Source organism: Zea mays, chromosome 1 (genome assembly GCF_902167145.1).
Source record: "Zea mays cultivar B73 chromosome 1, Zm-B73-REFERENCE-NAM-5.0, whole genome shotgun sequence".
Lineage (NCBI taxonomy): Eukaryota > Viridiplantae > Streptophyta > Magnoliopsida > Poales > Poaceae > Zea > Zea mays.
The window spans coordinates 285,318,586-285,389,459 of record NC_050096.1 but is presented as its reverse complement, the minus strand read 5'-3'; the positions used below and the strand labels follow the sequence as shown (position 1 = coordinate 285,389,459).

Below are 70,874 nucleotides of genomic sequence, written 5' to 3'. Positions count from 1 at the left end.
CTTCAAAGAAGCAAAATTCCGTAGCTCTTTCTACCGCCGAAGCCGAGTATATTGCCGCAGGCCATTGTTGCGCGCAACTACTTTGGATGAGGCAAACCCTTAGGGACTATGGTTACAAATTAACCAAAGTTCCTCTTCTATGTGATAATGAGAGTGCAATCCGCATGGCGGATAATCCCGTTGAGCATAGCCGCACTAAACACATAGCCATTCGGTATCATTTTCTAAGGGATCACCAACAAAAGGGAGATATCGAGATTGCATACATTAATACTAAAGATCAATTAGCCGATATCTTTACCAAGCCACTTGATGAACAAACTTTTAACAAACTTAGGCATGAGCTAAATATCCTTGATTCTAGGAATTTCTTTTGATGTCTTGCATAGACAGCTCATAAGTATACCTTTGATCATGTCTCTTTCCTATGCTATGACTAATGTGGTTTCAAGTGAATTTCAAAACCAAGTCATAGGTGTATTGGAAGGGAATTGGAGTCTTCGGCGAAGACAAAGGCTTCCACTCCGTAACTCATCCTTTGCCGTCGCTCCGAGCATCTCTCCAGCTTTGGTATAATCTTCACTCATATGTTTTATTTGCCAAAGGGGAGAAAAGTAGTTCAAGGGCTCTAATGATTCCGTTTTTGGCAATTTATGCCAAAGGGGGAGAGAGCATGAGCCCAAAGCAAAAGGACCGCACAGCCCAAAGCAAAAGGACCACACCACCACCTAATTTTAAAAAAGAGTTTTTCAATTGGTATGATTTTTCAAATTGATATCTCCTTGTGTTCAAAAAGGGGAGAGAGTAGTATTTTCAAAATCAATATCTTAAAACCCTCTTGAACACTAAGAGGAGGAATTCATCAAGGGGGAGTTTTGTTTAGTCAAAGGAAAAGCATTTGAAACAGGGGGAGAAAATTTCAAGTCTTGAAAATGCTTCGCAAAGTCTTATTCATTTACCTTTGACTATTTGCAAAAGAACTTTGAAAAGGATTTACAAAAGAATTTACAAAAACAAAACATGTGGTGCAAGCATGGTCCAAAATGTTGAAATTAAAGAAACAATCCATGCATATCTTATAAGTATTTATATTGGCTCAATTTCAAGTAATCTTTGCACTTACATCATGCAAACTAGTTCAATTATGCATTTCCATATTTGCTTTGGTTTGTGTTGGCATCAATCACCAAAAAGGGGGAGATTGAAAGGGAATTAGGCTTACACTTATTTTCCTAATTGATTTTGGTGGTTGAATTGCCCAACACAAATAATTGGACTAACTAGTTTGCTCGAGTCTACAAGTTATACAGGTGCCAAAGGTTCACACTTAGCCAATAAAAAGACCAAGAAATGGGTTCAACGAAAAGAGCAAGGGATAACCGAAGGCAGCCCTGGTCTGGCGCACCGGACTGTCCGGTGCACCACCGGACAGCGTCCGGTGCACCAGGGGACTCCAAGCCAAACTTCGCACCTTCGGGAATTTTTAGAGGCGCTTCGCTATAATTCACCGGACTGTCTGGTGCACCACCGGACTGTCTGGTGCACCACCGGACAGTGTCCGGTGCTCCAGAGGAGAGCGACTCTGAACTCGCCAGCTTCGGGAATCAGCTCCGCTATAATTCACCGGACATGTCCGGTGCACACCGGACTGTCCGGTGAGCCAGCGGAGCAACGGCTACTTCGCGCCAACGGTCGACTGCAGCGCATTAAATGCGCGCCAGCGCGCGCAGAGGAGCAGAGCACGCGCGGGTGGCACACCGGACAGTCTACAGGACTTGTCCGGTGCACCACCGGACAGCCAGGCGGGCCCACACGTCAGCGCTCCAACGGTCGGAACCCAACAGCCAGGTGACGTGGCTGGCGCACCGGACAATGTCCGGTGCGCCATGCGACAGCAGCCTCCACCAAACGGCTAGTTTGGTGGTTGGGGTTATAAATACCCCCAACCACCCCCCATTCAAGTCATCCAAGTTTTCCACCTTCCAACCACTTACAAGAGCTAGACATTCAATACAAGACACACCCAAGTGATCAAATCCTCTCCCAAATTCCACAAAAGCTTTAGTGTTAAGTGAGAGTGATTTGGTGTGTTCTTTTGAGCTCTTGCGCTTGGATTGCTTTCTTTCTCATTCTTTCTTGAGATCAAACTCACTTGTAATTGAGGCAAGAGACACCAATCGTGTGGTGATCCTTGTGGGAACTTTGTGTTCCAAGTGATTGAGAAGAAAAGCTCACTCGGTCTGAGGGACCGTTTGAGAGAGGGAAAGGGTTGAAAGAGACCCGGTCTTTGTGACCACCTCAACGGGGAGTAGGTTTGCAAGAACCGAACCTCGGTAAAACAAATCCACGTGTCACACTCTTTATTCGCTTGCGATTTGTTTTACGCCCTCTCTCTCGGACTCGTTTCTATTTCTAATGCTAACCCGGCTTGTAGTTGTGATTAATTTTGTACATTTCAGTTTCGCCCTATTCACCCCCCTCTAGGCGACTTTCAGTTCTCCCCGTCGCTAGGGGTTCATTCTCGCCACTTGTCGGGAAGCTGGGATCTGAGCCCGAGTTCGAGCAGAGTGCATCGAAGGTAAGGTCCCTGCCACCATCAACCATTCCCACAAACTCCATGTCATTGATAGTGGGAACATGGTCGTAGGCCACGAGGGCAACGTTGACCCCAAGGGCGTGACGCAAATGGGGTGGAAATGCCTCGAGGAAGTTGTCGAAGTCGTCGAGGGAGGCTGACCCTTCTCCAACACGTAGTGCCATCAAGCTTGCGTAGGAGGAGAAGGCTCACATGTTGTCGTGTGATATGGATCGGGTCCCATCAGGGGCGGACGCACGTATAGATGAGTGGGGGCCTCGCCCCCAGTCAATTTTTAGCAAGCACATATGATGCTTAGTATCCATTTAATTAGGCCCCCACTCAAGATCAGTTACAGGCCCCCACTCCCCTATTTTTTATTACTTTTAGTGATAAAAAATGTTAGACTGAAAATAAAGTCTAAAATAGCATCTAGAAGCCACGAACATTCAATGTTGGACCTGTTGAGCTTCTTTTGCAGGTGGCATGCGGCGGGAAAGAATAGAGAAAGAAACTAATTAACTCAGTTGTAAGCTTAATACCCTTCTATCTCCTGCTATTATGAGAAAAATAACTAGTTTTACTTTTACATGTGTATGATTTTGACAATCTATAATATTTCTGACTATAAATTATATATAAGATCATTCTTAGTCTATTATATCTTATTTCTTATCGCAATATCCAACTATCTCAATGTTATCATGGATTGAATTTAATTCTCTACAAAATATTAAATCTCTATCTATCTATTATATAAAGCACTAGTTTTCCTGGTTTTCACGGTTCTACAGTCTGCATCACGCTTCCCACTTTATGCAAAAATGAGGTAAAATTGTGCATAAGTGGGGTTTGAACTTTGGTTGTTAGCTCTACATCAATACACACCTAAGTACCTAACCAACAGAACAAGTATATTTTTATGTTTTATTAAAAACAAAGTTAATATATATATATATATATATATATATATATATATATATATATATATATATATATATATATATATATATATATATATATATGTCGTAGCAATGTACAAGCATCTGACTAGTACTAGCATATATAAGAGTATGCGATATGGGTCACTTAGATGGTTCAAGTTTAAATATCTAGGCAGTATTTTCCTCAAGATATATACAACTTTCTTCTCTTTTCTCTTCACTTTTTTGCCACATCACAAAAATGCTTATGTAGCATATTTAAATAAGTATGTTACTATGAATTGGGAATAGCATAAGGCCCCCACTCATTTTTTAGTCTGGGTCCGCCATTGGGTCCCATATGGATCACAATCTACCACCTTATCTTGTTGCTCACGAAGGGTAGGGTCAAGCCTTGCCCTGCGCCTCGCTCCTGCAGGACAAGGCAGATGTATTCGAGGGCATCTATAATGTTGCTAAGGCTCTCCAGCAGAGGGGGGTCAGGCTTCCGGGGCCCTAACCATCTCCCCTTTGTTGTTGAGGACGAAGTCGAGACTCCCGAAACGGATGGTCATCCCAAGGGTACAGACGACGTCGTGGCCAGCCATCCAGATCTTGGTGAAGGAGATGTCAAGAACATGCAAGGCCCCTACCTGGCACACCAACTATCGGTGTTTCGAACTAGCTCCGACAAGTAAACTTATATGTATGCATTCTGGATCCGGACGATGTGCTCAGTGGGCGCAAGATTTATACTGGTTCGGGCGAAACGTCCCTACATCAAGTCTTCAGCGACTCGTGCTACCGGCACCTTGTTGCTCAATGCTTTTAGTAGGGGTTAGAAGCGGGCGAGAGAGAAGAGTTTCCAAGTCTCTATATGTAGTTTGGTTCTAAGGGACTAATATCAAGTATTTGCTACCTAGCTAAGCGTGAGCGTCGTGGTATTGTCCTCTAGGCCTCGCCTCCTCCTGGGTCGCTACCGACCCTCCCCTTTTATAGACCAAGGAGGGGTCGGTTACAAGTGGCTTCTCATGGAAGGAGTTACCGTGTCATGCTAGAATGAAGCGTTCTATCCTCTGTAGGAACGTGTCTGTTAGTATTCGCCTCAGTATTCTGAGCTCTTTGGTTGGGCTCTTTAAGTCCGATTGCGCATGGGCGGCGAGGAAATTACTCGTCATCATTACTCTTCATGTGCCGTGTCGTCCCCTAGCCTTCATAGCTTGAGTCTCGGTGCTGCTCATCGTGTTGTGGGCCCTATAGATCGTCAGGGAGCTCAGGCCTAGGCTCGGTAGGCCACAAGTGGGTCGCAGGTCTACGTCCTCATAGGTCATGAGTGGGATCTAGCCTAGACTCGCAGGTCATGAGTGGTAAGAGGAACGACTTCTCTGTCGTGGCTCGGTGTCGAGCGTATTTAATGTGGTTAGTCATTTATGGCAAGCAATCTCGGGTCAGGTGCAGAATCTACTCAAATGGCTTCCTCTCGGTTCACTCGACTCCCCTTTCGGCTCTACCTCGCCCGACCTCGGGCTTGGTGCCTCAAGGTTACTCGGGGACGGGTCCTTCCGGAGCAGACTCGCCCTATGACTCGTGGGCTCAAAGGGCCTTTTGATTCATGCCTCGTGTTTCAGTCAGCAAGAAGAAAAGGGCCTATTTGTTTAAGGTTTTTTCTGGCTAGCTTAGTTACTATCACGACAACTTGGCCAATTCAATGTTCATATTGATTTCAGACAATTTTCACCAAAACGATTTTCATAAAAGCGAGCTAAAAAGCTAGACGTTTGACAATTCGTGATAGTTTTTGGTGGGCAGAAGGTGAAAAAAGCTGAAACAACCGGGACCCAAAGTCGCAAGAGTAAACTCTAATTGGACTTTGTGTTGTGGACTGTGGTTCGGAATATGCCCACATAGACAAACGATGGGGGCCTAGCATGAAGCCCGCCAAATTCCGGGGTCGTAAAAAGCAACGGCACTCATACTACACGTGGATCCCATGTTCGATATCCTACATCACGCTTCCATTTTCTTTCTTGGGAACATGATCTCAAATTATGTAGGGAAGGCTTTAGCTAAACGATTGGATATTCCACATTCATGTTCAAAGAAATAACAAATTAATATTATTATAGCAGCTAATGTTATTGGTGTCCCACTAATCAGGTGGTCAAACAAAGATGCATGAGCAGAGAAATGGAGAGCCACTTAGGTGATATGCGGCTGCAGCTGTCCGATAGGAAATCGGACATAGTGGACCAGACTACAGAAGGTTCTGAGATCAAACCAGATCCATGGAAGGGAAAAGCTATACAAACATGGTGACAGATAATTGTGTCAAGATAGTTCTGTTGATTACAGCAATAATTGGGCACTGGAATCTAAGACAATAATGGTCATCCCTCAAAACTGTGTTTAACAAACTAACCTCCTTTTCAAACTGTCAATTTGGGTTACCATGCTTAAGTCATTAGCTGGGTAAACATCCAAGAACCAACTGGTAGTTAGATTGGTTAGTTCCTCCATTAGTACGGTACAACAAACCATCGCCAGAAAAGAGCTCACAGATTCCAAATCTCAACCTACTTGAATAAACCAGCATGATACAGCTATTCTTCTTTTGTTAAAAAGATAGCTATGCTTAAGTTACTCCAGCCTGTTGCAACTATTGTCCTGCAAGCTCCCTTTTCAAATAATATTTCGACGTCCACATGTCAGAAGTATAGGAGCTCGGAATAGACCGTTTGACAATAATGGCTAGATAATAATTAGACATGATATTTAAGTTGCAGCCTGATCTCATCTGGACGTGCGCTCAACCAAAACCTTATATCTCAGTAATCAATCCATTCCCTCCAAAAGCGAACTAAAGATGTCATCCATCCCTGCACCCTGTTCCTCTCTTCAAAGCCTGAGACCACTTTCCTCCCTATGAGAAACCACCAATCAGTTTTGCTACATACTGGTGCTTCTGATGCCAACATCAACAAAGATGACCAGAAGCATGCTTGAGTGGAAGAGAGTACCGATGTTGATCATCCTCTCCATCCTTGGTATCACTAGCATAGCCAGCACCAATGCAATTGCATCACAGAAGGATCCGTTTGTACCTCAGGACAACTATCTCATTAGCTGCGGGGCATCCAGTTCTGTGCAGCTTGATGATGGCAGGACATTCCGCTCTGATCCAGAGTCGGTATCTTTTCTGTCCACCCCAGTGGACATCAAGATTAAAGCTAACAATTCTCCAACTGCCGCTTCATCATTATCCCCACTTTACCTGTCTGCAAGAGTTTTCTCTGATGTTTCGACTTATAGCTTCTTTGTCTCGCAGCCTGGCCGCCATTGGATCCGTCTCTACTTCTTGCCTATCCCTGACAAACAATACAACCTCACCTCAGCAACATTCTCTGTGTTCACTGACAATATGGTTCTTCTCCATGACTTCTCCTTCATAGCCAATCCTCCTAACCCCGTCCTTAAGGAGTATCTTGTTGTAACACAAGGAGACACCTTGAAGATCATTTTCACCCCAAAGAAGGACTCAATAGCATTCATCAATGCTATTGAAGTTGTCTTGGCACCACCCACCCTAATCCCAAATACCACCATTGGCCTGCCTCCTCTAGAACAGTTTGACATCTCCAACAATGCATTGCAGGTAGTCTACAGACTGAACATGGGCGGTGCACTTGTGACAGCCTTCAACGACACACTGGGCAGGACCTGGTTACCAGATGCACCTTTTTTGAAGCTTGAGGCAGCAGCACAGGTGGCTTGGGTTCCTCCTAGAACTATCAAGTACCCTGATGACAAGACAGTCACACCGCTCATTGCTCCAGCAAATATATACTCAACGGCACAGCAGTCAGCATCAACAAATACCTCGCAAGCAAGATTCAACATAACTTGGGAAATGGAAGCAGAGCCAGGATTCAAGTACCTCATCCGCCTACATTTCTGTGATATTATAAGCAAGGCACTCAATAGCCTCTACTTCGATGTCTACATAAATGGCATGATGGGTGTATCCAACCTTGACCTCTCAAGCTTGACAATGGGCCTTGCAGTAGCCTACTACCAGGACTTTATCGTGGACTCATCCAGCATCATCAACTCCACCCTTCTAGTGCAGGTTGGCCCAAGCACAACCGACTCCAGCAATACTGATGCCATCCTTAATGGCCTTGAAGTCATGAAAATAAGCAACCAAGCAAACAGCTTAGATGGCCTATTTTCACCAAAAACAAGCTCACAACTTGGTAAGAGGATACTAACTGGCATAGGTCTTTCTTTGGCAGTGATTGCAGCTGCATTGGCCATAGTGATGTGCTGCAGGCGAAACCAAAGGCCAGAATGGCAGAAGACAGACAGCTTCCATTCTTGGTTCCTTCGCCTCAACTCCAGACAGTCCAGCTTCATGAGCAGCTGCAGCAGGCTCTCCAGAAGTCGCTTTGGCTCCACAAGGACCAAGAGTGGTTTTTCTAGCCTGTTTGCATCGAGTGCTTATGGACTGGGCCGCTATTTCACCTTTGCTGAAATTCAGAAAGCCACAAAAAACTTTGAAGAAAAGGATGTCATTGGTGTCGGTGGCTTTGGGAAGGTTTATCTTGGTGTTCTTGAGGATGGTACAAAGCTAGCTATCAAGAGAGGCAATCCATCTTCTGATCAAGGTATGAATGAATTCTTGACTGAAATTCAAATGTTGTCAAAGCTGCGTCACCGCCACCTGGTTTCACTCATTGGTTGTTGTGATGAGAACAATGAGATGATCCTGGTTTATGAGTTCATGTCAAACGGTCCACTTAGGGATCATCTATATGGTGGTACAAACCTAAAGCCTCTATCTTGGAGGCAACGCTTGGAGATTAGCATTGGAGCAGCAAAAGGCCTGCATTATCTTCATACAGGTGCAGCTCAGGGTATAATTCACCGTGATGTCAAGACTACCAACATTCTCCTTGACGAAAATTTTGTGGCCAAGGTTGCTGATTTTGGCCTATCAAAAGCTGCTCCATCCCTTGAGCAAACCCATGTCAGCACTGCTGTCAAAGGAAGTTTTGGCTACCTTGATCCAGAGTACTTCAGACGTCAACAACTAACAGATAAATCAGATGTGTACTCATTCGGGGTGGTACTCTTTGAGGTGCTGTGTGCAAGGCCAGCCATCAATCCAGCACTTCCAAGAGACCAGGTGAATCTCGCCGAATGGGCCCTTACATGGTACCGCAAGGGAGAGCTCAATAAAATAATTGATCCTCACATTGCAGGTCAACTCAGGCCTGATTCACTAGAGATGTTTGCTGAGGCTGCTGAAAAATGCCTTGCTGACTATGGAGTCGACCGTCCATCAATGGGGGATGTTTTGTGGAAACTTGAATTTGCCTTGCAACTTCAAGAAAAAGGTGATGTTGTTGATGAAACCGGCAATGGGATACCAATGAAGCACTTCAACGACTCGGTGTATGATGACATAGAGAAATCTAGCAGTGCAGGGCCATCTGTTGAAGGAAGATAACAATATGATCACATCACCAAGATTTGCAACTGCAGTAATCCAGTATTACATTTTTGTTGTCCAGTCAAGGGAAATGATATGGGCTCCAGATATAAAGATGCATTATTTTGTTTCTACCTCGAAGATATAGTAGTTGTGTTGTATGATTGAGGCTATGTTCTATGAGCTAGAGAGCATTCTCGAACTATTTGTAAACTAAAATGTAGCATCAAATTATTGATTTTAATTATTTTACTCTGGGAGGTAATCAGGTAAAGTAATTGCTAGGTCTACTGAACTTATTTTTTTCCCGAAAACGCAGGAGACCTGCGCATCATTTCATTAAAAGGAGAAAAATGAGTACAACAAAGAACACACACCACACACACAAACTTAATTCTAGTTCCAAATATTTGGAATGTAGAAACTAGAAAGTGATAGCAAGTAATAGTGAAATAAAATTGCTAGGATAATTGTGAAACAGGCACTATGGAATTGTATATATGTTTTACTGTTATATGAATATGCTATGTGTAACTAACCAACAATAGAACAAGGCACATCGGTTGTAAACTATGCAGTGTAAAATATCACTTATAGTTGTTATATATAATAAATATCCTACTGTACGACATACACTGTCACTCAATTATAGTTATAATTGTTACTAGCAAAATATCAGGTAATCATGGACCGAAAAATGATTGTAATATATAGGATTCAGTGAATTTTCACAACAATGTGAGAAATATGTGTAGGATATGCATTCCAAATATTATATTTAGCTAGGGAGAATCACTTACAAGGAAAGGGTCATACTTGTCTGTACTAGTTACGTCGAATGGCATGAGCACCGTGAATCAGTACATCGAGGAGCAGTCATATAACAATGTTGAGCTCCAAACAGATGCTAAGGGAGATAAAGTGTTGCTTTTAATAGCTATATTGAATTCTTTTCTTGAACTATACAGAAGAGTTGTGTGTACAACCACACAAACAAAACAATGGTGAGGCAAAAGAGACCAATGTTTTCAAGTCGTCTAGTCGAACCTAGTCGTATAGCTACCGACCAGTCGACTAGTCACGATTAGTCGTTGACTAGATCGACTAATCGAGCCTAGTAGCAACAAGAAGAGGCATAGGCCACGGGCTAATAGCAAGTAGCAACAGGGCAACAAGCAATAAATGCAGACCAGCAAGAAACACACTCACCATCTGAGGATGAGCTCATCTTTTGGGTTTTGGGATTCTGTCTATCGTTGCTTGATGCAAGCGGACACACAAGAGTTGGGCCTGGGTGACGATGCTTGAACTTGGAAGATGGCGGATGTCACTGAATCTTGCGGGCGCCAACAATGGAGCTCGAGCGGTCGCCTGGAAGGTTGGAGCTAGATCTTGGGGGCAGTAGGTGAAACTGAGGCAGGGCGGGCATTCGCCTGGATCTCGCGGCCTTGCAGGCTGGGGCAGGACTGTGAACTTAGGTTGTGTTTGGTTGGAATGGCCAGACGGAATGGGATGGGACGATTCTTTAGATAAGGTTTTTTAGTTCAGGGTCAGGTGTTGGGACAGGATCATCCTAGTGTTGTCCTAGTTGTCCATCAAAATTGGACAGACAAGATGGGACTCTAGGGGACGTGGTTGTCCCTGACTGTCCCAACTATCCCGCAACCAAGCACACCCTTATGCGACGACATATGTGCGGCTGTGCCTGGCTAGTGGCTGCCCAACCCTACAAGGCTACAAGGCAACAATTGCAGCCCATGGATGTGGCACCAAATGACAGCCCACATGTCCACTACCACAACTCCAAAAGCCTATCTAAAGACACATCTAAGCTAATCGTTCTACACCAAATCCGCGACTAATCGTGATTAATCGTCGATTAATCAGACGACCAGGATTCTGGCCGAGCTAATCACTTCGGTGGGTCTAGTCAGGTTTAAGTTACCGATTAGTCCGACTAGTCGCGATTAGTCGGATGACTCGAAAACACTCGACCACCTGAACTCATCCCAAACACCAAACAAAAAAACTAAATAAACAAATGGAAGAAAACAGACGCTCAACTAGGGGGCTAAAAAATACGTGCATGATATCCCAAGTCCAGGATTCAAGGGGAAGCGACATAGAGAAGGTCCTAGAGCTTGGAAGCTCCGCCAAACACCAAAGTCTGCATTCATCTTCCACTGCCCGTACGAGGCCCCGAATATTGAAAAGAGCTACTTTGAACACACATGCATTTCTAAAAACTTACACCTTCAAGTGACACAATAAGCTGCCAAAAAAGAGGTAACCTGGAGTACTGCTATTTGATCTTTCACCTATATATAAGAAATCATACAATTGGGGACCTAGTCAAAGTGGTTCCATTGACTGATGAAGAACTGAAGACTGTCCGGTGGGTGGCACCGGACTGTCCGGTGGGTACGTAGAGCAATCCACTTTCTCCTTTTTCAATCTAAGTCTCTTTTGCTCCTTTTGGTTTGACTTCATAAGGTCCCTAGTACTTAGACAAGTATGATTAGTACACAAAAACAATTGACGAAGTGTCCAGAGCTTACCTTTTTCACTTGGCACCATATAGATTTGTATTTTGCCCTCTTCCAAGCTCAATTTGCTTTATACGCCTATGCTCATTGCTCATGTAAGATGATGTTAGTATAAACATAATGTGTTGATCATTTAATCACCAAAACAATATAGAAATGGTCCAAGGGCACATTTCCCTTTCAGATGCTTGACGCCATTTCATCCACCCCGCTTTGATCATATGGCTAACACCTTCATCAATATCACCATATCTCTGTAGCATCGATCCCAAATAATGGAAGGTGTCCTTCGGTACTACCTGGCCTCTCAAGCTTGCATCTTCATCCTCACTAATTGTAATAGCAAAGTCACATCTCATATACTCGGTTTTGGTCCTGCTAATTCTAAAACCTTTTGACTCTAGGATCTGACGCCATAATTCTAGCTTTCTATTTACTCCTTCCCGACTTTCATCTACTAGAACTACATCGTCAGCGAAAAGCATACACCAAGGGGTATCTCCTTGTATATGCCCCGTGACCTCATCTATCGCTAAGGCAAATAGATAAGGGCTCAAAGCTGAACCTTAATGTACTCCTATGTTAATCGAGAAAACATTTGTATCACCATCAGTTGTTCGGACGCTAGTCACAACCTTGTCATACACGTCCTTGATGAGCGTAATGTTAAGGCCCATTAGGCCCAGGTCTAGTGCCTATATATATTATATAGTCCTTAGGAACTCATCATCAATTGTCAATCCTAAGTTTAGTAACATGGTAACAGAGCAGATTACGATTAGGGTTTTACTAATTTTCTAGCCGCCATCGCGTCCTTCCACCATCCTCAGCCGCCGTCGCGGCCTTCTACCTCCCCTCAGCCGTCGTCGCGGCCTTCTCCCTCCTCTCCTCAGCCGCCGTCGCGGCCTTCCCCCTCCTCTCCTCGCCCGCCGTCGCGGCTTTCCCCCACCCGCAGCCGCTACGCCGTCGGAATCTGCGCCGCCAGCCGCTGCCCTGTCGGATCTGCGCGCCCTGCGTCATCGGATTTTCGCCGCTGTTGCTGCACCGCCCCTGCGCCGTCCGCCACCAGACGCTGCACCCTGCGCCGTCGGATCTGCGCCGCCGTTGCTGCACCGCCCCTGCCCGGACTCCGCCTGATCTGCTTCTGCTCCCACCGTCGGATCTGCGCCGCCGTTGCTGCACTGCTCGATCTGCGCCCTCCTGCTCCTGCCAGACTTCGCGCAAGGCGGATCTTCGCCAGAAGCTGCGGGTCTGCGTCTCTTGCGTTCGTTCGCCGCCGTCGCGGGTAGTGCCGCGGATCTGCGCTGCTGTCCTGCTCTTCTGCGACGTTGCCGGAATCCGTCCTCCTGCTCTATCACACATTAGCCCTCCCGGGCCATCAGTCGCTGCATCGCACCTGTTTGTGCGACGTGCAGCACAAGCCAGATCTGCTGCTGTACTGTGACTTCCCACGATGTCGGACTCGGTACCATCAAGCCAGTCTTTTTTCAGATCTGTTAATCTTCAGTATTTTATTGCTCTTCAATATGTCGGCCAACGCTATTGTTGTCAATATTGTGCTTGATGAGCAGAATTATCCAGAATGGGATTTTTGTGTCCAGACTGCATTAAGAGGTCACGGGTTACTATTTCATTTGACTGAAGATTCTCCAGTTTTAGCAGCCGATAGAAGCAATGCTGCTGCCATCAAGACTTGGCAGATCAATGATGGCAAGGTAATGGCTGCAATGGTCAATAGCACTAAACCAACTATGATTATGAGTCTGTCCAAATTTACCACTGCTAAGGCTATCTGGTCACATCTGAAGGATCGATTTGTTCAGGATAGCAGTGCTCTTCTACATACCCTTATGCAGCAGACTCATGTGATTGAGCAACATGATATGTCCATTGATGAATATTATTCCGCCTTTGATCGGCTTATGAGTGCATTGACCTCCATGGTGCCCGCTTGTATTGTTGTGCCTTGTCCAGCCCACAAGTTCATTGAGAAGTTCTTTACCTACAGATTTGATATGGGAGTTCGACCCGAATTTGATTCCCTTCGTGCAAGGCTGCTTCACAGTTCGGATACTCTCACCATGGCTCAGGCATTGTCCGAATTGCTTGCTGAAGAGACTCGTCTGAAGTCTATGTCCTCTATTACTGGTGTGAGTTCTCATAGTGTGTTGGCTGCTGCTCAGAGGTCTAGGAACACCTCCTTTCAGCCTTGTGAACACTGCAAAAAGACCACTCATCGGTCTGAGAACTGCTTTGCTAAGTTTCCAGAGAAGCTGGCTGATTTTTCGTGTCCGTCGTGCTACTCGTGGTCGTGGTACAGGACCTCCTAAAGGCTTAGTTGCGGTTGCTGCTACTTCATCTGCTGGTGCTTTGTCATCATCTTGGGTTCTTGATTCTGGAGCTTCCTTTCATGTGACATCTGATCAGTCACGGATGGCGTCTACTACACCTGTCACCGAGGGCACTTCTGTTCAGACTGTTGATGGTACATTATGTCATGTCACCCACAAGGGTTCTCTTTCTGATTCAACTTTTACTGTCCCAAATATATTTTTTGTACCTCAATTATCCATGGATCTACTATCAGTTGGTCAAATTACTGATCGCAATTGTTTTGTTGGATTTGATGACTCATCTTGTTTTGTACAGGATCGCAAAATAGGGGATGTGATTGGGACTGGCCGTCGCCGTAAATCTTCGCCTCGCCTCTACATCTTGGACACTTTGCGTCTTCCTTCATCCCCTACCACTACACCTCATGTGCTCGCTGCTTCGAGCCCCAAGACGTCATTCGCCCAGTGGCATCATCCTCTGGGCCACTTATGTGGTTCCCGTCTGTCTACTCTAATAAAGTCAGAATGTTTAGGCTCTACTCATGTTGAGTCTAGTTTTCATTGTAAAGGTTGTCATCTTGGAAAACAAATACAACTTCCATATTTTACTAGTAATTCCCATTCTGCTAAACCTTTTGATCTAATTCACTCTGATGTTTGGGGTCCAGCTCCGTTTGTTTCTAAAGGTGGTCATAAATATTATGTCATTTTTATTGATGATCATTCTTGTTATACTTGGATTTACTTCATGAAACGCCGCTCGGAATTGCCTTCTATTTACAAGTCCTTCACTCGCATAGTTCACACCCAGTTTTCTGCTACTATTAAAAAATTTCGTTCAGATTCTGGTGGTGAATTCCTATCTGATAATTTTCGCCAGATATTGACCATAGAGGGTACTCTAGCTCAACTTTCTTGTCCTGGTGCTCATGCCCAAAATGGTGTTGCTGAACGCAAACACCGTCATATTATTGAGTGCTCGTACTCTTTTGATATCTTCTTTTGTGCCTTCACACTTTTGGAGTGAAGCGGTTTCCACTGTCGTGTATCTCATTAATAGACAACCTTCATCTAAACTTTCTGGTAAATCACCGGGTGAAGTTCTTTTTGGGACTTCTCCACAATATGATCATCTTCGTGTGTTTGGATGTATATGATATGTCTTGTTACCACCACGTGAGCGGACTAAATTGACTGCTCAATCTGTAGAGTGTGTATTCCTTGGATACAATCCTGAACACAAAGGCTATCGTCGTTATGATCCATCTACTCGTCGTATTCGGATTTCTAGAGATGTGAGTTTCAATGAAAATCGCCCCTTCTTTCACAACCAGTCTACTCACTCCACCTATTATCCCACAGAATCTACTTCTTTCATGTGTCTTCCTTCCATTCATGCATCTGAATCATCATCTTCTACATCCACATCTGATGTTCTCATTCCCATAACACCACCTTCCACCTCCATGTCATCCACCTCTTCCTCTTCCAAACCACCTATCATCCAAACCTACATTCGTCGTTCCCGCTCTATCCCTACGGCTGGTCATGATACTTATCCTGTACCTGATTCTTGTACTAACAACTCTGAGTCTTATGATGTTTTTAATCAGGGATATTGTCTTCGTGATCGTGGTACTATTGAACCTCCAGATCGTTATGGTTTCCCACGAACTGTTGTTGCAATTGTTGAACACACTACTTATCAGGAAGCTTCTGGGATTCTTGAGTGGCAGCTAGCTATGATTGATGAATTGGCTGCTCTTGAACGCACTGGTACATGGGATATTGTTCCTTTACCCTCACATGTTGTTCCTATCACATGTAAATGGGTCTTCAAAGTTAAGACAAAATCCGATGGTTCCATTGAGAGGTATAAAGGTCGTCTTGTGGCTCGTGGTTTCTAACAGACTCAAGGACTTGATTATGATGAGACTTTTGCACCTGTTGCACATATGACTATTGTTCGAACCTTGATTACAGTTGCAGCCTCATCTTCTTGGACTATCTCTCAGATGGATGTCAAGAATGCTTTTCTCAATGGCGATCTACATGAAGAAGTTTATATGCATCCTCCTCCGGGGGTTGATACTCCATCAGGGCATGTTTGTCGTCTTCGTCGCGCATTATATGGGCTGAAACAAGCTCCTCGTGCTTGGTTTGAGAGATTCATCTCTGTCATCACAGCTGCTGGTTTTTCTTCCAATGAACATGATCATGCATTGTTTGTTCATGTTTCTCCAAAAGGCCGCACTTTACTTCTATTATATGTGGATGATATGTTGATTACAGGTGATAACTCAGAACATATTTCTCATGTCAAGCAGCATCTTAATAAGGAATTTCAGATGTCTGATTTGGGACCACTTAGCTATTTCTTGGGCATTGAAGTTCAGCAGACTCCAAAAGGTTTTTACCTGTCTCAGTCCAAGTATATATACAAGATCTTCTTGATCGCTCTGGAATTACTGATACTCACACAACTGCAACACCAATGGATATTCATTTAAAACTTCGTCCGAAGGATGGGACACCACTAGCAGACCCCACTCGATATCGTCATATTGTGGGTAGTCTTGTTTATCTCACCATCACCAGACCTGATATTGCTCATGCTGTTCATATGTTGAGCCAATTTGTATCCACACCAACTTCAGTTCATTATGGTCATTTGCTTCGTGTGCTTCGATATTTACGTGGGACACGATCCAGATATTTACTCTATGCTTCTGATAGCCCACTTCGGCTACATGCGTATTCTGATGCCACTTGGGCAAGTGATCCTGTTGATCGTTGTTCTACTACAGGTTACTGTATTCTTCTTGGATCCTCTCCTATTGCTTGGAAATCCAAGAAGCAAGCGGTCATATCTCGTTCTAGTGCTGAAGCCGAACTTCGTGCTCTTGCTACTACCACGGCTGAAATTATTTGGCTCCGCTGGCTATTGGCTGATCTTGGTGTCTGTTGTGACACTCCTACACCTCTGTTATGTGATAACTTGAGTGCTATACAGATTTCTCATGATCCAGTGAAGCATGAACTTACTAAACACATTGGTGTTGATGCATCATTTACTCGGTCTCATTGTCAGCAGAAGACTATTGATCTTCAATATGTGCCCTCAGAATCTCAATTGGCAGATTTCTTCACCAAAGCGCAAACAAGAGCACAACATCAGTTCCACTTGATCAAACTCAATGCTTCAGATCCTCCTTTTCCACATTGAGTTTGAGGAGGGGTGTTAAGGCCCATTAGGCCCAGGTCTACTGCCTATATATATTATATAGCCCTTAGGGACTAATCATCAATTGTCAATCCTAAGGTTAGTAACACGTAACATACTTTGTTAGAACTTTATGCTTGTCCAATGCCCATCACATGAGATTCCTAAGTATTTTAGCATAGGACTTTTCCAAGTCGATAAAAACCATGTGCAAGTTCTTTTGCTCCTTATACCGCTCCCTGACTTATCTTGTTAAGAAAATTGCTTTCATGGTTGACCTTTCGGACATGAATCCAAATTGGTTCATGGTGATATTGTCATTCCTCTTAGTCGGTGCTCAATAACTATCTCCCATGATTTCTAAAGTTATAATTTCTACAATGATATCAAAATTCCTATTTCAGTGGCATAAGACAAGGGCATTCTAGTCCCAAAGAATAAAATGCATTCATAAGGTTTAACCAGCTACCAGAGGCAATACCTCAACAGCTCAATGATATGTTAAAGGTTATATATCAATACCGCTGGAAGTTCAAATGGTTAGATCAGGCAGAAGATGGTTGTGAATGGAATAGCTACTTAATACAGATCAATACAACATTAAACATTGAAATTTTCAAAAAAAATTGTGGTACCACTGTGCCACACAAAAATAGAGGTTGATCTGATGGCATTACATTTGAATTGTGAAGAAAAGAACATCTAGCAATCTAACCAAGCATTGCAGTTTACATTTGATGGCATTACAGTTGATCTGATGGGATACTTTTAAATGGAGCTTATCTAATTCCGGTCAGTTTACAGTTCAATCCATGTATAGGAGTCTTATTAATAATGAGAATGTGTTTCACCAAAAGCAAATTTGGCAAATTAAGTTACCTGTTAAGATAAAAATCTTTATGTGGTACTTATTGAAAGGAGTTGTGCTGACAAAAGACAATTTAACAACACGCAACTGGCAGGGTAGCAGTAAATGTGGATTTTGTAATTTGGATGAAACCATTCAGCATTTATTTATTAACTGCTATTTTGCTCATTTTACATGGCGGTTATTATCCATCTGTTTAGGCCTCCTGGGTCCTAGATCTGTTAAACATATCTTTGGGAGTTGGTTGACGGGGATGGATCTAAATACTAAGAATTTGATTATTACAGGTCTCTCAGTACTGTGCTGGGCTATTTGGATAAGTAGAAATGACTTAGTATTTAATAAAGTACATATGTTGACTTATTTGCAGGTGCTATTCAAAGGAACTCATTTGCTCAGACTATGGGCGCAGCTACAGAAAAGTGAAGCAACAGATCTTTTAAGAAAAGCTTGTCATCATCTGGAGTCGGTGGCCATGCAGTTTTTTGCTTATCAGGGTTGGAGGTTTTCAAACAGGATTGAGTTGTAATAAGTCACTTTTAAGAGAGTTTGAGTCGGTGAGGGGTAGGGGAGCTATTAAGTCTTTTAGGCTTACAGTTTTGTCCTGTTTTTGTGAGCTGTTGGATTTGTTTCAAGTTGTGTGAACTTGGCCTTACCCTCGAAAGAGGCGAAAGCCGGATTTTGTTCCATTATCTAAAAAAACAAGCATTGCTAGGTTCAGATGTTCTTTTCTTTCTGAAGCACAAGTTTTTGACATAATACTACTTCTAAGACATTTCAATAAATTTCAGGATGTAAAGTTTTTGTTAGACTAGTGTGTGTGCTACAGCTGTAAAGGGTCTAGGCCCAGCCCACATACCAATCTGTACTACTTATTAAGTAAGCAATAGTAGTCTGCCTCCCCTCGTTCTGCCGTTCTGCCGTTCTGCCTCCCATCTATCTGGACCGTTTGTTTCTATTAGCTATGCCATCCAGCCGCAAGCGCCAGATCCAGCCGTGCCCGCCCCCTCCCCGCCGCGCACCAACCGCCCGCCTCATATGCACCGCCCCTCCACGGACTCCCAGCCGAAACCCTAGCTCTGCTTGCGGCGGGCGGTAGCGACTGCGCGCGACGTGGAGGAGGCACCCCCACCCGCCCGCTCGTCCGCCCCCCGCCGTCCTCCTCCCGCGGATCCACGGTGCACGGTGCAGGATCCACTCTTCTCGTCCCCTCCGCCCGCCCGTCGTCGCCCTCCTCCATGGATCCACTGCGCTCGGCGCAGGAGCTCTTCACGCGTGTCGCCCTCCTCCATGGATCCACTGTGTTCGGCGCAGGAGCAACGAGGGGCGCGCGCGATGGCAGTCGACGGTCTCCAGGGAGCGAAGAAGCGCAAGCGCGAGCACGCGGAAGGGAAGGCAAAGCCTCGGAAGCAAGTCAAGGGAGGCGGGGACGGAGCGAAGTGGAAGAGCCACTCGGCCGCCGGCGGCTACACGACCCATGGCGGCGCCGGCGAAGTTGTGGCGAGGAAGAAGACCCCGGTTACCCCCAAGGAGAAGCGCCTCGCGGCCAAGATATCTCTTAATTGCTCGTTTGTGCTCCGAAGCGCCTTTGTATGTCTGAGCTTAGGTTGACGGACGGGCTGGACTGTGGCAGGAAATGTCGAAGGCCAGAAGATGAAGAGGAGGCAGCATTACAGCCTTGAGAAGGTACTTCAGTGCTGTTTTTCCGCACCATATGTTCCAGTTTGGGGCTTGCACCACCTATGTTCAGGTCATATTATAAATTAAGATTCTTATTGTAATACTTTTGATGACAAGCTGCATCCTGATTTGCACTATGATGGATCGGTCCGCTGTGGACAGAGTTTATGTTAAACACATCAGCCTGCATGTAGTTGAATGTCCAGAGAGTCAGTTTCTGCAACTAGATTTTGCTTGCCCTACTTTCTTATTGAACGGTTCTTTTGATGATGCCATTATGTGCTCTACTATCCAAGCCTGATTTTTGCCTTTTTCGATTTTGAATTTGGGTGTTGCCTCCACTAGATCATCAACACCAACAAGTTCTTCAACCTTGACTGATGTTTGTGGTGACAGTAAACTCGTCAGTTTGCTAAATTCAATGCTTGTTTGCTCTGTTTGACCCTGAATACTGGCAAGAACTAACAAAATTGTGGGAAAGGATGAGATGTCACGATGTGAGCAAAGAGGAGAGGTCCAAGTAAGCAATAGGGTCACAGTCTTGTATCTTTATGTTTGCATTCATACATTAACATAATTGTCACCATTCCAGGACAGTAAGTCAGGCTATCCATAAAATGGATGGGAAATATTTGGACATTGCCACATCACATGTTACTGCACGTGTTCTTCAAGTAAGCTTAGCACACACAGTATTTGTCGTCCTACACGGCCTTGCCCTCGCCCTTTTCTTGCTTTGTCGTCCTCTCCTCTTCCTCTTGCGGGCGCCATGATCCGTTTAGCGAATTATGCATAGCATGCGCCCTTCGGGTGTTGATCTACCAAACCCCATCCGTGCACGTTGCCGCGTTTGTGCTGGCCAGAGTGGATCTAATGTTGAGGCCTTGGGAAGACGAAGGAGCGTGTAGTTGGCGAGATACATGAGGCCTTAATTATATAGACACACACTTCTTTTTGATGCAGTCTGCCATGGGTCATGATCTTGTATATGCTCCAAAATGGTAGACACGATTACCTCAAAAATGTCATCTTTTATCGACTTCATAGAACTGCCAAGGATCCTATTTTATATCTAACTATAATAGACCAAGCGGCCAGAATAACGAGATGAATCCATTTACCCTCAGCCACCACTCATAGAACATCGCTATACTGATCCTCATGTTTCCAACGTGGACGTGGTTAAATTTCAGGAAGTGTTGGTGACGTGCTTGTGGATGTAATGCAATTATGCAAAACATTCATAAGATTGCTTGTGTACTTGATTAGTATCAAGGTTTCAAGGAGCAATGACATTTTCTGAATATATTTGTAGGACTACGAATTTAGTTACTAACTGGACTACTTGTAACAAATAATGTGCCTGTCGAATAACCAGTTGTAGGTCAAACACAAGTCTTCGGTGAAGCTTCCCTGTGTATTGCTTTGGTTGTTTAGAAAAATCACTTCCTCCTTGGCGAGCAAATGCCAACCTGAATGTCAGTTGATCATAAATTCATAACTGATCCAAAATCCGGATTTGATCAACATAAGGAATCGGTCGATGATGACACCATTGATATTGATGTGGAACTCTATGAGACGGTCGACGGTATTGGTAGTTATAGCGATATCAACATGCTATTTGCACTTCTGATTTGTTTTGGCCATCTTTGTCATGGCTATTGCTTACTGTCATTTTTGGCAATGCAGGGTGAGATAGAGAACAAGGCCATTGTCAACCAAGATGAATCGTTCATGGATATTGACAGTGCAGAGTGCGGACTTGAGGAACCAGCTTGGAGTAACAGAATATGCTGAAGAGCTTTACAAGTTTTACAGAGAAAATGAGGTGATTTATTTGTCAGACGATACAGCTATCAGTTTCTAGCTGCACACTATATAGCTGACCAGTGCATTTTGCTTGTTTAGTTCACTAGCATATTCATCCATTGAGGTGGTTCTTTTTCCCTTTTCCTTTTGAGGAGCTGACTGCTTGTCCGAGAAAGTGTTTTAGGATCGTTTTGCACTAGAAGGTTCAAATAATGTTTGGTTAAAAAATGACATCTGTTATAAGATAGAGGCTATAAATATAAGATAGAATATACCCGTTCTTTAGTACAATGTGGCCGCATTTATTTCAGCTGCTCAGATTTGCCACTCTTGGAGCTTCTAGGGGTTGTCGTGGTGTTTCCTCCCATGATGAGCTTGATGTTGTCTGTGTTGCCGTCACCAACCTCTCTTTTGTCAGTGTCACCACTGGTAGTTCTCAAACACAATTTCACCTCCTTACTCCTTAGTTGTAACTTGCTCCATGTATTTTCATCTGTTCAATTTTCTATATGAAAGTTCTTGGTGGCTTGCAAGTAATATGCCTTCATCTAGCATGCCTAACAACATAAATATTTTTTAGTTGACTGAACTGCAGACTGAAACGTCTTATAATTATAATTTGGAAAGGAGGAAGTAATAAACAAAAAAGATTGACTGAACTGCACCAATGTAAAGCTGGTTCACTCGTGTAACTGATGCGATGCAGTATGCAAAGCTCCTGCCTTTGACCTTGATCCACATGCTTGGAAATGTTTTCACCAATATGAGTTTGGGTAAGGTGGTTGTCTCCTTCACCCACACCATCAAGGCCATGGAGCCCTTCTTCTCGGTCCTCCTCTCTATCCTATTCCTAGGAGAGGTAATTGGTTGGTTCGCACCTTTGCTAGATTGTTTGTCCTCAAAGGTGGAATCCTTCATATAAACATCTGTTCTACTGACAGTTCTGTTCCATTACCTTTTTAGGATTTTGCTCCTACACCTATTAAATTATTTAAGGTACCCTTTGATGCTTCAATCTGTTTTAGAAATATCTAAATTCCATTGGATAAAGAACACATAAGTTATACACTCATTTTTTTAGAAGCTTAAGTACTGAATCTGTTAAAGGTTTATTTCCATTGAGCAAAATAAATCTACTGTTACTGATGTTCTTAAGGAGAACATGGAAGCTATAAAGGAACACTGATATATATCACATAAACGGTTTGGTTTTTAATTCAACTTTAATGATAAATTGCAAACAATTTTTATAAACCAAAATCCGCATATGCTTACTATTTTATATCCTATTAAATGTAAAACTGTACTCATAATAAGGACTAGAGGAGGACGAGGAGATGATTTGGTGCTACGAGGGTCAGGCCCCATCTCCAAGAAATGGACCACGCTTGGCTATTGCCACCACCTGCACGCCCCGCTTGCGACGCAAGGTGATGCTTTTGTACTAAAGCCAATTTTAATGACTGCTGTACCTGCTATACTTGATCGTGTTCGTGATGGTGTACGAAAAAATGTAATGTTATTCGCTACAGTTAGCTCATACTTTGCCTTTTGTGGTCTTTCATGTTCTTGCAAACTGTTCTATTTATTTCATGCTTAGATGAATTCAGGTTGATGTAAAAGGAGAGTTAGTGAAGAGATTATTTGATATTTCTATAGCCATCGTCTAGCCGTTGTTAATGGAAGCTGCTTTGGTGTGTGGAGACTAGAGAAGCTTTTGTGGTGCTTGTCTTTAGAAAGGTTCGTGCAATCTTGGGAGGACGATTCGCTTTATTCTTGCAGGTGGATCACCTATTCAGGCCGAGAGCCATCCTCGCCCCAAATCCTCACTGCAGTCGACGACCACCTCCCATCTACACCAGGACCAAGAGGCTCATGCTGCAGAGGTACAATACCCTAGACCCCTCACTGCAGTCGATTGTACCACTGTTTTGTACCAATTTGTAAGTTGTCGTAGCAACGCACGGTCACCCTACTATGATTTATTAACCTATAAATGGTTCACTGCTCTGAACCACCAAGTGTCAATCACTTAGCCTTCAACATATTTGAGGATGAACAAAATGTTAATCATGGTTTGGTTGTCAATTTACTTGAGGCCAGTATTCTAAAAAATATAGTTGAACCAAAGTCTGTTCCAGATTACACAGCTCGATTGAAGGACTAAAAAATCCTCCTACATTTTCCATTTGAAGTATACTACAAAATATAGAGTAGATGCTCTATATGCAATAAATAGTTTCACAATGCATGTTTTTAGCCAGGCAATAGTATGTCATATGGAATGTGATTATTAACATTTCAATTTCTAGTCTTCACAACCTTTATACTCTACAGGGTGTGGTCATTTTTTTGTTTAATTTGTTTTGTCATTTTCAAATGATGTAGACTGAAAACGCGGATCCAAACTACAAATAGCTTACATATCAAAATTGCCATGTTCTTTTTACAAAATTTCAGGTTGGACCTACCACTGCTCTTTTTAAGACTAAAGTGCCCTGGTCATCCCAAAGAGGAAATCTCTCGGAGAAACAAAGAGTCTTCAAAACGGTAAAAGGGTGGGTAATTCAATGATTTACCTTCCTGCTCGGTTATTTTAGTGCGTTGTTTGCCTTATAGAGTAAAACTTCCCAGTTCCTTATTTCTCCATTATGTTTTGTTTAATTTGTCTTAATTATGCTGTGTACTGAACAAACTTACACAAGAGAAATTCGATCTTTTAAAGGGCCAACTAATGGAAGCTGGAGAATCGGTAAATAGTAGTTTTTAGAGTCTTCTAAGATTTAATAGGCAACTCTAATATTAAGAATAGTAGTTTTAAGAGTTTTAGTTGTCTTATAGTTAAAAATGTCAGAGAGTTAAAAGTTGACTCTAATGTGATAGTTTTTTAGAGTTCGACAAACTGAAACTATGATAGCTTTTTAGACTAAAAGTGTGATAGCTTTTTAGTTAGTCTTTTAGAGCGAGGCAACCTTTCAGACATCGGCCACTGTATTTTTAGTTGATTGACTGGCCTGAGGGTGGATACTTGACCGTTGATTTACCAATGCCTCGGGGAGAAGTTTTCATTGGGGGTCCAAATGTAACTAAAGGCTATTTCAAGAATGAAGCTAAAACAAATGATGATTGTGAGCCCATATATGGAGAACATTATGATCAACACTAATCCTTTCCACAATTTCTGTGTTGCGCTTGTGGTAGCTGCACAAATTGAGCTGCAAAGCTGGGCTTCCCAGCAAGGAATTAAAACAACAATTTCTCAGATTTGTGCTTTGATTTTTTTAGAAATGTATAGTTTTGGCTTGATCACACTTTATCCATGGAGTTGAGGAGGCACTATTTCTATACATCGCACCTTTACTAGATTATTTGTCCTCAAAGGTGGAATCCTTCATATAAACATCTGTTTCTGTATTCTGTCTCTACGGACACCTTCTCTACCAGTGTTGGGTTCTCTTGTCCCTATTGTTGGTGGAGTTGTATTGGCGTCGATGACTGAAGTTTCATTCAACTGGTAATTTATTGCTTTAAAGCGTCAAAGAATTTAATCAAAGCAATATTGTGTATTTGATTCTAATACTAGGAGAAAACAGGATTGGATTCTGGAGTGCCATGACTTCGAATCTTATGAATCAATCGCGGAACGTTTACAGCAAGAAAATTCTCGCTGATAAAGAGGTGAGCCTTTTGCGCTTATAATGTTCCCTAACTGTAAATCCACAACAGTTCAGCACGATATATGTTGTGAACGCTACACCCCCTAACTAGACTTGTTCTTATTACAGGACAGTTTGGATGACATAAATCTCTTCTCAATAATAACTGTCATGGCATTCTTGTTATCTGCTCCACTGATGCTATGTGTAGAAGGAATCAAGTTTAGCCCATCGTATCTACAGAATGCTGTAAGGGTGGCCAGCATGAAAAACAAGAAATTTTGGAATATTTCAACACTTTACTGACATGAAATTGCTGAACACTAAACTTTCTGGGTTTTCAGGGAGTTAATGTAAAAGAATTATTTGTAAGAGCGGCACTTGCTGGGACATCTTTCTATTTTTACCAACAGGTGAGGTCAGTCTGTCTCCGCTCAAAACATTTTTTGTAGTCTCTCGGATGTTGCTAAGATTGTCTGTTAGTGGCTACTGCGGTTGGCTACTTAGGTCCAAACAAACTACTTACGCCAACTGATGTTGAGAATTACATGGTCTCTGCACCTTGCCATAGAGCTATGCTAGGAGCATGGCTCGGTGCTTGGCCTATGCCCCTTGACTAGGAGAGACCATGGCAGGTAGACATACCATATTACCATCTTTGAATCTCAAGCATTATGTTTCTAGGCATGGGAAAGCTGGATCATATGGATGTGTTTGTGACACTCGGTGGTTAACATGACACTAAATAGCTCTACCGAACATACTTATGTTTATGATCTGACTAGGGTAAACACATGGGGGTTCACAAAAAGTCAAGCATGGCTAGACATTAAAACAAGAGAAGTACCTGCTACATGAAATTCATTGATTAGCTTGACATGTTGTGGAGTGTTTTTTATTTTGAAACTCTCAGTAGCCCCCTATTTATCTATTCTCATATGCCTGACATGCTGTGAAATGACACATTGATGATGATTCCTTTGCTGGGCTTTATGACTTATTTACTACTATTTGATCTTTTGTAGGAATGGCCAATGTGTGTCACCTATGGTGCAGTTGCTGGGTATTTGTTCGGAATGGCAGTGTCATTGGTCCTAAGTCCTAATAGCTGTCCACAAGAGAAGGGTTTGTGCAAAAACTGTCTGGCCTAGGCTTCATGACATTGTTGTATTCTTTTGAAGCCTTTCTGCAGTTGTACATCGTTTTCTTGAATGTAATGAAAAGGATTGCAGTTTATTACTATGAGATGCACGTTTGTTGAGAGAGTGTGTATCTGAATAAAAGAATGGGGCTAGAGGTGTAAGAGGCTGGGAAGGCACTAGCGCGCACTTACACATCTCTGTATCTTTAAAGCAACAGTTTCGTTAGTCACTTTCTCTCCTTCGCTTCTCACCTACCAACGCGCGTAGGTCTGTTCCCCTCCTACGTTTCTCATCTACCAAGAGACCGTTACACCATAGATGGGCTATAAGAAATCAACCAAACCCAGTACGACATGAAGCCACATGTAGTGCAGTGCTTCTATATAGTAACACCTCGCTAGCTGAAGGAGGACAAATGGGCTATAAAAAAGGGTTAGGCTCCGATTCAACTCCTACATTTCTCTGCCTTTTGCTTAGGATAAAGTGTAGTATTTAATCTTGTCAGTTTAATATCTTATATATGAAACATATGTTCGCTTTGTTATTAAATTTACTTTGTATACGTATTAAATCTCTACTACTTATTAAGACATCAAGTGTAGCCTGCCATTCCGTGTTCTGCCATTCCCAACCCACACCCATTTCCATTCCCCCGCACACCTCACGCCTAGCTAAAAAACACATGGCCACAAGGGGATTCAAAACCGTGCACCCTCAAGCCAAGGCGAGAAGTAGCTACCGCTACACCACATGTATGTTTAAGTCTACATTTATGACATGAAAAACATCTACTATATTTGTCCCGAAGGCCACATGCTACTCTCCATCGAGGAGTGGTGTCTTCAACTAGAAACCGCAAGCCTTCCTCTCCGCGACGACAACCTCTGTCCCCATAGACCCCCTTCCTGCAACCGCTCAACACTCCGCAAAATCCCTCCCCACGGCCACGACCTCCACTTCTCTCAGTTCAGCGTGCTAGAAGAACATAAATCAATGTGCGTCTCGATTCCTCTCCCGCACTTTGCCGACGCCAGAGCCATCCGCAAACTCCCCTCCCCTTTCTCCTTCCATCATAGAGAGCCGAAAGACATCATAGTCCACAACCTCCCCTCCTCCCTTCCTCCATCGACGCGGCGTCGGCGACTTCGCATACAGACTATCTTGGTCGAGCCTCAGCCAAGAAGGAGCAGTTGAGCGGGCAGCAGTCGAGCGGAGCGAGGAGCCGGAGGACCTCGCCGCCCACAACCTCCCCTCCTCCATCGGCGCACCACCGCAAGCAGCACCAGGGGGGAGAGTCGAACCTTCTCTGGTGGCTCTGTGACATCATCTCCTTCGGCGGCCACCGCAAGCATCATGTATGGTGCCTGCGCGCATAAGAGAAGCGGCCCCTGTGGCCTTACGACATCATCTTCGGCTTTGGCATGCTCTATGGCACCGGAGGCGAGGAGCTCGCAGTCCTTATGACCCTCCGACATTAGCTCCGGCTCCTGCGCTCTCTATGGCATCGGAGGCGAGGATCTCACGGTCTGTCAGGCTTGCGCGATGCAGCTGGACGCTTCCAGGATCCTCATCGCCAACAGCAGGGAGCGATTGGTAGCCAGAGACGAGGACAGGGGGAAGAAGAAGGTCAGGATCCTGGTCATCGCGGTCGGCGTGGGCGGCTACAGTGGCGCTCTACCTCTGACACAACAAGACGACGCTGGCGTTGTTTCTCGGGGAGCAGTCACGGTGGCTGTGCCACAATGCGGAGCCATGGCGATGCCAGCGCCGTTGGTCCCGTCGCTCGAATGCGAGGAGTTCAGGATCCATGACCTGACTCGCATCATCGACAACTTCTTGGAGGAGAAGAAGATCGAGAACAACAGCTTCGCGTCGGTGTAGCGTGTCAAGCTTCCCGACGGGCATGATGTGCTGCCTAAGCGTGCTCGTGACCAGCCCTTGTTGGCCATGGCGCCAAGGCCCTGCTTGTATAGGCTAAGCAACACCAGGTATCTGACGAGCGCTCGCTCATCAGGTCGATTTGCGTGTGCGTTGCGACGATTTTTACCGTGACCCCGCCCGTGTTGAGGGGCACCAACCTCAGCGTCATTTTCCAGGACACCAAGTGTAGCAGATTCTTCAGCACAATCCAAGGTAGGAGCATTCGAGCAACCATCCTACTACTATGTTTTCTTATTTTCTTTCTTTAATTAACTTTCATGGGGATTAGGGATTGGATTTTCCAACCTTGGTGATGAGATTTCCATGAATCATGATGTGATATGCCTCATCTATTTTGGGTGCTTATTGCACTACCAAAACATGTCAGCATGTGGGACTTTAATTTGTGGGTGCAGCCACCATCATTATTTTTTTTGATTATTTGCACTCTTATGGGTTCCATTTTTCAAGCTCCCAAATCTGATAACTCAGGTATGTTTAACACTGTCTTAATTTTCTTTTACTAGATCTAACGACGATGTACGAGGGAACTTCTTTCGACAAGTGTGTGACGTGCTCTCTAACGACGAGACCATGCAGATCGTGGTATATATAGAAGTCTGTATGGTACTGATGATTGAAATGTAGTGGTGAAATAACTATATTAAAATAACAAAATTTATGTATTGCCAGGATCACAAAAGGATTATGAAACATTTTCTCATAACAGTATAACACATATTTTATATATAAGTTATCATAGTATTATATGGTCCCGTTGCAACGCACGGGCACTCACCTAGTCTATCTATTATTAGGGCAGCCTATCCTAATTTAGAATTAGGGTTTCTATTCCAATATAGTATCAAGCCACTTTCTCTGTATCCCCCTCCTCCCTAGCCGCCAGCCCCTGCTCAGCCACCGGCGCCATGGGGCAGCCACCCACTGGCCTCCCTCCCTCCACCGGCGACCTCTCTACCAACCTCTTCCCCGTCGGCCACCCCCTCCCGCCCACGTCGTTGATGTCCGCGTCCTCCACGTGCCGACCACTTTATAGTCCGTCGACATCTTCACCAAGGGGTTCCCATCCACGGTGTTATCAGAATTTCGGTCCAATCTCAACATTTGTATGGAGTTGCGCCAGCGGGAGAGGGGGGTCAGACTAATGTGTGTGTACTACAATTGTAATGGGCCTAGGCCTAGCCCATATACCAATCTATATATTAATAGAGCAGCCTACCCTGATTTAGGTTTACGGTTTCTATTCCAATAGTTACCACTAGATTCAGCATCATATACCATACTCATTGTCTGACTGAGAAACACGACTAAAAAAGTCAAGAAACTGAAGGATGGAGCATATATCAATTGTTTTACCCCTTGATGCACTACCATCAAGGGAACTAGACAGATTGGATTCCAATATAATCTAAACCCAACAACACTTGTTACAGCCTAGGCTAAGGATAAGGCTATCTTCTGTAGATATATTTCGAGAGGGGGAAACTAACACTCCTGGCAACCTGTAAATAATATGATAAAGAAATCACAAGAAGATCATAATACAGCCACAGTGTCTTACAGCTGAATGTTACAAGGTGCTCACCTTGAGTGCATCAATGTGCTAAATCTTCATCAATGTTACAAGGTGCTCACCTTGTTCGATATCTAGCTGAGCCTTCTAGTGGACAGCTCCGGCTTTTGGAGAGGAAATTAGAATTGCAAAGTGTTGACAGTTGCAAAAGAACATCTGACATCAAACCAGTTATTCGACTTTCATTCATCATACTATCAGGACATTCAACATCACCGAGATCTTCTGACACTGACGTGATACACTAAAATATAGCCAAGAGCCTCTCAAGAGGAAATGTGCCAGGGCCTTTCAAAAGCATCTCTTCGGCCATGGTGTCCTTCATATTCGTCAACACCTGAGAACTCCTACATCAAGGAACAACGATGTAAGCATCTAATATTCTAATAAGATAATTAGACTGTTGGCAAATCAGGAGATGAGATTAGGTGGCATACTTTCTCTTACGCCTATGGCTATCTGACCCTCCAGTTGAATCGAACAAAGCTGCATCAAGCGTAGCCGGGTTCCTTGAAGCCAGGAAAGCTGACAATAGTAAATATTTCGCAGACACGGACATGTGGAACTCCAATTCAGTCGGCAAAGCATCCCTACTGTGGATCTGTCTTTTACTACTAGCTTTCCCACCGGAAATGTGGCCCTTGCATTCATCCACATAAGTCATGGGAACACTGAATGTCTCGTTCAAGGCAACAGCCAAATGTGGCTGTATGTGTTCAAATAACCTCCTTTTGATGCTCTCATCCGGAACGGCCTTCAAAACCCCCAATGGCTGGCAGTACCTACTGAATAGTGGCTCCAGTGCACTAGTGCAGCCACCAGTTCATCTGCCCTCCTTGTTACCCGGAACAATGGCGTCAGCGCCACACTGCCAAACAACAACAGGAATGAAAAGAAAATAGCACTATTAAGTAATCACAGTCCAACCATGCTCCCAAGGCATTAGCATACCCATGTAAAATATACTGTTTGGTATTTGATTCGACCCATACCCAGGATCAAATGAGCACAAAGCCAGAATCATTGATGAATCCCTTACCTAAGGAACGATGAGTACAGCTTCGGATTGGGATGGCCTCGCATCATAACGTCTCGAACCTCGTCCACTGTGTAATCAGGGAAGTAAATGTGATTCGGCTCGACAGAGCCAGTCATGGAGTAGTACGCGTCAGGTGTTGCGCTGCTCACGTACATGAGCACGGCCTACGGCAACTGGAGGAGATCGTAGAGACGGAGGAGGAGCGCCAGAAGTTGGGCGCCCTTGTCCCAGCTCCTAACGACCTCCAAATTATCGAACACCAGATACACAACCTCGCCCTGCGCTGAGAGGCCAGCAAGCGTGTCGTGGAGCGCAGCGACGAATTCCGAGGGCTTGTCGGGGATGCGCAGGCGAGAGGACGCGGAGGTTGACGAAGGCGGGCTGAGCTGGGTGAGGAGGGAGGAGAATAGAGCGCGAGGGGACGGGAGCGAGCGCAGGGTGGCGTAGGCGATGCACCGCGGGCGGGGGCGCACGTGGCGAAGAGCGAGGAGGGGAGCGCACGCGTCTTCCCCGTGGCGGCGCCCCCGTGTAGGAGAAGCAGCAGTGCCGGCGCGGGCGCCAGGAGCCGAAGAAGGTCCATCGCCTGCGCGCGCCGGCCGGGCAACGCCTCGAGGATCGCGTCTACGGTGCTCCGCTCATGCTCCCCTTCTTCCTTCGCGGCGTCGGTGGGGACGGGTTGGCGCCTGGTCGTGGATTTGGGCCTGGAGTTGTTGGACGGGGAGGTCCGCAAGGCGGGATCGGCCGCGGAGGAGCGGGTGACACGGCGCGGAGTGACAGGCTGTGACATCGCGGAGGGTGTCGGCGGTGGTCGGCGTCGGCGCGGTAGCCGTCGGAACCCTAGTCCGGAGGGATCAGGAATGGCGGGCGGGAGTTGGGGTCTTTGGAAATTTTTGGGCGGGAAGATGCGGCACGGGTGGGCAGTGGGCTGTCGTCGATCGGCCATTTTTTGACCGTTTGCACTTTGCACTAAGACTGAGTCCAACAAAGGACCTAAAATCTGACTTAAACTCAAAATAGGTTGTAAATAGACACTGTTTGCAATCTGTGACCTCTCCAACAGGCCACCTAAAGTCGGAACCTATTCTGGGCTTCCACCCGTGCGTGACCCAGATATCGGGATCTTGCGACGATAAATCGGTCGTGCGGAGCGAACGGCGATACTGGGAACAAACGGAAAGAGAGAGAGCAAAGGAAAGAAAAAAAGAAACAGCGGCGGCGGCACGAGTCGAGGGCCGCCAGAACCTAGGCATGCGCCGCCGACAGCAAGGTACACTACCAGCCTTCGCCAGAACCTAGGCACTCGCCGCCGACGGCAAGGTACACTACCAGCCTTCGCCCCTTCTACTGGGATCTCTTCCATCCTTTGTTTTGTGTGGTTGCGAGACATCGGTAGGGCAGCCATGGGCAAGTAGCCGCGCAACAGTAGCATCAGCTATAGGAGACAACCACTAGCAGGAAGCCGCACAGCACCACTTGCAGGCAGCAACCATGAGCGCGAAGCAGCAGCTGCTGCAAGCAGCAGCGACAAGTAGGGGCTATGGGAAAGGCAGCCGCAAATAATGTTGTGTCATGCGAATAGTCTTTCTTTGATGCTCATATCTCAGTTAAGCCACCATGGTCCCTAATCTGGAGCAACCGCCACCATGGTCCATGGGTGAAGGCGTGAAGCCCAAGAATGGGATACACGGGCAGTGGGGGTGGGGGAATGGCTGGCAGCCTGGCACGTGGCACCAACGAGAACTCGAGAAGAACAGTTCCACTATGGTTTTGTGCCAATTCAGACTTGTTCGTTTACACCAATCTAGAGGGGGATTGGAGGGGATTTAATCCCCTCCTAGTCATTTTTGACTAGGAGAGGATTAAATCCCCTCCAATCCTCTTCTGGATTGGTATAACCGAACATGCCCTCAAGGGTATGTTCGGTTACACTAATCCAGAGGGGATTGGAGGAGTTTAAATCCCCGCCTAGTCATTTTTGAACTCCTCCAATCCCCCTCTGGATGTAACCGAACAAACCTTCAGGGCTTGTTCGGTTACACCAATCCAGAAGAGGATTGGAGAGGTTTAAATCCCCTCCTAGTCATTTTTTACTAGGAGGAGATTTAATCCCCTCCAATCCCCTTCTTGATTGATATAACCGAACATGTCTTCATAAGGATTGAGGTGGATTAAATCTCCTACAAGTCAAAATCCTCTCCAATTCCTTCCAATCTCCCTCAATTCCTATAGTTTTGGGATCAAACAAACATTGCCTAAATTGGGTCTTTCGGACCATACTAATCCCAAAAAAGAACATGATATTCCATTCCTCCTAAATTATAAGTTAATCTAATTTTTTTAGAGTCAGACTATTTAAATTTAACCATATTTGTATGATAAAATAATTACATTTATGATTCCAAATAAGTACGTTAGTTTGTTTTGTTAATTATAGTTTTATAGTATATCAATTGGATGAGTAAATCTTTGTATTTCTTCCTAAAATTTTGGTTAAATTTAATATTCTTTGAAATTTTAAAAAATTTATATTGTCTTATAGTTTAAAACAGACTGAGTACAACTTATATTCGAATGTTGATGATTAAAAAAAGTCTAGCCCAAAGTTATTTTCTTAAAAACTATGTAGGTTCACATGATAGAATTTGTGGGCAATAGGGAGACGGACTCTCGAGTGTTTTGCACAGAACAGGTGATTGATTTACGACGGTCTATTTAAATGCATTAAAGGTAATAGTTATATGTCTAAAAACTTGCTAGTATAACTGGTTAACTATTACCTAATTTTAGCTAGTTGAGTCAACTAATAACTAATGGATGAGTAGGTTGTAGCTAATAGTTAGCTGGACTATTAGCTGGAGGTGTTTGGGTCTCCAACTAAAATAGATAATAGTTATAATATTAATTGGTTTGTTTGGATGCCTAGATCTAATTTTAAAAACTAATACATTGAAATAGAGCCTAAGAGGTGTTCGAATGCACTAGAGCTAATAGTTAGTTGGTTAAAATTGTTATTGGAATTAGCTACCTAACAAATAACTTGTTAACTATTAGTTATATTGTTTGGATGTCTTTAGCAGCTAACTATTAGCTCTAATGCATTCAAACAGAGCCTAAGTTAAGCTAGTTTTTTATCCGGAAATCAAGCACTTGTGGAACAAGTTGTGTGTCATGTTTGACTACTTCATCAAAAAGTTCAAAATCGGCATGTTTTTTTGCATCCTATAAGCCTGGATGGGTCATAGACAACCAACCAGACACTCAAAAATGAACGTTGATGCAACTGTTTCAAGAAAAGGAATCAAAGTTGTGCGATGCCGATGATCTTGTTAGTGGTGCAAAGACATGCTTGATAGGTGATTTTGAAACCCTTGAAGGCTTGATGCAATGGCATGCGTAGAGAATTGTGCATTTGGTAATTATTACGGGACTCGTGATCATGAATTGTCTAGTAAAATAAACCAATCATGTTTAATTTTGTTAGGACAGAGCTGTGACCAACAATTATATTGTTAGTATATATAACCTCTTGTGGTAAAATTCGTGGCATATGCCTATGCAAAGCAGCCCGTCGTCACTTTCAAAACGAAAAAAGGAAAAAGAAAAAAGAAAAGCAACTATCGTACTTGCTATGATGTCGCTCGTGTCTCTCATGTACTTCTCTCTAATTATGGAAAAGTACATTATGGGTCGTGCCCGCACATGAAGACAGTTACGAAATTACATTTCTCACTAGTAATTTCCGGTGTTGTATATAATTATTTTACTAGACAGATTTGCTTATATCGTTTTCAAGGGTCCACACACATGAAAAGCAATTCATAAACTTTGGAGTTGTTGAATGCATTACCTTGTTCCGTCTGTGTAGTACAGCTAGTCGTATAGTCGAGCAGTTGAGAATTGAGATACCATTGCGACCCAAATGGCAGCAGCTCCACTACGAATGCATAGCGCGCAGGTTTTGCTGGCAATATTGGAACATAGTAGAGAGACGTGGGAATCATTGCTCTCGGTCCACGGGAAAGAAAGGTGCGTGTCGGGGCGGGCCGGCGGGGCGTCAGGATGTTTGATCATCGGGCTGCATGTTGCATTTTCATCTATACAAACCTATTCTCCATTATTATGGTTTCATTTTTAAGCTACGTTGCTTTATTGTTTATGTTTAAAATCTATTTAGGACTAAGAGTGGTCAAAGAGTTAGTTGGTTGTTTCCATGGCCTGGCTGGCTAGTAGGTCCGCTTAGTAAATTTGTTCAGGAGTTCACTTCTAGTCTTGTAAGTCGTCTTGGTTTCTTGTAATTTCCTGTTAGTTCTTCTCCTTCTAATATATTGGAGCGGCAAGTATTTTGCCTCTCCCTTTCAAAAAAAACTAATTTAAAAGTCACAAAATCAGAGGAGGTTGAAAGAAATAGAATCCTCTTCTTATTCAAATCAAAAATTTGAATAAAAAGATATTCTATCCCTTCTAACCCCTGCGGTTTGTGGCTCTCAAACTAGCCCTGAAGGATGAGAATGAGAGAGAGAGAGGGGCTAAACTATGCCTCTTTTGCGTTTTGTCGAGTCTAGGTATTTTTACATTTGTTTGGATATTTCAGTAGATTTGATTGAGTATTTAATAGATTTTTCACTTCCCGTTTTAGCATTCCATGTGATATTGTAAATATAGACCGTGAAATTACGATAAATTTTGTATTAAACGTTTGTTACGTATAATTAGGTGGAAGTGGGTTTTAAAACATTTGTAAACGCTGACTTGGAAGAGAGTAGCTATAAACTAACAGCAGATGACTATATATGAGGACCAAAAAATTTTGTGAGAGAGATAAGTGGACCATAACTTAATTGTAAAGTGCTAACCATTATATATATCGGCTATAAGATAGACTACAAAGAACCTTATAACCACTAGATGACTATATCATTAACTTTGCTCTTAGAGAGGGCAAAAAAGAGTAGATTATAACCGGGCAACAAAGAAGACAGATGAAAATTTAGATATAACTTTTTTGTTTCTTTAAAACCTCATCCGTTCCAAAATAAGATTCGTTTTTAACCCTTTTAGTTGATTTATGCAATAATTATTGTACTCTCTTCGTTCTAAAATATAATTTGTTTTAGACTAAGTACATATTCATTAAGTAACATACGAGTGCTCTTTTCGAACAAAGGAAAATTTCTTGAATCATGCGTTATCCCTGTGTTTTTGAACTAATTTCTATAAAATTCTTATACTCCTGTGAAATTCATGTGTTGCAAAAGAGCCATCAATATAATTTGCATATATATCTATATTTATTATCATTTAAATGGATATAGTGGGCTAAAAAGAACTATATTATAGGAATGATAGAGTATTTGTTTTATATACGTGTCTAGATTTATCGCCGTTCATTTGAATATAGAAATAAAAATAAATAGCTAAAACGACTAATACCTTGGGACAGAGGAAGTACTAGAAACACGTTACACGACGAGTAGAAAATCCCAAAAATAATACTTTTTTACCTCTATTATTAATTAGTCCAGCATCTCTAGATTACTATTGTTGTTAACAATTAATTGACGGGAGGCGTCAACGGAGAATAACTCATTGTCGTTTGCGACACGGACTTGGACAGCTGATCCATCGCGTAGATCGTCTATCCGGTCCAGGCGGCAGCGCATATACCATCTGTTTGGTTCCATGGCTAGGCAGAGCCTGGTTCATAAGCTCATGCAGGCCAAGCCAAGCCTGTATTAGTGGATGCAAGTTATAATTTGTGTTGTTGTTTGGTTGATTGAATGTAACCAGCCAGAATTTGGTGAGCACGTGTTTGGTGGGCACATGTATAACTGGATGCAAGTAATATAGGACCGTGTAAAAAGCTACTAATAACACAAATTAATATCAGTATGGCACTTGTATGTCTAATATCATTAGCTGATAATTTTGTACAGAATTTTATATTAACATAAGTCGGCTACTTTATAGAATAATTTTATATTAACATAATTTTGTACACAAATTAACATAATTTTGTACAGCATATCAGTCTGGTAATCTGTTGATCAGAAATAAAGAATTCTTTGTACAGGATTTTAAATACATGACACTTGTAAATACATGACACTTGTAAATACAAGACACTTGTAAATACATACACTTGTAAATAAATACACTTGTAAAACACTTGTAAATAGAGACCATCTAACTTCTAAATACATAGCTTAAATAGAGACCAAAACTTGTAAAATCAGGAATTTTAGTACATGAAAGTGAAATTTTTTTATTAGCCTCAGCTCAATGAAATTTTCCACATGATAGTGTAGCCAGCTACTATATAGAAACATCAGAAATTCAAACAGGGCAGCAAATGTGAACATTTAAACAGCAAATAGGACACATCAAATCTGTTCAAAACCATGTCTGTTCAAATGTGAACATGTAAACAGCAAATGTGAACATGTAAACAGTAAATCGTGTAGCATATCTGTTCTATAGTACCATATAGGACATCAAAAACAACATAAATGATATCTATTCTAAAACAACAAATATTAGTAACTGGCTACCTAATTAGGATTAATATCCATTTTCGCTATCATCATTGGCATATCCAGTTTGCAAATAGAGACCATATCAAATAGCAAATAGCATGACAGAATAGCAAATAGAGACCATCTCAAATAGCAAATAGCATGACAGTGTAACCAGCTCAAGATGACAGAATAACAAGTGTTCATCAGGTGAATCTGAATTTTAGTACAAGAGTTCATCAGTGTAACCATCTCAAATAACACTTGTTGTAACCAGCTCAAGATGACAGAATAGCCAATAGAATATCCAGTTCGCTATCATCATTGTTCTAAAACCAGCTCAAGATGACAGAACAGAATAGCAAATAGCATCAGGTCAAGATGGTAGGAACAGAACAACAAGTGTAGCCTCAAATATCAAATAGCAAATAGCATCAGGTCAAGATGGTATGAAATAGTTATTAATATTAGCCTCAGCTCAGTAAAATTGATCCTACATGACAGTGTAGCCAGCTCAAAAACCAAAAACAGATCTGAAAAAACCAGATCAAGTGTAAAATAGTGATAAAGGTTATAGATAGGAGTATCAGTTCTCAAAAACCAAAACCAGATCTGAAAAAATAGCTCAGTAAAATTGATCCTACATGACAGTGTAGCCTCAGCTCAGTAAATAGTGATAAAGGTTATAGATAGGAGTATCAGTTCTCAAAAACCAAAACCAGATCAAGTGTAGCATATCTGTTCTTAAACACCAAAAACAGCAAAACAACATAAATGACTGTTATTAGTGGCTGGCTAACTGAGTAGGGTTAATATTAACTTTTGTTATCATCATTGGCATAAAGGACACACACATCATATCAAGTGTAGCATATCAGTTCTCAAACAGGGAAATCCATAGGACTCAGGGAAACACCATTGTTCTCAAGTACCAAATCTGTTCTTAATCAGGATAAAGGAGAGACACATCAGATAAACTGTAGCATATCTGTTCTTAAACAGGGAAACCCATTGAACTCAGGGATACATCATTGTTCTTAAGTAGCATCTAGTATAGATGGAATAGAGCAAGTGGACCAAATCTGTTCTTAAACAGTATAGATGCCCTAAACCCATAGAACTCAGGGATACATCATTGTTCTAGACAGACATTGCTGCACCCAGGGATACATCAGTTGTGGTAGTGCTTGGCTAGGAAAGTCTTGAGCCATAGGTCACGATCATCAGGAGTCATGTCCAGGAACACCAGGGAGGTGGCCTTGTGCTCCATCATGTGGTTTAGGGCATACATGAGAGCCTCCCTAGAGAACCCAGGACAGTTGATTACAGCATTGTAGATCCCAGGTGCTGCTTCAGCATGGATGCTTTCACGGACAGCAGCAACAACATCAGATACAACCTCTTTCATCCCATTGAACACAGCAACATCTTCATCAGTCATGTACCTCTTCCTCTTCCCTAAGTTGGACATAGGCTTGGTATCAATGGAGTCACCAGGGGTACCCTTATCAACAGTCTTTCCCTTGCCAGTTAGATTGGAAGCATCAACAAACTCTGAGGTCACTTCAATGCCATCATCTAGGATGTCAACAATGTCACTTGGCTTGCCCAAAGGCTCATTTGAACCCATTGCAAACCTACCAGTGGCAACCCCACTTCCAAATATGATTTGCATAGCCATATAGTTCTCTATGGGCCTATTGAGGTAATCAGCATCTTTTGGGTGATCCTATTGAGTTAGCAACTCAAGTTAGCAATTTCAAGTTAGACCAAATTAGAGAAATGAAAGGTGTTGGTCCTAACCTTGATGTAAGCAGCATAATGACCCTCTTCTAAGCTTATGACAAAGGTATCCTCGTCCCAAAGAGCGCCACTAATGTCCTTTAGTTTGCAAACTTTGACCCACCTAGACCTCCACTTACGAAGGTGATTGTACACTTGCTGGCCTGTTACTTCTTGGCCACAGAACTCGGAGACATTTTTAGCAACAGAGTTAAGGTGGATTTCCTTAAAACCCTTGTCAGTCCTAACCCCAGTACCTATCAAGTCAACAAAACGGCGTAGAACAAACCTAGACATTGCGGCACTCCACCTAAGAGCAGGCCTAGCCCCCTGGCTACCAACCCCAGACACCATGTCAGCCATAGCTGGAACAAGTAAAAGATTAGGGGGAAGACATATAGATATTCTCAGCATAGGAAAGTATAAGTAGAAATAGTAGTAATGTCAGCATAGGAAAGTAGAAGTAGAAGTAGTAGTAATCATCATTGCTTGTCAACAATGGTATCAGGATGTAAGTAATGTCATCATTAGCAACTAGGCACATCACACAAAGAAAGTGACAATGTTCATCATTGCTAATAGACAATGTTCTCAGCATGGAACTAGATCTTATAGATCTATGAGCAACTTAGCATAGTACATAATGACCACTATCCCCTATTTTGCCACATCTGTTGAGCCCAATTGTCCCTGGTAGCAGACCAGGCAGCATTGTCCATGACAGGGTCAAGGGGAGCTCCCTCATGAACTTGATTTGCAGCCCATGTGTCTTCTAGTGGAATATGTTCATCATTCCCATGACGAAGAATCCAGTTGTGGAGGATACAACAGGCTAGAACTAGCTTTACTTGTGTCTTGTATGGATGGAAAGGTTTGTTGTATAATATTTTGAATCTGTTCTTCAAAGCACCAAAGGCCCTCTCTATTGTCACCCTTAGTGATGAATGTCTAAGGTTGAAGAGCTCTTTTGGGTTCTGTGGATTCCTCCCCCCATATTCGCTCAAGTGGTACCGTGTGGCACGATAAGGGGGTAAAAACCCAGGCCTGACAGCATAACCAGCATCCACAAGGTAAAATTTACCTAACATCATAGATCATGTATTAGGGAATACCAAGGGAAGTGTGTATTGTGTAGACCAATACTAATTTTTTTACCTTGGGGCACTTTTAGACCATCTTCTCTCTCAAGGGCATCAGCAAGGATAAGGGCATCATGTGCTGATCCCTCCCAGCCAGCAAGAACATATGTAAACCTTAGATCAAAGTCTACAGCAGCTAAGATGTTCTGTGTTGTGGTGTGTTTCCTGCCAAGGAAGGCAACTCTCTGATTTCTAGGAACTCTTGCTAGCACATGAGTGCCATCAATGGCACCAATACAGTCCTACACATTAGGGCAAACATTTGTTACTACAAACCCTACACATGAAAAGGAAGGGATTAGTAGTGGTGTGTTTGGATGGCTGACCTTGAAATAGGGGTACCATCTGTGGCTATCTCTAATTTTGGTTGGTGTAGCAGTTGAAGGTGGCAAGATCATTTCATTTCTCAGTTCACCAACAGCATACAACACTTCCCTGAAGTATCTGCTGATGGTCTCAATAGACCTTCGAAAGGTCATGTGTACAACTCTAAACCTTTGATTATGACCTACCACATGTAAAAACATGGCAACCTGCTCCTCTACTGAGCTATGAATGCTATCTCTCAATAGCTGCCTAGTGCGAAAAAGGTCACACAACTGCATAAAAGGGGCCCTTCTCATCCTAAGTAAGTCAACACACTCAACATCAGTGGATTCATAAATGAATCTCAGGTTGTTTTGTCTCTCTTGGTCTCTTTGGTGCATTGGGCCATAAGTGATAGACCTCCTAGCATGCAGTCGGTGCCTCAACCATGCATCCAACCAGGCTGACATAACTGCTACAAGGACCACGGCCTTTGCAATTAGCCGCCGACGTGCAATAGCAGGATCCATTGCTAGAGTAATAAAATAGAAAAGGAGATTATAGGTCTAAGTTGGCTCACATGTACTATGCTAGTTGCTAAAAAGGAATTTCATAGAACATTGATCTATAGCTCAGAAAATAACAGTTTTGTCATAGTGATGTGCTAGTTGCAAATATATGATAACAAATTTTTACACGAGCCACGGCTGCGACATACAAGAGATGCGCCACCCAGAGGCATTGAATCATCACATACCATTAATTGATAGCTCAGAGACTTAAACAAGTATGAGAACAGCAAGTTGCAACAATAGTTCACCCAGTTTAGACATTAAAGGTAGCATTCAGCTCAAAATAACAGAAATAACAATGACAAGGTAACATTCAACTTAAAATAATAGAATAGACAGTGACAAAGGTAACATTAAGCTCCAAATAACATAATAGATAGAATAGACAATATCATCGATCCTAGTTAATTAGGACCGAGAAAGGTGCCATGTTGATCCTGGCTAAATAGGATCAAACAACCAAACATGTATTAAATATACACATGAATGGTTCAAATTACTCAAATGTTTCTAATTCCAATTGTAACATGAATGGTTCAAATTACACATGAATGGTTCATATATAGTAACATATATTAAGTGCTGGCCTAAATGTACCATTCTTTTCTTGTTTTCACAAGTTTAATGTATACGAATATGAACAAGCAAAGGGAACAAGGATTACAGTTTACTTCAAACAGCATCTTGGCCTCATGGGTATCAATCAGAACATGCGTGTGATATGAATGTGGAGTATGTGTGTTGTGTGTATCTAGTTGCAACCAATAAAAACAGAACATGACATGCGGGTAATTGTTATTTCAGTAGTAGATTTGAACAAACCTCAGCAGTCTTAATTAGATCCAATGGGTGTTTACATATATTTGTAATTAATTTTACTCAAAGATGCCTACCAGGAGGATGTCTGGAAATTGAGGGATAGATCTATTGATAACACATCAGTCATTTGCACATGAAATAACTTGCTAGACAACAATGAGTACATGAGTAATTTGAACACTAAAATTATACAGGCAAATTTCAGCAAAGAAATAACCTGCGCATGAGTAATTTGAACCATTTATTCAGCAATCCTAACATAGAAATGAGTACAATTCTTAATGAAGGTGCAACTGCAAAAACCAGACCTAAAGAACATATCTTGAAATCTAGCTAGAGAGCAGGCTATTGAAAGAGCTCGACATGGACTCAACATTCTCAGATCTGAGAAAACACACTACCAAGTGTGATATGTTAGGGTTCCAGGCAAGGCAGCGACAAAGCAACAGAGACTGCTTGGTCCTGATTTCTCAAAATTAGGACAAGGGGAGTATCTCTAGCCCAAGATTCTCAGATCTGAGAGCTCATACCTTTTGACGAAACCTGAACGAACCAGATCCTCAAAAGTGAGGGGAGTGGAGGGTGTGAGAGCTCGAGAGCGATAGGAGACGGGGGAGGGAGAGCTCGAGGGCGAGAGGAGACGGGGAGGGAGAGCTCGAGGGCGAGAGGAGATGGGGGAGAGAGAGCTCATACCTTTTGACGAAACCTTAAGGAACCAGATCCTCAACAGCGAGGGGAGTCGAGGGTGCGAGAGCTCGAGGGCGAGAGGAGCCGGGGGAGGGAGAGCTCGGGGGCGAGAGGAGCCGGGGGAGTGAGAGCTCGGGGGCGAGAGGAGCTCGAGGGCGAGAGGAGACGAGGGAGGGAGAGAGGAGATGAAAACCCTAGCGTGTGCGCGAATGGAGAGCAAGAGCGTGTGCGCGAATGGCCCAGCGCATCCTGGCTCTCCAGGAACGCAGATTTCCACCGTATCCCGCGGGCCTGGATTGAGACCGATATTTGCACGAGCGTGGCCTGGCCCAAAACCAAATACAGTCAACCAAACATGTACACTAATTTTATTTTTGTATCTGATGGGCCGTGCACCCACGGACGCACCCAACCAAACAGATGGATACTGTATCTGTATAGTATACTCCTAAATTAGGAATAGTCCATCTGGGAGATGAGAGCTGAGGGCGGGTCACGGCGTGCCGATAGGGACTTTGTCCTGGCATCATGCTGCGCGGTCTTCAATTCCCACATCAACATGATTACCAGGGGACACGGCGACAAAGTGCCCAAAGCAACAGCAACAGCCTCCCCCCCCCCCCCTTTGATTTGTTAAGTAATTGATGGAGCAGTGCCTTGCAGATCTGTACCTGATGCTGTTTCGAACGAATGATGGTGAGGAACAGCATATTACATGCATGTCACTACAAAACGTCGATGGAAATTCTATATATCACCGACGAAAACACAGCCAGGCATTAGTAAGATACAACACGTCAGTCTTGAAAGAAATTTTTTCCCTCCTTGCCATTTTTTCTATTGATAAAATGGCGACGCCTATTGTTGTTGGCGAGAATCCAGAAATATGCGGTCCACGGGAAATCACCTACCGTTCCGTTCCATGGATACATTTAGGACTAGTTTGGAAACCTCATTTTTATAAGACCCCATTTGTTTGATTGGAATTGAATTCCATTTCAATAATTATAATTTAGACAAAATTAATTAAGTTCATATATTTATATATATGTAATATATTTGTATATTATCTTAAATCATATGAGAGATAGTTATATACTACATATATGTTATAGCGAAGCAAGTAAAAGAGTATGCTATAATTTGTACATCGGAAAATTAGCATGTAAATCTATAGAATCAATTTTCATCTCTCACCCTATGAATGAGATGGGTTTATATGATAACTTTGAAAAGTGGTGGAATGTCACATTCTAAAAAAATAGCCTATTTTATTAGTAAGATTCAAATTCCTCGAAATAAAAGGAAACAAACGAGACCTAAGGAATTTCCATTTTACCAATGAAAATTAGTTAATTTTTCCTCTGGAAAATATGAATCTCTTGGGAAAATGGTGTTCCCAAACTAGCCCCTAGTCTATAATTTATGCAAGTTATATATTTTTTTTGTTGTGAAAAAAGTTGCAATTACTCTGAATAACAGTAAATGGTGAAGAAGAGTTATTTGTGTATTTTAATATTTTAAAAGTTAGGCAATATGCCACTTTATTATGTATCTATGGAAACTACGAGTACTTGCCTTTCTGATTCGAGTTTACCATTTTCGATCGTTTTCGAATAACCGACAATCTCGATCCCTATTTCAGCCGTTGTTTTTTTATTTTCGTTTTCATTCCCTTAAAAATATGAAAATGGTTTTTTTTATCATTTTCAACCATTTTTCATCCTAAGTACTTTACCCATGCATGCTCCTTAGGGGGTGTTTGGTTACAGCCCGCTAAAATTTAGCCCCTGTCCCATCGAATGTTTGAACCTCCGTTCCGGGTATTAAATGTAGTCGGATTATAAAACTAATTTGTCAGCCGAAGATTAAAAGACGAGACGAATCTAATCCAGTTGGTTGGGTCTATATTTCATACTCTTATTTAAAAGTCAAACGCTTGATGTGACTCGGGCTAAACTTTAGCAGGAGCAACCAAACACCCCCTTATTGTTGCTAAAATGGAAGAGCCAGTTACTGCGAAAGAGAAGGGTGGCTCGGTTGAGTAGAGTGGCGGTCGACATCAGCCGCAGCATAAGTTCCTCTGCCGCTGTTTTTTTTCTTTTTAGAAATTGGATGGTAAAAAAAGGAGGCAGGAGACGGCCATTTCTCTCGTGCGCAGTTACCGACTTTTTTGCACGGTTCGACGGACGGACGGATGGTAAAAAAAGGAGGCAGGAGTAGGGTGGCTTGGTTGTTTTTTTTTGCTTAAATTACTCCTAGGAACGGAGTAATATATATATATAGATATCTATATCTATACTATACTTAAAGCACAAGTTTCAACGGTCGTCATGCGTCATTTTTTTACAAATAACCCCTCATAGCTATTTTAAATTAATCCACTGCATATTTATAGATGCCAAACGACGCCCGACACAGGCCAGATGCACGCGGACCACAATTATGACACAGGCACATCATGCCGGCCTGCTAACTGTGTCGGGCCAGCCCGTTAGCCCGTCGATCCATTTAATTAAATCAGCGTAACAACGCCCGACACGAGCTAGATGCACGCGGGCCACAACTATGGCACAGACACGTCATGCCGACCTGCTAACTGTGTCGGGCCAGCCCGTTAGCCCGTCGATCCATTTAATTAAATCAGCGTAAAATGTTAAAAAACGGTGCAGGAGGTGGGTTCGAACCCATGCCTGATGGAAGAAGGGCGGGAGACACTGGGTGAAACTGTCTAACCAGTAGAACATCACGCTAAGATGTTTTTAATATTGAATATAAATTGTATATAGGTATATACAGTTTTTTGTAAAATAAAAAAATAATTATGTCGGGCCGGGCCAGCACTACGGGCCGAGGCTACAGCCCAAGCACGGCACGACGTTCTTTACTCTTGCAAGCATTAGGTCGTTTCTGAGACCACATTGGCGCAATGGACTACATGGTGTTTGAGGTTGCTGAATTGGATGGAGCAGCAATGATTTGTCATACTAACAGCAAAATGAAAGGTTATTTGTTGGTTTTAAACGTTAGTAATTGCTACGAAGTAGCATAATTTATATGGAGCGCATCTAGTTTTTATTAATGTCTGACTTTAGCAATCACTCTATATTTTGATCTATCTTTTTTATAAGTTTGACTTCATGGGACTTATTTTATAAACTTGATCTCACAAACTTTCTCTTATTTGGTCTCTGTATGATGGAATTATGTCATTTTATAATCTTTCTTCATTCAGTCAATCGTTGTGAACTCTCTTCTAATCGCTCACTTTATTGGTCGTGTTGTACCAAGACATATTTGCATTGAGTAAACAATAACATCAGTTAGCCAAATCAAAAAATATATTATACAGAGAGCGGAGACAATCAATAAAAAATCTTGAAATTTTTTTTATGGATAGTTTACGTGGGTATTGTTGTAAGCCGTCGCAACGCACGGGTAACCGACTAGTTAATTAATAAAGAACGTGTTATGAACCACAAATACATCTTTACAGAAAACCGCTAAGTAGAAATCATGCATTTATAAATACATGGATTTTAGCTCTAGGGGTTCGTTCTGTTTCTAATTAAACAGGAACTTAATTCGCCATTTCTAGCAATTTTTCTTATAATGGTAGTTCTCTTGATATAAACTAATATAATTTGTACCAGCGTCTTTCTTAATAAAATAAATATCAGTACGGTCCGGTTATTTTTTTAAAAAAAATTACCGCCACTAGTCTTTTTGTACCGACGGTTGTCGCTAACGACTCTAGAAATGTGGCCAAGACCGCCGCTTGGACCGTCAGCAGGAACTTTTTTCTGTACAGGTGTTCCATTCCATTCCGAGTTGGATTTGACAATACACGAGTCCTTCTATCGTGCTGTGTGGCCCCTACAAGAGGCGAGCACGCCACCAGCAGACAGACATGCCGCGCAGGAAAACGAAAGGGAGCGCGTGTCGCAATATCATGATGCGCCCTCGCTTCGCTCCCTCCCTCCCTCCCATTCGGGAAAAAAAAAAAGAGGAAGGCATCGGCTTGAGCGGTTGCACCTTGCACGCATGACCTGCATCGTTCTTGATTCTTGGTTCTTGGTTCAGGTTCTTGGTTCTTTGGCGCCGCTCCGGTCCTTGGCTCAGGTTGGGAGGGCCCTTTTCAGCGGACGGGGCTGGCTACTACCACCTGCAAATCATTTGCTGGAATGAAAAAAAATCCCCTCTTCGGTTATTTACGGTGTTGGCGGCCTGCAGCTGTCTGCTTCCACAAAAGGCGCTCTTTTTAGGAAGACTAGTAGCATATTGCGGCGTCCCAATTATAGACGGCGATATTTTTCTCATGCGTCCACGTCGGTCTCTCAGTCCCTCCTCGGTCAGCGTTGGAGATGCCTCAGCCGCCTCACCACGAGTAATCCAATTTTTTTTCTCTATAAAGTAAAAACAATCATTCCCTGACGGAGCATTATATGCTATTTTGCTGAGATTTGCAAGCCACCCATGAATCAGGTCAGGTGCATATTTTTCTCGCACAATCACCTACTCGCTTCAATCCATCAGGTTTTCAATCCATCAGGTTCATACACGCACCAACTACTCTCTACTGCCCATTTGACTCTCTGCCAAAACCTGGACAGACGAAGCCGAAACCTTGAGCATGCATGGACATGGAGGAGCAGAGAGTAGTTGTCGTGTCACCGTACCTAACCTGTATTCTCCTTGCCCCCCAGCACGCACAGAGACCTACCAGGCGAGGCGACCATGCATTACCTGAATAGTTTAGCGCCCGAGTCACTGGGGCTGGCGCCTGGCGGGCCGGGGCAGGCGGCTAGGGTTCCACCCGGTTCTTCAAACACGCGTGACAGCGACCTGTACCATCTCCCCCGGCCGTTTCTTTATGGTCCTACCCTACTACTCCCCCGTCCGTCTCCGATGATTCATATGCCGTGCCTTTGCGGAGCAGAAAAGCAGAGGCATCAACCATCAACACACGCTATAGGGTCCTCCTCCCGCTGCTATTTCTCTAATCGCATGCACATCACGTTCTCGTGTGGAGGAGGGCGTGCTGCCTCGCTCGCACTTGTTGCCATTGCGGATCGCCAGTAGCTAGGCGGAGGCAGCAGCTGAGGATTAAGCAGCCAGGTTGCTTAATTATTCTGCCCGCTTCAGAATTGCCGCCCGTGATGAGTCGTCCGTCATCCGTGACCTTCGATAAAAGCAGGAGACTTTCTTCGTCTTAGCATTATCCGCCGAGAAATAGAGGTTAGAGCGAGAGCGGGAGACAGTTGGAGGCCGGCCATCCATTGCTGGATCCATCTGTTGTCCAAGGCTGCTGATTAATTCTGCGACGAGGGTGCAACTTGCTTTCCTTGGTGGCAGCAGATCCAGCTCCAGGTGCGTACGTGCGTAGCGCCGTAGCCTCGCTACTAGCCACTAGCCAGCGCGCGCTAAGCAGCCGGGCATCCATGGGTTCTTGCGTGTCGGTGTCGTCGACGAGGCACCGGCGGCGGCGGTCGAGGAAGCTGTCGGTCGCGGCGAGGAAGTTCCGGCGGAAGCTGTCCACGGCGATCGCCGCCGACGCGCCGATCGTCCGCGGCGCCGGCAGCGCGGCGACCTGCCTCGCCCGGCACGGGGTCGTCCACGTGGAGGCGCCGGACTCCAACGTCACCCTGCGCCTCACCAAGCTGCAGTGGCAGCACAGCCAGATGGACGCCGGGAGCGGTAGGTACCAGCTGCATAGCAATAGCATAGCATCTCCCTCCTCCTCCTCCTCCTCCTCCTGGTCCTGGACTCTACTGTGGTTGGTACCAGTAAGGCAGTAATCGCTCACAGCTCTGGCAATTACGTGCAGTGGTTTGCGAAGAAGCGTGGTACGATTCTGTCAGCATCCTGGAGTCGCCGGACTCCGACGACGATCTCGACAACGATTTCGCTAGCGTCAGCGGAGGTAATGCTGTACGTTCATAGTCCCAAACTAAAAGCGTGAACTGCAGTCTCAGACTTTCCAGTAGTACTTACGTTTTCCCTTCCAATTCAATTCAATCCAATCCAGACCCTCTCCCTGATGTCACCGGCGGCTCGGACGCACCGCAGTGCAAGGAGGCAGCGTGCTTCTTGGACACCATGCAGCTCCTCAGGAGCATCGCAAACGCAGAAGCATACGACCAAAGTGAACAACCTGCTGACAAGAGTGACGACGACGACTCGAACGTCGCTGCCACTGCAACTAATAATAGCGGTAGCTGCAATAATGACGAGGGCTGCTGCAGTAGTACACTGAAGGAGCTTCAGGCTGCAATGTCGCCGCGGCCGTTCCCGGCGTCGGTTCCGAGCAACAAGGTCCAGCCGATGCCGGTCGTTGGTGTCAGCCCGGTCCCGCCCCCGCACCAGCAGCAGCAGCAGCAGAAGAAGAAAACGGCCGTGGTCAGGCTCTCGTTCAGGCGAAGGTCATATGAGGGCGACGAGATGACCGAAATGAGTGAGTCGCCTAGCTCCGGCATTTGCAGTGCCGTTTTTTTTCATGCAGCTGTTCAGCAGCCGAATTACTACTTAGCTCACACAGAATTCTGTTCTGCAATCCCCCAGGTGGTTCTGCGAATTATCTGTACCGCCCAAGGGCAGGTTTCACGGTGCCGTGTTCGACCGGCGAGAAACTGCCACAAGGTTGCTGGTCGGTTCTTGAGCCATCGACGTTCAGAGTCCGAGGGGAGAGCTTCTTCAAGTACGAAGCGGTGCCAGTATTGTAAACGCACTTCTGACAGAACCACACATGATTAGGAGGCCTGACTGAATCTGTCAAATTTTTCTGCAGAGACAAGAGGAAGTACCCAGCTCCAGGCTGCTCCCCTTACACCCCCATCGGAGTGGACATGTTCGCCTACACGAGGAAGATTCACCACATTGCGCAGCACCTCTCGCTTCCGTCTCTGAAGACACACGAGACATTTCCTACCCTGCTCATCGTCAACATTCAGGTAGTTCAGTAGGTCACAAAGGGTTCTTAATTGTTGCCTTTTAACTACTGGCTGCTAATTGGTTAGATCTCGCTTCTGAGCCTGACAAGTTTACTTGTTTCTGCAGTTGCCCACCTACCCTGCTACAGTGTTTGGCGATAACGACGGCGATGGGATAAGCCTAGTTCTGTATTTCAAGTTATCTGACAGTTTTGACAAGGAGATTTCTCCTCAGTTGCAGGACAGCATAAAGGTAGATTTATCTGAGTACACAGACAAAGCACCTCATTAGGAAAACTTTCTGACGGACCAGTGATGCAGAGGCTCATGAACGAGGAAACGGAAAAGGTGAAGGGGTTCCCAGTAGACAGCATTGTGCCCTACACCGAGAGGCTGAAAATCCTGGCTGGTTTGGCGAACCCTGAGGACCTGCAACTGAGCACCGCAGAGAGGAAGCTTGTGCAGACCTACAATATGAAGCCTGTGCTATCTCGCCCACAACACAAATTCTACAAGGTAACCGAAGACTGCATTAATTTCCTCGCTAGTTTATTTATAGACAAACAGGTGCTGAAATAGTGAACCGTGTTTCCAACTCTGACAAACATAAAAAAAATGCGTGTCTTTTCATTGATAATAATGTAGGGTTCAAACTACTTTGAGATCGATCTGGATGTCCATCGGTTCAGCTTCATATCACGGAAAGGGCTCGAGACCTTCCAGGAGCGGCTCAAGCATGGCGTTCTTGATCTTGGTCTAACTATCCAGGTACACACAGTTTTCTTCTGCTGCTGGCTGAAAAGTGACCGCTTGATTTGTTTCAAGAAAAAGGGAAAAAAAGGAAAAAAAAAGAAAAGTGACCCCTTGACCGAGTGTCTGTAGCTTAACCATGGTCTGATACTGGTTACAGGCACAGAAGGCTGAGGAGTTGCCAGAGCATGTCCTGTGCTGCATGAGGCTGAACAAGATCGACTTCGCCAACAACGGGCAGATACCGACGCTGATAACTGCAGCTGATGAGTAAATCTGTCCTGTTACTGTAAGGCGCTAACTTTCTGGAAAAGCAAAAGAGACTGTTGCTTTTCGAGATGCTGTTGTATAGATCGGCAGATAGTTGTAGGGACTAACTCAAGTTTGTGAGCTAAGAAACACCTAATCACTGAGGAGGGAAAAGAAGATATTGCAGCAATCTGCATTCTGAACTCTGAAGACGATGTGTATACATGTCTGTGTTTTCTTTTTCTTTTTTTGAAACGAAATACATGTCTGTATTTCCAGTTCAGGCTTACTAATGTTGCAGGTACATCACCACACCAGTTCTTTCCTTGTTCCTTCCATCCTCAGTTAGAAAATTTTCTTCTCATGAGAAAAAGACATAAAAACGTGAAAAGAAAAAGACAAATAAAGAGGAAACAAATGTACATACCATGCAGCACAATCACATGTTTAGCCGAAACCAACAAGTCAGCTCATCTTCAACAGTTGAAATCTAATCGAATAAACAATTATCCGGCAGAAAACACATGCCCAAAAGAATCAATGGTGCAGCCTCTCTTATTCACACACCCAGCAAAGCCACACCACAGAGGCCAATGGCCAGTCACTCATTTCCCGGCTAGCACTCCTCCATCAGCTGCCGAGCCCCCAGTTCCAGTAGCCGTGTTCGCAGATGAAGGGGCCGGATCAGCCGAAGAGCCGCCGGCAGCGGCTTCGTTGCCCCGGCCCGGCGGGTGCGGGTCGTGGTTGTGGCGGCCGGTGTACGTCGTCAGGACGCACCTGGGGTCGGTGGTCGCCCTCTCGATCTGCTTGCGCACGTTGCAGTTATCCGCGGTGCACTTGTAGTAGCTCCTGCATGCGCATCATTGAGCAGAGCAGTGAGCATGCACTGAGCCACTGAGCACCATCACAGATAAATGGTTCAGAATGAGATAGTCGGTCCACTCCAAGTGAAGATTTCACCTCGGCCGGGGGTTGCCCTTGACTACCTTCTGCCCGTACTTGCGCCACCGGTAGCCGTCGTCCAGGAGATCCACCTCGCTCCGCGTTTGGATGATGATCTTGGGCTTCTTCACCACCCTCTGCCCGCCCACGCCGTCCGCGCCCCTGACCACCAGACCAGACAACCGACAGCCTGTCACACGGTTCACGTTGCCCGCGCGCAGGCCGGGCGACAGTAGGAGTAGGACCATGCATGCAGAGCATAACTCACATGCCAGGAGCACCCTCGACGTCATCCTCATGCATCGACGCGTCGTCATCGTCGTCGCTCGGGCCTTCCGCGTCCTCCTCGGCGGCAGCGAGGCCGGCATCGTTCCCACCGCCGGCGAGGCCGCCTTCCTGCGGGCGCGGGTGGTTGTGGCGGCCCTTGTAGGTGATCTCCTTGATGAGCCCGTCGAAGGAGCGCTCCACGACCTTCTTGACGGGGCACCCGTCGCGGGTGCACTTATAGTAGCTTCGTGGTGACTCGGCGTCCTTGAGCTGCTTCTGCCCGTACTTGCGCCAGGTGTAACCGTCCTTCGCTGGCTGCTCGATGGCCAGCGGCGGCGGCGGCGGCAGCGTGTATGAGTATGAGCCGCCGCCGCCGCCGAATAGCGCGGTCGCTCGCAGCTGCATGTCATGCTCGTATGGATTGCTGGGGAAGAGGACGGTGAAGTTGGAGTGCGGCAGGGAGGAACCAACAACCGTCGCTCGGGGAGGAGGCCATTGCGGCGGCTGGTCTACGTGAAGGTACGGCGCGTAGGGATCCATTCTGCCGCCCAGCGGCGATGGGGCGAATGAGGTCGGTTGCTGGTACTGGTAGGACGGCGGCGGTGGCGCGTAGTTTGCCTTCATTGAGAGGAAACATATCATACTATTGTGATCTTTGAGGTATATATTATTGTCAATTGCACTGAAACACTGCATGTGATAATTGCATGTTTATGTTTGGATCATCTTTTCTAAACTTTAAAGCTCTAAAAGGGTTTAGAGCAATTAATCTTACTTTTAAACTCTTACACTCTACATGATATTGGCTATAATTTAAAGCCAACTTTAGTTCATTTGTTTGGAGGTTTAGTTCTAAACCTTAGACCTCTAAAGTTTAGAGGAGTGAATCCAAGCAGACCTTAACCGTTGTCACTTAGAAGTTAGAACCTAAGATTGGAGGCATAAATTTGTATTTTTATATTATTATAAACCAATGCTAGAACGTGCAAAGCTGACAGTCCATTGCCATGTACTTGTAAAACTGCAGCCTGCTGTATTGCCGGCCAGTTGATTGTTTAGAGAACTCCAACCAGTGATGGTCAAATCACTGCCTAGCTAGTCGGTACGGTAGAATGGAACTCCAGAGCATTGTAGTTTGCAGAATTAGGAACAGTGAAGCATGCAAGCATAAGATTAACGAGCATATAAATCAACTGCATCGGAAAGAAGACATGCATGATTCTGATCGTATATGGTCAATGGACACTCAGATATATACCGTGATTGTCAGTGAACACATATACCACGGTAACCCTAAAATAAATGAACTCAGATTCAAAGAGGAACTTGCTTGCCTTGCAATGAACAGATATAAAGATGAGAGATCATAAATTAATTAAAGACGACATAGAGTTTACCATGGAGAACGATTGAGGCACCAGGTTAATGGCAGGCGCCGCGGTCACCTCCTCCACGCCCCACGTCGGCGGCGGTGGCTGGGAGCTCACTGCACGTGCGCCAGCGCTGAGAAGCGCCATGAGGGACGACCCCTGATCAAACTCGTCGCCAAACGCTGGCCCATGGCCGCCGCCACCGCCTCCGCCTCCACCGTCGAACACCCTTTCCTGTCTCTGAGCAGCAGACGCGAACGGCCTCTGGCCCAACGCGTCGCCGCGCCCGCGCCGGTCGTCCATTGCCGCGAGACCTTTCTTGCTTCTCTGGACAAGCCAAGGACGACTGGGCGGTGGTAATGACAGGGACGGCGGCCGACCAGCGACAAATAGAGAGGCCGAGAGAGATAGAAGGCCGCGCGAGGGTTGCGAGCATTAGTTCCTGTTTCCTGTCCAGTGTCTAGTGCAACACCCGGCAAAGCGACCGCCTCTCTAAACTCTAATTGTCTCTGAATTCTAAACTGGATTCGTCTTCGATTACCTCTACGGCTCTACCAATGAGGCGCATTTCAATTTTCGAAAGTCTCTGAACTGTACATGTAGTCTATGCCACGCTTGAGATTATCTCAAAATTTGCCAAATGGATCGCCAGGCTAGCTTTCAGTGTTAGCTGTTACAGAGACCATGCTGTCTACAACTAAGCTGCATTGTTTACGAGCGAGGCTCATCTGCGATTTGCGCGAGCTGTAGCGCTAAATTGTGGTCGACCATTACGAGTGGCAACGTTGCACACACGGTCTCAAACAACGTTGACCTGGGCTCCCATTGGTTCAGAGCATAGACTTTTAGGCGTCATTACTTAGATCATTAGATTTAGGAGCTTGGCACCAGGGCACCCTTTATTAAGATTCTTCACACTTTTGACGGTGCTATCTGCTATGTTCGTGATGTTAAACAGGCGAGCCATTTCTTATCTAAAGTACACATTTTTATGAAATATTTTGAGCACAAATTTGTAATAGCATCCACAATATAAACTTAGTTGCACATGGATGAGTTTAATTCAATTAAATCAATGGAAGAAGTAGACACATCATTTTTAGGTGTGCCAAAAATTGAGTTTTTCTTTTTAGGTGTTTAGTAGCGATGTTTGCACTAGATTCAAATTTGTTAATCTTGCTAATTAGCTCAACATTTAAATTTGTAAAGACCTTGAATTTTCCAACTAGTTCTTCATAAGTAGATGTTGAGCTAGCTAGTTTTGATTTGCATTGATTACGTTGTTTCTTTTGCTTATGACAATCTTCTTCGAAAAACATGAAGGTTTTAGTAACATTTTCATAAGAAAGTTTTTCATCATCACTGTTGTTCTTATTAAAGTTTGAGATTTCAATGTTGCATTGTGCCATAAGGCACACGTGTGAAAAGCATGACAATGAGTGCTTGTGGTTGCCCTTCTCGTGCTTGATATTGAAAGTCGCCTAGAGGGGGTGGATAGGCGAAACCTGAAAATTAAAACTTTATCCCCTAACTAGATCCCTCGATTAGTGGTTAGAACAAGATATACAATTATCGGAGTATAAAAACTAAGTCCTTGCTTGTAAAGAGTATTGCTTTCAAATAATGCGGAAGTGATTAATTAATACAACTAATAAGTCTATGATAATAAAGCAAGAAGGCTTAGATGAGAAGAGTAACGACTTAAGTTCTTTCTTGCGAAGTGTTGCTTCACTAAATGAGAATTTATCTTAAAGCAACACCAAATGGGTTAGCAAAGAATAGTGCAAGAAAAACTTAGAGTGAAGGAAAACAAGCAAATCACAAGCAATAAACACAATGGACACGAGTGATTTGTTTTACCGAGGTTCGGCCCTCGAAGGCCTAGTCCCCGTTGAGGAGTCCACTAAGGACGGGTCTTTTTCAACCCTTTCCCTCTCTCCACCGATCACTCAAGACCGGCGAGCTCTTCTTCTTCTCAAGGATCACTCTCGATCCCGCAAGGACCACCACACTCTTTGGTGTCTCTTGCTAGCTTTTACAAGCCTCCAAAACTTTGGAGGAAGTTCAATGGGAGTCAAAACTCCACACGCAAATGAACACAAAGATGTAGTACACACTATCTCTCAATGAATCTCACAAGGCACTAGAGCTAAATCACACGAGAGGCTTTCTTTTGCTTGCTCTCGCTTTTGTGGCACTTGTGTGGGTTGTAGTGGTCTAAATCTTGTGTATAGGATGGATCAATGAATATATGTGGTTGGGAGGGCTTGAGTATGTCAACTAGATGACTTGGAATGTTGCTTGGGCTCCCTCACCTTGAAATGGCCGGTTGGGGTGGTATTTATAGCCACCAACCAAAATGTAGCCGTTTGAAAAGGATGCTGGCGATGGGCGCACCGGACAGTGTCCGGTGCACCACCGGACAATGTCTGGTGTGCCGCCACGTCATCCGGCCGTTGGGTTCCGACCGTTGGAGCTCTGTCTTGTGGGCCCGCCTGGCTGTCCGGTGGTGCACCGGACAGGCCCTGTAGGCTGTTCGGTGTGCCACCCGCGCGTGCACTGCTCCTCTACGCGCGTAGGCGCGCATTTAATGCGTTGCAGTCGACTGTTGCGCGCGAAGTAGCCGTTGCTCCGCTGTCACACCGGACAGTCCGGTGTGCACCAGACACTGTCCGGTGACTCACCGGACAGTCCGGTGAATTATAGCGGAGCGGATTCCCGAAGCTGGCGAGTTCAGAGTTGCTCTCCCTTGGGGCACCGGACACTGTCCGGTGATACACCGGACAGTCCGGTGAATTATAGCGAAGCACCTCTGAGATTTCCTGAAGGTGAAGAGTTCAGCTTGGAGTCCCCTGATGCACCGGACACTGTCTGGTGGCACACCGGACAGTCCGGTGCGCCAGACCAGGGCAACCTTCGGCTGTCCCTTGCTCTCTTTGTTTGAACCCATTTTTGGTCTTTTTATTGACTTTTTGTGAACTTTTGGCACCTGTAGAACTTTATAGACTAGAGCAAACTAGTTAGTCCAAATATTTGTGTTGGGCAATTCAACCACCAAAATCAATTAGGAAATAGGTGTAAGCCTAATTCCCTTTCAATCTCCCCCTTTTTGGTGATTGATGCCAACACAAACCAAAGCAAGTATAGAAGTGCATCATTGAACTAGTTTGCATATTTGTAGGTGCAAAGGTTACTTAGAATTGAGCCAATAGAAATTCATAAGATATGCATGGATTGGTTCTTTATAATTTTAACATTTTGGACCACGCTTGCACCACATGTTTTGTTTTTGCAAATTCTTTTGTGAAATCTTTTCAAAGACATTTTGCAACTAGTCAAAGGTAAATGAATAAGATTTTTGAGAAGCATTTATAAGATTTGAAAATTTCTCCCCTGTTTCAAATGCTTTTCCTTTGACTAAACAAAACTCCCCCTCAATAAAAACTTCCTCTTAGGTTCAAAAGGGTTTTAAGACATTAATTTTGAAAATACTACTTTCTCCCCCTTTTGAACACAATAAGATACCAAATTGAAAATCATGAGTTTTTTTTTAAAAAAATTAGGTGGTGGTGCGGTCCTTTTGCTTTGGGCCAATACTTTCTCCCCCTTTGGCATGAATCGCCAAAAATGGATACTTAGAGTGAAATATAGGCCCTTTTATAAGAGTTCTCCCCCTTTGGCAAACAATATATGAGTGAAAGATTATACCAATGTGGAGAGACAGTGTGGAGTGATGGCGAAGGGTAGATGATACAGATAGAGTTGAGTGGAAGCCTTGTCTTCGCCGAAGACTCCATTTCCCTTTCAATCTACGACTTAGCATAGAGATCACTTGAAAGCACATTAGTCATAGACATAAAGAGATATGATCAAGAGATATGTCAATTAAGAATGATCATAGTTCTATACAATATAGATTGCTCCCCCTAAATATGTGCCTTGATAGAAATACATATTTGGGCCTTGAAATGCCAATTGCACATAATGAGGTTAATGAGAACATATCTATACCATACAGAATGTGAAGTGCATTGTGTCATAGAATAAGTGTGATGCTCATGACAGTTTATGCACTTATGAAAGCATGTTATAAATATCTTAAGCATTTTCCCTTAAGGATTTCAAAGAGGCTTAAGGACCATCCACCTTTGGGACAAAGGCAGCTTATCCTCGTTACAAGGTTAAGCTTTAAGCTCTTTAACAATAAAATTACTTCACCCAGTTTTAACAAAGGTGCATAAATGCTGGAATGAAATATTTGAGAGGTCAAACTAGGTATGAAGCAGGGAAAAATGCAAAGGACATGCTTTCTCTTCCTTTTATATAAGATATGCAAAGAATGCTTATAAGAGGAAGATTTAGGTACATGTTTGAATGAAAGGAAGTAGTTTTACCCTTTTTGTACCTTTACTTGGAGACGCTCTCTTCATTGTGCTTTGTCCTTAGTCTTGTTTGCTTAAGACCTATACTCAATGACAATGAATGAAAATATTTTGCACAAGAGAGAGTTCTTACAACTAGTGATCCTTTTCTAATTCATGGTTAGCATATAACAAGTGGATCACCAATTGTATAAATGAATCATGAATTCTCCTTTTAACTTAGTGCATATCAAGAGAGATATTGATTGAAAGAATATGAGGCACTAAGAGGCATATGCATAAATTGATGTTATTCAATGATCAAACAAACAACAGATGTGATCAAGAAAACAACATATGCATTAGATTATCAAAAGCTTCATAGGAGAACCCAGTAAATATGCTACTTTTATAATGAAAGCTACAATCCTTGATAAGATGAAATTATTTAACCAAATTGGATTGACAAATAGTAGCATACTTCATGAGAGACTCATCCTCATACATGAAACTATATGAGATACTAAGATAAAACGATAGTCTCAAGATATAGAAATAGGCTCCCACTAAACATATGCATCAAGCTTTTGAGTGAGATAAAGTAAATGGGGAGAAGCACAATACATCTTGATCAAGGCTTATAAAATTTGCAATAAATAACTTGCGCCTTGCATTTCTCATAATGAAGAAGGATTTAGAATACTTACAACTAAACCATTGATCCAAGTAGGTGTTGTTGCTCTTGTTGTCTTCCTTTTTCACTTGAGTGTCCTTCCTTGGTAGTTGTCTCTTTTTCTTTTCAAACTCATTGAAATTACTCAAGAGAGATGTTAGTAGCCCAAGGGAGTAAATGATAGATGATGATTTCTTTTAGATAAGAAATATAAACAATTCATCATCCACAAGTTATATAGACATGAAGTAAAATCCTTAATATTAGTGCACATTATTAGAAACGTGGGATATGCACCTTTTAGACAATTATAGTCAATCACAGGAATTTTACTTCTTCATATTGAATTTTAATATCATAACTTAGGATCGTATCAATATGAATATAGATATAGCAAGGCATGAATTGGATTCTAATGAACGTGTGCATCAATAAGAATGAGATTGAATGTACTTCTAGCAAATTTACATCCAATGAAGAATCTATTCTTCACATAGATAGGATATGATAATTTAGATTAAATAGCCATGGGAACTAAATTTGATTAAGAAGATGAATTCCCATACCTTTGCTTTTACCTTTCTTCCTTTGGGTGAAGAGCAACCCATGAGGCTTGTGCACTTTCTCTTTTGTAGATATTCATAAGTAGGCTCAAGAGACACTTTGTTAGTAACACAAGCACTAGTCTCCATTTTTGTAATCATCTTTGATAGGGAATGAAAAGCTAGATTACTAAAAGCATGGAAACTTTATAGCAAGAACTAGATTATCCATAGATGATGTTATGCTCAATTTTAACTCATAAAATAAGCATAAACAATCCTTTAAGATTATGGGAATAACTCTAATTCATGATATGGAAAGCGATAAATGTGAAAGAATCAAATCCAATTTAAGCAAGTAGAAATAAATCATAAATCATTGGATTGATTTCTCTTTTCATGTTAGATTACGCATTTCCAAAGAGAAACCTATTCTCTACAAGTAAGACTACTTGGAATACTTAGATAACAACATTGGTCCCACTATTCTAGTTATAGAGAGAGTTTTCCTTTTGTAAGTGTCATAAGGATTTGAATTCCTTATATGGCACCATATTCTTTTAGGAACTTGAAAAATCTCTTTATATCTAGAATAATGGCAATAATAGAATGACTAGCGAAAAACATGCCATGAGATACTTGCAACAATTTAAAGCATGTAGATTGCCATAGGATGAGTATGCAATCTACCATATGAGAGGAAATTCTTCAAAGAATGGTAATATAAATTTGGAGATATTTGAAGTGCTTCTTTTTCTATGCGACTACACAAGACACATGAGAAATCATAACTTAAGATACTTGCACTCAAAAACACAAGTGTTACCATCCTTCGGCTTTCCTCCATGTTGTAGGCCTTGATTTTTCGCACAAGATAATTCTTTATTTCCTACAACATCAATATCTTCCACGAGATGATATGAGTTTAGACATAACAATTTGAAATAACCTTGGGTCAATCTTAGATATATAGATCATTGAAGATTGATAGCTTGAGTTAATTTGAATTAACTTTCTCACGCACCCCAAGGCTTCATACCATCTCCTCCTCCTGCAAGGCTTGTCACGTACATTTTGGTACCCATCGCTTGATGGGTCCATTAAGGTTAGTAAACAAAGATCTAGGAACCCAAATGTCCTTTGTGTTAGCACTAGGTAAACTTATTACCTTTCTAGCACAAGTTGCAATTTTGGGTTGCCTAGTTACATGAGAATTAATTGACAAGCTAGGAGTGGGAGTGTTACCAATGGGACAATCCTTGCATTGATGTCCCTTTTCTGGCATATGTAGCATAGGCGATCCTCAAGCCTTGAAGATTTCTTCCTTCCTTGTTTCTTGCTTGCTACATGGTTAGTGAAAGTTTTCTTTTCTAACCCTATGCCTTTCTGTTTTAAGTAGGGACAAGACTTAATTACGTGTCCCTTCTTTGAGCATTTAAAACAAAGTCTATCATCCTTGTTAATAATCAAGCCATTTTTAATGTAGGGACATGACCTAATCAAGTGTCCCTTTTCAAAGCATTCACTACACTTCTTATTTTTCTTAGTGTGAAGTGTGGCTTGATCATTACCTTGGATGTTACCTTGTATGGAGGCATGGTTGAGGCTTTTGGAATAGGTATGTTTCCTCTTCTTGGCAATCCTCAAGTCCTTGACATTTTCTTCAAGGGATTTAGTGCATGCTTCGGTTGTTTCATTCTCAAGCTTCTTCACCATGTGGTCACGGTTATCTTGAGAAGGTTGAGCAACACATTTCCCTTTAAGTTGTGTCAAGCTCATCTTTAGCCTCTCATTCTCTTCTTTGAGTTTTTGATATGTATCATCTTTTGTTCCTGCAAATTCTAGCTCAAAAGAAGATTTGCTTGTCGACGGACAACAAGCATTAGCACATGATAATATAGTATCAATTTGAATACATGTGCATGAGTGAGGTTGTTGGGATTTTAAGTTTTCTATCACAACCTCATGTGCAATATTCAATATGATATGATCATCCATAACATTTTCATGAGAACATAGAAGCATATCATATTTTTCTTGAAAAGCTAGTTTTTCATTTTTTAGCTTTTCTACTTGGTCCTTAAGCAAGGTATTCTTATTTACTAATTGAGCGATACAATGTAAAGCGTTATCTTGCTCAATTGAAATAGTTTCATACCTTTGGACCAAATCAACATGAGAGCACTTTAGCTCCTCATGTTCTTTAGTCAACTCGTCAAAGCATTGCATCTTCATGGAGAGAATACTTTCTAGCCTTTGACGAGCTTCACCTTGCTCTCTCGCTCTTTCTAGAAGTTTGAGCATGACCGCCTTATCTTCTTGGCTTAAGCGAGCGTAGAGTTGCATGAAGCTTCTTTCTTCCTCCTCATCCTCATTTGTGCTTCCGCTATCATTTTCATTAGCCACATAACATATGTGGGAATCGAAATGGGAAGACAAACCTCTTGGAGAGGTGGATTCATCGTTTGGTCTCCATCGTTCATTTTCTTCTTCTTCCTTGCAAGGGTTAGTATCACAAAGACCAAAGGAAGTAGAAGCACACAATGAACTATCATGTTTGGACTTATCAAATTTGATTTTAATTCTAGTCCAAATATCATGCGCATCATGAATGGATTCATTATAATTTGATATGAAGGCACGATAATCTTCATTGCTAAGAGAATTACTTAAGATGTCATAAGCTAGGTAGTTTAAGCGAAAACATCTTTGATCTTCCTCGGAAATGATTTTTCTATTATAATTAGAGGGGAATATACTCTTGTCTATAATTTGTTCTAATTGAGGATCTACAGTCCTAAAAGCATTTATTACCCTAGTGGACCAAGAATCATAATTAGAACAATCAGGAAGTAATATCTGAAGAGTTACCTCCTTGTTCTCCTGGGTCTTCTTGTTCTTTTGGGATCTTCTACGAGCCATCACTTCGAGTTGTTAGACTCAAGATGAAGTGCCTAGCTCCGATACCAATTGAAAGTCGCCTAGAGGGGGGTGGATAGGCGAAACCTAAAAATTAAAACTTTATCCCCCAACTAGATCCTTCGATTAGTGGTTAGAACAAGATATACAATTATCGGAGTATAAAAACTAAGTCCTTGCTTGTAAAGAGTATTGCTTTCAAATAATGCGGAAGTGATTAATTAATACAACTAATAAGTCTATGATAATAAAGCAAGAAGGCTTAGATGAGAAGAGTAACGACTTAAGTTCTTTCTTGCGACGTGTTGCTTCACTAAATGAGAATTTATCTTAAAGCAACACCAAATGGGTTAGCAAAGAATAGTGCAAGAAAAACTTAGAGTGAAGGAAAACAAGCAAATCACAAGCAATAAACACAATGGACACGAGTGATTTGTTTTACCGAGGTTCGGCCCTCGAAGGCCTAGTCCCCGTTGAGGAGTCCACTAATGACGGGTCTTTTTCAACCCTTTCCCTCTCTCCACCGATCACTCAAGACCGGCGAGCTCTTCTTCTTCTCAAGGATCACTCTCGATCCCGCAAGGACCACCACACTCTTTGGTGTCTCTTGCTAGCTTTTACAAGCCTCCAAAACTTTGGAGGAAGTTCAATGGGAGTCAAAACTCCACGCGCAAATGAACACAAAGATGTAGTACACACTATCTCTCAATGAATCTCACAAGGCACTAGAGCTAAATCACACGAGAGGCTTTCTTTTGCTTGCTCTCGCTTTTGTGGCACTTGTGTGGGTTGTAGTGGTCTAAATCTTGTGTATAGGATGGATCAATGAATATATGTGGTTGGGAGGGCTTGAGTATGTCAACTAGATGACTTGGAATGTTGCTTGGGCTCCCTCACCTTGAAGTGGCCGGTTGGGGTGGTATTTATAGCCACCAACCAAAATGTAGCCGTTTGAAAAGGCTGCTGGCGATGGGCGCACCGGACAGTCCGGTGCGCCACCGGACAATGTCCGGTGTGCCGCCACGTCATCCGGCCGTTGGAGCTCTGTCTTGTGGGCCCGCCTGGCTGTCCGGTGGTGCACCAGACAGGTCCTGTAGGCTGTCCGGTGTGCCACCCGCGCGTGCACTGCTCCTCTGCGCGCTCAGGCGCGCATTTAATACGTTGCAGTCGACCGTTGCGCGCGAAGTAGCCGTTGCTCCGCTGTCACACCGGACAGTCCGGTGTGCACCGGACAGTGTCCGGTGACTCACTGGACAATCCGGTGAATTATAGCGGAGCGGATTCCTGAAGCTGGCGAGTTTAGAGTTGCTCTCCCTTGGGGCACCGGACACTGTCCGGTGGTACACCAGACAGTCCGGTGAATTATAGCGAAGCGCCTCTGAGATTTCCCGAAGGTGAAGAGTTCAGCTTGGAGTCCCCTGATGCACCGGACACTGTCTGGTGCGCCAGACCAGGGCAACCTTTGGTTGTCCCTTGCTCTCTTTGTTTGAACCCATTTTTGGTCTTTTTATTGACTTTTTGTGAACTTTTGGCACCTGTAGAATTTTATAGACTAGAGCAAACTAGTTAGTCCAAATATTTGTGTTGGGTAATTCAACCACCAAAATCAATTAGGAAATAGGTGTAAGCCTAATTCCCTTTCAGATATAAAAGCTTTGGCTTTGGCCTTGCATGCATTCTTCTTGTCCTTAGATGTGGCTTGTTTGGAGAGTCATTGAAAGTCGCCTAGAGGGGGGTGAATAGGGCGAAACTGAAATTTACAAATATAAACACAACTACAAGCCGGGTTAGCCACTACAACACTAAACTTTGAATTTATGTCACTTTTTGAAATTTATGACATCTCCATGACGAAAATCACTTCGTCACCTATCATGCGTGGCATTGCTTGATCTATGACGTTTCATGTTCTTTCGTCATAAATTTAGTGACATAATATATGTCGTCATAGTGTTGTGACATGCTATTTTCGTCACTAACCATCACTAAAAAACACCACATCATACTTACACGTAGGATAGAAAACGTCATAAAATTAAACATGCGAATTACATGGCATGACTGGGATCTTACGTGGCATCTATGCTTATGACAATTTTATTGGTCACAAAATATTTGGTCGTAAGCCAATTTGTTTCACTACTTTTTTGTATTTTTATTTTTTTAATATAGTAGCCCAGCGCATAGACATTGCATCCATTTTATTGTACCCTATTTTTTGCCTTTTTATTTTCAAATCTGTAACCAACCGTTGTTAACAGGCGCAGAAATTGTAGTGCCCTGGTGGAACTAGCGTTGGGTTGCACCAGCCAATTTGTTTCACAAATCACAATGTACTATAAGCAAAATCCATTGTAATTAAACAAATAATAAATGACCATCAAATATACTTAGCAACATATTATCATAGATATCGTTTATCAAAAACCAAATCCTTCAAAATTTTCAATACTAGCATCATGTTTTATCATCAGCTTCACGTAGAGTGCCGAGGACAGTACCAAAAGAACATAGCAAAATTAAAAAATGCCATGTTTTCATTACACTAGCTACAAAGGATAGTACCAAAAGAAAAATAAAATAAGGGTCATATAGTAGCAAAGGGCCACACAAAAATGAATCGACCAACTACTTATTGAGGCTAAAGAGACGACGAAGGAGAGCATTGGTCTCATCTGCTCCTTTTTGCAGATCATTAATCTTTTCTAACTCCTTATCCCTTGCTCGTTCTGATTCTTCTACCTTCTTCTTGAGGGCATCTAACTGAGCTCTAACTTCTAAAGTATTTTGCTTCTCTGATTCAAGTTCTGCCTCAAGGTCTGCCACACGTGTAGGATCACCACCATTGCCGCTTTTCTTTGTGGCAGGTACAAGACCAATATTTTGAAGAAATTTTGATGAAGCCAACACTTGAGCAACTGCTTCTATAGGGGTCTTGGATTCTTTCCCTTCTACTCCATGTCCACCCACAAGTGATTCCATTGTGTCCTATGAATGAGGAGGTTTAAAAATAAGACAAGAGGTGATAAAATGAAACCAAAACAAGCAATAGCATATCAAAATGCATAAGTCATCTCTATTATACAAGTAGCACATCATCTCTTTTATACAAGTAGCAATGTAGCATTCTACCTAGTATATGTCATCTCTATTATACAAGTCATGTTCCTATAAGTAGAATTGGTCAAGTGTTCTCTATTATAAAAGTAGCAATGCTAGTTGTATAATACAGGGAAGTGTTCGCTATTATACAAGTCATCTCTATTATACAAGTAGCATTGTTCCTCACCTATCAAAATGCACAAGTACCATTGTCATCTCTATTGTACAAGTCATCTCTATTGTTTTGTTGTTCTCTATTATACAAGTAGCATATCATTTATATTATACAGGTAGCGTACCAAAATGCATTGTCATTTCTGAGCCAACAAAGTTACTTAAATTTTTATTTAGAACACTAAACTAATTCAGAAGAGAACAGTATGCATGGATAGATGTTTGATTTAGCTGAACAGAACAACACACAAGGATAGATGAACAAAATAAATGTTTGATTCAGCTGAACAGAACAACACACTTGGATAGATGAACATAATAGATGTTTGATCAAAACAGAACAGAAAAGTTCCTTAATAAGATGTACCTAGAACAGAATAGAGCAGAACAAATGTTTGATTTGGAATAGAACAATTCCTTAATTCAGAACAGAACAGTACCCAAAACAGTATGCATGGTCCAAGAGTGATGCTTCCATATAGATACAATGTTATACAGAAAAAGGAGCAATCATGATTTTGTACGGTTATTTGAAATCAATGAACAACACTACAACAACATTATCTGAAATCAATAAATAAAACTATAGTTGAAAAGGGAGCATTCACTTACAATTGCTTCCTTTACAGGCTCAGCAAAACCAGTCTTGTTGCTACAATGGCACTCTTTAAAAAGATCAATCACAGTTGGTGGTGCATCTCCATATTTGGCTTGCTTCTAAAGTACATGCAAACAATTTCTAAATGTAAGCTTGGAACATAATGATAAGTGATGAACACACATTATTTATGTATAATACCACGGAATGCAAATGTGCAATGTAACTCCGAGATCCTATCTTTTGCTGGAACCGAACTTTGCCACGAATCACTTTGTTGTTCTCACACTTGTCCTATACAACCATTTTGTAAAATAGGAAACATACATTAAAGTGGAGACAAAAGTACAAAGTCAAAAGTAGATATTCATAGTATCTAACACTTTATCCTCTGAGAAAACATTTTGTTGAGTATACTTAAGAAAAACAATAGTATCCAACACTTTATCCTCTAAAGTAGATATTATAATCAAAACTTGATTCTAAATCTTTTGATTTAAGTACAGACCACAACTGGAAATAGATCATAGCATAGGGTAGTTTCTATCTAATTTCATGTTGACATTATTAGAGAACACGAATTGCAGCTTGTAACTCTATACCTTGTGCTTTGGGGTAGACCACATATTCACTAGTTGCATCCATTGCTCATCTGTCATAGTACCCAATGGTGATGTTGTTCTCACTTTGTCAGCAGCCACACCATTAAAGTAAGCTTTCTTGAGCTTATATCTCATTTGTCACTGCACACACCTCATCACATCAGCACATGCAAATCTGACATCTTTGTTTTTGGTGTCGACGGCAAATTGACCCTAGTAAAGAGCAAGCATATTAGAATAGAGTAATTCAGTGTCCAATGAAGGTAATGTGCCATTTGGAACAGAGGAAACATATGCAGTTCTTGTAGCCAAATTTCTTAGTTCTTTAATAATAGAATAGAATCTGATAGAATGGTCTCATCAAGAAGTGAACGGCAATACTCAACATTAGTCATATAAGAGGCTATTATACCTTTTAGTAATATCAGTAAAGCAATGTATGAGATCAAGTGCACCTGCTATCTATATGCTAACTTAACTAAGAGCTGCAGCCTTGTTGAAAACAAGAGGCATGATCTATAGTGCATCACCAAAATAGAGGTCCAACAATCCTGCACGAGCACAGAGAAGGCATGTTCTACAATGCAGGGTCTGTAGCTTTGCAGCGCAAAAATGGAAGCAACAGCACTAGTTGGCACATGCTTTCGTTCATGTAGTTTAATAATTTGTTCACATGTAGCAACACTTGCATTTGTTTGAGTCCTAAAATACTTGCATTCAACTATGCAGTGTGATTATTGTATAGTTGAGAGATTATACTAACTCCAATTTCCTCTAGCATGCTCTAGCAACAAACTCCTCAATTATCTCCAACATCTAGAGTCAAACATATAGCAGATTTCAGAATACCCCCTCCTGCATTTAGTACCACATAATTTATTTAGTGTTCAGATTCAACTCACTTTGTGGACTGAAGCATACCAATCGATGTGCTCTACAACACAACTAGACGCTGTTTAGACAATTTACAGAAATAGGGCACACAAACAAGCGCAAACAATATATGTACCACAAACACAATGAAAGAGGAACCAAGACATGTTGTAGGAAGGAAGACTATTTACTTACACCGATTCTTCCGACGAAGTCTTCTAAATAGGACTTGTCATTCTTGTAATCCTTCCAGTGCGTTAGGATCGGTATATGTTGCCTAAGTGAAATTCCTCCTTCCGATGCAAGCATTGCAGCTTGCATAGGAACCTCTGGACGTCTTTTGCCTTCAGAGATGACCAATGGGATCTTTGTATTTAAGCCTCGGCTTATCCGTTCCAATTTCCTGCCCATACTTTTCCCCCTTATCCATTTATCCATCATGGCATCTGTTTGACCTGAAAATAATGAACATTTTCACCCAATTAGTGCAGATTATAATCAATTTAATGCAAATTTCTATAACATATTTGTTGTATAATGGATCACTATTTTCTTGCCTTCATCACAGATCTGAATCTCATCATCATGTTGTGCAGGACAATTGGCAGATATCAATGCCTGCTCTTCTGTATTTGTAGTTGAACCACGTACATCTTTCTCTGCTGAGGATTGTTCCTTTGTCTTTTGCCTAGTTACTCTACCAACTTGGTCTTCTGCATTAGGTGCTAGCACTCTCTTGGATCCTTTTGTTCCTCCAGAACCAGTAGACATGTTAGTGTTCCTCCTTTCACAGTTGTAAGGTACATCCTGCATGGCCTCGTATGCATAATAAAAGAATTAAACCCAAATTGATCTTACTGCACATTGAGCACAAATAAGTAATAACACCAAAGGGGTACAAGAAGAAATCTAAGTACCTTATCAGACACATGATGACCATTGTCCTCACTATGATCAGGTTCATACAATGGATCAAAGTCTTCTTGAGTGATAGAGTTCTTCCTTGTATTACTTGATCGAATAAGTGATGTTAATCCAGTTATACCAAGACTGCTCAACATTTTGTTGTTCCTCATCACCTTTAAAGCCCTCTCCTTTTCATACTCAGTAATTGGTTCTTCTAAACAAACATTAAATAGACAAAATATGAGTGTTCTTCTGTTAACTAGGGCATGCCTGCTGAACGCAACAAAATATGAGTGTTGCAGCAAGTGAACTAATTGCTGCAAGTCCTGTTAACTAATTGTAGCAAGTGAATAGGACACAACTACTGAACTAATTGCAGCAAGTAAACTAATTGGAATTCTGTTGAACTAGATAAAATATTGGAATTCTACTCTCTGAACCCTCTTCCCTTCCCACCGTGCTAACAACATGACGATTGGTGGAACATAGTAGGAAACAGTTGTAAAGTAACTATTGGTGCTCAGTACAGAATATATAATGGGCCTGCGTGCAGCAGCCACACACTGTTTGTACTGCATGGTTGTGTGTTAACTGCATTTGGATCATCAGAGAACCCTTCCAAAGTTTGATCGGTGAATGTTAATGGTAGCCTTGACTGGTGAAATTGTAATGACGACTTGAATGATTATGATCGGTCATTTCTTTGCCATCGATTGTTTATAGTAATTTATGAACTGCTATGCAACTATCTGAATTGTTCTGTTATTATTATGAACCTGAAAATTGCTTTTATGGTTACTAGTCCTATTCTGAATTTTTTTATGCAACCATATGCACAAGCATGCCTCTACATCGCATGGTAATTCAAAAGCCCGATCATGCTCTGGTACAATGGTAAAAAAAAACTTGCGACCAACAAATACTAATGTTTAAGCCATAAAAATGAGAATAGAGGGAACTGATCTGATTACCTAAAATGTCTCTACAGCAAAACAATAAACGCGTGAAGAACTTGAAGTCACTTACCACCAATGTCTGTGCGTGTCCTTGCCCTAGCCATCCTTCCAGGGGGCATCTTGATCACGACTAGGCAGCGACGAGCAGACGTCGAGGTGGATAGATGGGTGACGATGCCGAGGTGGATGGATGAGACAATGGCGCCGAGGCAATTGGATGTGGCGGCGGCGGCGATGCGAGGAGGACGGTCGTGGGCTCGTGGCGTAGTGGCTGGGAACGAACGCCGAGGCAAATGGATGGATGACAGCACCGAGGCAGATGGGGACGACGGTGCCGAGGCAGTTGGATTTTGCGGCGGCGCCGGGGCGAGGAGGACGGTCGTCAGGTCGTGGCCTCGTGGTGGGAAGGAATGGATTAGTTTAGGGTCATGGTATATACAAATTTCTGTAATTTTGGCAGGCAGGGGTTCGGCGGGATTTTTTGGCGGGCATAAAAATTTAGAGGCTATTTAACAATTATTAAACCGTAGACTCGTATTTAATAAACTCTCTGAAATGTATTATGAAATGTGAATTCTGTGATGCACACGTGTTCTGAAAATCTGAGTTGCACAGAAATATGTTCTGAAATCTGAGTTGCACAGAAGGTGTTCACAAGCACATAAAAATGAGTTCACTTCTAAAAGTTCTGAAATGTGTGTGTTCAATGATATATTTGCAAAGGCACATGTGGTCTCGATGATACAATTGCAGAAGGGTAAACAGGTACCTAGCAAGCTTCATTTGCAGAAAAAAGTACCTAGCAAGCTTCATTTGCAGAAACAAGTATCCAACAAGTTTCAATTGCAGAAACTAGTACCCAAATTGTTTAGACCATATACTGATTGTAAAATGATTGTACAGACCATATGAAATACAAATAACAGTTGAGTTAAAAAATGCTTCATGAATGAAATAAAATAGATTGTTTCATGCCTGAACGGACTAAATTCATGCTATTGTCCAACAAACATGTGTTTTACAAGGTAGCATTTTAAGTTTTCAGTTTCACAGCCTGCGTGAAAGCAGTCCTGCGTGGAATGGAATTGGAGATTATCAACTGCGTGGTGTCGAACGAACATCAGAACATACAGAGTTTGTTTGGAGGACTAAACCCGTAATACACGTTATAGCACTTTGGTGTCCTTATTTATCACATACTGTTCATCAGCCTAGTGGTAATAGCAAGTTTTCCTGAGCCAAGACGTTGGGAGTTTGATTCCTTTTATAATGGATACTATTTGTACTTTTTTCTCATTTAAACATTTTGATTTTTTTAGAGAATTTCCCCCCTCGAATTTGTAGTATAGTATGGCCGTCAGTTAAAAATCATAGCCAATTTTCAACATATATATTGATTTTTATTAATAACTACAACAAATATTTTAAACCATTAATTATTTGTAACATTTATGACGATATAGAATTTTCACATAGTTATGATGTTTATTGCTAGTATCTTGTGACAACAAGATGTTCGTTACGTTATGGCGATTGACTAGTGTTGTGACGTTTTCTCAATGCTATTAGTGACGCTTGCATAAATTCATCATAAAGTTGTCTTGCCACAAAAAAATGTCATAAAACAAAATAGCCAATGACGAAAATCTTCATTGTCATGGGGTATTCGTTATAAAAGGCTACATGTGTTGTAGTGAGCGTTAGAAATATAATAGAGTCCGCGAGAGAGGGTGCAAAACAAATCGCAAGCGAATAATAAAGTGAGACACGTGAATTTGTTTTTCCGAGGTTCGGTTCTCTCAAACCTACTCCCCGTTGAGGAGGCCACAAAGGCCGGGTCTCTTTCAACCCTTACCCTCTCTCAAACGGTCCCTCGGACCGAATGAGCTTTCTCTTCTCAATCACTTGGAACACAAAGTTCCTACAAGGACCACCACAAGATTGGTGTCTCTTGCCTCAATTACAAGTGAGTTTGATCGCAAGAAAGAATCAAGAAAGAAGAAAGCAATCCAAGCGCAAGAGCTCGAAAGAACACAAGCAAA

At 42.9% G+C, this 70,874-nt stretch overlaps 6 protein-coding genes and 2 pseudogenes across 6 annotated transcripts; 3 read left to right on the top strand and 5 right to left on the bottom strand.

Annotated features, from left to right (window-relative positions):
• The first annotated feature begins 6,324 nt into the window (after positions 1-6,324).
• Positions 6,325-9,267, top strand: LOC103644029 (probable receptor-like protein kinase At5g61350). The gene has a single exon (XM_008667219.2). The coding sequence runs from the start codon at positions 6,464-6,466 to the stop codon at positions 9,005-9,007; it is 2,544 nt and encodes an 847-aa protein (XP_008665441.2). The 5' UTR covers positions 6,325-6,463; the 3' UTR covers positions 9,008-9,267.
• A 12,819-nt stretch (positions 9,268-22,086) lies between these two features.
• Positions 22,087-27,625, top strand: LOC103645622 (phosphoenolpyruvate/phosphate translocator 3, chloroplastic). Its single transcript, XM_020544298.1, has 6 exons — positions 22,087-22,310; positions 24,880-24,965; positions 25,045-25,129; positions 25,237-25,356; positions 25,452-25,520; positions 27,326-27,625. Exons 1-6 carry the CDS (start codon positions 22,152-22,154, stop codon positions 27,623-27,625), a joined length of 819 nt encoding a protein of 272 aa, XP_020399887.1. The 5' UTR covers positions 22,087-22,151.
• A 2,016-nt stretch (positions 27,626-29,641) lies between these two features.
• On the bottom strand, positions 29,642-31,589 carry LOC103644028 (origin of replication complex subunit 5-like; annotated as a pseudogene).
• Positions 31,590-38,302: 6,713 nt separating this feature from the next.
• On the bottom strand, positions 38,303-39,445 carry LOC111590614 (uncharacterized). The gene is made up of 2 exons (XM_023301414.1): positions 39,118-39,445; positions 38,303-39,043 (listed from the first exon to the last, which is right to left on the bottom strand). The coding sequence occupies exons 1-2, from the start codon at positions 39,391-39,393 to the stop codon at positions 38,486-38,488; spliced, it is 834 nt and encodes a 277-aa protein (XP_023157182.1). The 5' UTR covers positions 39,394-39,445; the 3' UTR covers positions 38,303-38,485.
• Positions 39,446-39,746: 301 nt separating this feature from the next.
• On the bottom strand, positions 39,747-41,078 carry LOC109942359 (protein ALP1-like). The gene is made up of 3 exons (XM_020544296.1): positions 40,562-41,078; positions 40,252-40,477; positions 39,747-40,177 (listed from the first exon to the last, which is right to left on the bottom strand). Exons 1-3 carry the CDS (start codon positions 41,069-41,071, stop codon positions 39,747-39,749), a joined length of 1,167 nt encoding a protein of 388 aa, XP_020399885.1. The 5' UTR covers positions 41,072-41,078.
• Positions 41,079-47,595: 6,517 nt separating this feature from the next.
• LOC100275577 (uncharacterized) lies at positions 47,596-50,836 on the top strand. Its single transcript, NM_001371764.1, has 9 exons — positions 47,596-48,316; positions 48,447-48,542; positions 48,648-49,073; positions 49,181-49,316; positions 49,407-49,569; positions 49,676-49,801; positions 49,870-50,064; positions 50,194-50,316; positions 50,459-50,836. Exons 1-9 carry the CDS (start codon positions 48,061-48,063, stop codon positions 50,570-50,572), a joined length of 1,635 nt encoding a protein of 544 aa, NP_001358693.1. The 5' UTR covers positions 47,596-48,060; the 3' UTR covers positions 50,573-50,836.
• Positions 50,837-50,950: 114 nt separating this feature from the next.
• Positions 50,951-53,771, bottom strand: LOC103645621 (uncharacterized). The gene is made up of 4 exons (XM_020546949.1): positions 53,154-53,771; positions 51,758-52,374; positions 51,508-51,651; positions 50,951-51,396 (listed from the first exon to the last, which is right to left on the bottom strand). Exons 1-4 carry the CDS (start codon positions 53,427-53,429, stop codon positions 51,153-51,155), a joined length of 1,281 nt encoding a protein of 426 aa, XP_020402538.1. The 5' UTR covers positions 53,430-53,771; the 3' UTR covers positions 50,951-51,152.
• Positions 53,772-64,156: 10,385 nt separating this feature from the next.
• On the bottom strand, positions 64,157-68,951 carry LOC103644027 (uncharacterized; annotated as a pseudogene).
• Positions 68,952-70,874: the final 1,923 nt, after the last annotated feature.

Bases quoted from the DNA above. Each gene is read 5' to 3' on its own strand.
- LOC103644029 (XM_008667219.2), top strand. From the start codon at position 6,464: ATGCCAACATCAACAAAGATGACCAGAAGCATGCTTGAGTGGAAGAGA.
- LOC103645622 (XM_020544298.1), top strand. From the start codon at position 22,152: ATGCAGTATGCAAAGCTCCTGCCTTTGACCTTGATCCACATGCTTGGA. The intron at 22,311-24,879 runs GTAATTGGTTGG...CTGTCTCTACGG, and splicing joins CTATCCTATTCCTAGGAGAG to ACACCTTCTCTACCAGTGTT. The intron at 25,357-25,451 runs GTAAGGGTGGCC...CTGGGTTTTCAG, and splicing joins CATCGTATCTACAGAATGCT to GGAGTTAATGTAAAAGAATT.
- LOC111590614 (XM_023301414.1), bottom strand. From the start codon at position 39,393: ATGTCTAGGTTTGTTCTACGCCGTTTTGTTGACTTGATAGGTACTGGG. The intron at 39,044-39,117 runs GTTAGGACCAAC...CTAACTCAATAG, and splicing joins ATTATGCTGCTTACATCAAG to GATCACCCAAAAGATGCTGA.
- LOC109942359 (XM_020544296.1), bottom strand. From the start codon at position 41,071: ATGGATCCTGCTATTGCACGTCGGCGGCTAATTGCAAAGGCCGTGGTC. The intron at 40,478-40,561 runs GTCAGCCATCCA...CCTAATGTGTAG, and splicing joins GATGGTACCCCTATTTCAAG to GACTGTATTGGTGCCATTGA. The intron at 40,178-40,251 runs GTAAAAAAATTA...CTATGATGTTAG, and splicing joins TGGTCTAAAAGTGCCCCAAG to GTAAATTTTACCTTGTGGAT.
- LOC100275577 (NM_001371764.1), top strand. From the start codon at position 48,061: ATGGGTTCTTGCGTGTCGGTGTCGTCGACGAGGCACCGGCGGCGGCGG. The intron at 49,570-49,675 runs GTAGTTCAGTAG...TTGTTTCTGCAG, and splicing joins TGCTCATCGTCAACATTCAG to TTGCCCACCTACCCTGCTAC. The intron at 50,317-50,458 runs GTACACACAGTT...TACTGGTTACAG, and splicing joins ATCTTGGTCTAACTATCCAG to GCACAGAAGGCTGAGGAGTT.
- LOC103645621 (XM_020546949.1), bottom strand. From the start codon at position 53,429: ATGGACGACCGGCGCGGGCGCGGCGACGCGTTGGGCCAGAGGCCGTTC. The intron at 52,375-53,153 runs GTAAACTCTATG...CTCTCAATGAAG, and splicing joins TGCCTCAATCGTTCTCCATG to GCAAACTACGCGCCACCGCC. The intron at 51,652-51,757 runs GTGAGTTATGCT...TCTGGTGGTCAG, and splicing joins GTCGAGGGTGCTCCTGGCAT to GGGCGCGGACGGCGTGGGCG.